Raw genomic sequence first — 54846 nt, 5'->3', positions numbered from 1 at the left:
GGTATTAGACAGCTTGCAGACTACAAGGGGGGTGATGACTGCATCAGATACACAAGATGAAATCTGCACACAAAAAGCCCTGGAAACTAACAAAAATGAATCAATAACTAACTGTTAAAATATAAAACAATATCATATGAAACATATCAAAATCAAGGAATATGAATTTTCATTTGGGGTGTCTACAATTTTCCATTTGACCTTAAAAAACACAATAATCTTGTAATTATCACATAATTTTACGATATCGAATAGAAAATAATTCTAATATATTAATAGTAAGTTGTGTTTGTCTTTACCTTTTTATATTATGGCTGCTAGTGATGGACAGCACCCACCTGTCATTCAAAGCTGCCACGTCCTTAACTGTTCATTTAAGCCTTGATATAAATCAAACAAGTGAGTTACATATATATATTTTTAATTCCCCCTTAGAGCTGTCATGGAGGGACAATTAGTGTTTTTTTAACCGGGCTGTAAACATGTTTATTTCTGCTGTAAAGTTGGTCATTTTAACATGGTTGTCAATTGGATTTGCTCCCTTCTGCAGCAAGCCTCAAGCAACCAGTTGAGGAATTGTAGCTTTTTACTTTTGACCTAATGGGTGTCACTGCTCAGCACAGAGGTTGCCGCTTGGTTATAATATGTGTTTTCAGTTGAAACCAAGAAATGTTATAGCCGGCCGGATAGAGTCACACCTTGGGAGCCGAGTTGAAATATTTTTTTTATCATGCTGTTGACTAAACATTACATCTAGATGTTTAGAAGCGTTTTTGATTCTTGATTATTAATTACTGTCAAAATAGCTCAGCGTTTTTAAAATAACTTTCAAATATCACCGGTTAATTAACTTTAAAAACTGATGGTTGGCTTCCTCTCTGACCCAAATGTTAGCTAATACAACTGCCTGAGACAGCGCTTTACTTCTTCAGCTGCATCATATATGTAACCATAATGGGCATGTTTAAAAATCCTTTTTAAAATAAATCAGCTGGAAACAGTTAACTAACTACAGCTAAGAAAGTCTGTAATTTCAGGACAAAATCAACAGTCCTCTGCTAGAAATTACAAGTCAGATTTTGTCTACCATTGTCTGAAATTAGGGACCTGTAGTTTCAAAATTGCTTCTAATGTTGATGTTAAATCTTATCTTCGTAAACTGCGTGTGTAAAGTTTGAGAACTGAAAGCTTAACCAAGGGGGCTGGGCTTAGGTAATGGAAGAAATATTTCATTTAAACACTTTCATTAACACCCACACACCCAAAGATGCACACAAGAGTCATGCACAAATACCAAAATAAGGACTCACTGGCTGTTTTAAAACTTCACTCAGACCTTTCTTTACAACTACTCTGAGATCTCATGTGGTCTCTTTGGTGTCGACCAGAGAGTACAAACCCCTGCTTCACAAACCCTCTTTTATGACTCCTTGTAACTCCTTTCCACAGCAGTGTTTAAAACCGTGAACTGGAGAGAACAGAGGAATACATTTTAAGAGGACAGCAGGCTTTTTCATGCACACAGATAGTTTTTCAGTATTGTTTAAAATTGATCCCTGTGGAAAAATGCTCTTTGCAAGTGCTTGGAACATCTGCTTGTTGTACACTGCCACCTGAAACTGCAAGTGTTTTTATAACCACTGTCAAAATGCAGTCAGAGAAAGTGGGCGACAGTCTAATTTTTTTTTTTGTGTTTAACGCGTCTAAACAAAAGCCAAAACACTTTGATCATAGAAAAAGACTTAACTTGCTTCACTGGACTTGACTAATCACTTTCACTCCCACTTTCTTAACAATGTTATTTTAGATGACGAAAAGCAGCATAGCAGTGTTGTTGAGATAGGTTTTTCTCTGACGTATGGGTTGGGTTATTAAGTCATACAGATTCAGCGACGATTGCCACAGCTCAATATAAAGAAACAAGAACTGTGACCTTGTTTTATCTTATCATGACACAATGAGACTCAAAATCACACAGTATCATAGCTGTCTGTAATTTCTGTAACTACTGTTGTTTTGATTACATTTGAAATAATAAACAATGTTGTTAAAAACAAAGATATGCTCTGAATATTGCTATTGTACCCCTGTTGTATATGTATAACTTCTTGTTTATATATAGAAGATAGAATAGAAGGAGTGAATTTACCTAATGATGAACCACTGTTCATCATTATCATTGTTCGTGATGCATTCAAAGCATACGCACAACAGAGAAACAGTCAGCAGCTTGGGAAATTATTTATGCATTATTCTGGTTAAATTGCCATCATAATTAATTTTTAAAAAATGCATGCCAAAAAAAATTAGTTTGGAGGAAATCCATTTTAGGTATTAACGTTGGAGGCTGCCAAATTAAAAAAATATTATAAATTAGTTAATAAATACATTAATGTTGTCATTAAATGTAACACAAATAATAGTAAGTAAGTGTAGACATTAATTAATTGTTAAATGGGACATAAATGCAATATGTTCTATTAATGTTCCTACTTATTTAGCTTTGTAAAAATTCCCTCTACTTTCCTATTTAATTTTTTTATTTAATTTATTTTTTATGAACTTCGTATTGAACTTATTCATTTTTTATGTATTTTATTTATTATTCCTCCTTCTTCATTGTGCAAAGAAAGGACTTTTTAAAAAAAAAAACATTTTAAAAATGCTAAAAATAAATACATATTAATAAAATACAAACATAAAATTAAATATTAAATCAGAAAGTCAATAAATATGGAAATTAAAAAAGTAATCACATTTCAGTTAATAAATGCATAGATTTATTTTCAATATTACATTGGTTTAATGGCATAATCATTTCTTTTTAAGGACATTTATTTACTTATTTTTTTATCTTGGCAGCTTCTATCATCTATATGTTTGACTCCCAAGCTCTTTCTGCCAGTCAGTCACCTGACTATGAGATCTCTCCATAGTTGTAGCCCATTTTGGTTTGAAAGGAATTATGTTTCTTCCTTACGTCATCTATATATTGGTCCTGCAAGACATTAAGAAAAATGCTGTTGGTGTGAAATCCTCAGGATCAGGCAGATAGTGGAACTGCTGCCCTGCAGATTGAGGAGATAAAACCCAACAGCAGTACAGAGAGAAAGCTGAGTAAACAAGACAGCAAAAAAGGGGTGAAGGAGGAAACATATATATATATATATATATATATATATATATATATATACATATATATACACACACATATATATATATACATATATATATACATATATATATATATATATATATATATATATATATATATATATATATATCAGGAGCACAGAGGACAAAATGACAATTAAACTTCTGTATTGTTTGGCATTAAAGCTATAACTCAAGGGTAGAGGAAGTAATGAAGTGTGCAACATAAAGACAAGCGCTGCACATTTTGCCTATAAACAGTTATAAGTGGGTGTTAATGGTTGGGACACCCAGCAATTACACTCCCCAAATCAAGTTAATGAATCTATTGTAGGCAAGGTCACACCAGTGCTGTGAATCATCCTGCTGCTGCTGTAAATGCAGCCCATCATGTTTGAGCTGATGTTTTACTGCCATCTAGTGTTCAAAGTACAGACTACAACTGATGTCCATAGAATAACTAAACAACCGAGGTAGCTGCATGTTTAGGTTATCTGCATCATCCTCCAGTCATTTATTTTATGAATCCTTTCTTCTTTATAGCATTAAAAAAACACATCTAACCCTTTGTGACATCAGTTTATTTCCTGTATTTTCTTTACACAACAAGACTGACTCTGTCTCCTTATATGGAGGCTATTTATTATACTACCTCTTAGATTTAGAGGGGGCACAATTATTTGAGTAATCAATTGGCCAACACCCATTTTAAAGGGAGATCTTTCAAGCTAAAATGGCAAATATTGTTTTTTTTTTTTCATGATCGATTAGTTGAAAACAGTTGTTGATGATGACATATCTGACGTTTGACCAATCAATTAGTTGGCAGGTAGAGAGGATTTACTGCTTAAATTCTTTAAATATGAAAATACATTCTGCACTGTTGGTCAGAAAACCCAACCAATTTAAAGAGACATGCTCTGAGAAATTATGAGTTTTTTTCCATATAGACCAAAGGAAAACAATAATAATAACAATAACAACAATTAAGTTGCAGCCAAGTTTTAAAGCTATCTCTACTATTTCAGCTTATAGCTTTAATTATTATATAACTAAGCTTATAGCTTGGCATTACAGTATTCAAAATAACCTCAAACACATAATTTCACAAACTAAAGAGGCACATTTTAGTGCCAAGTCTCCATTTATTTATTCTTCAGTTATTCAAGGAACAGACCAAAGAGTTAGATCAAAATATACATTTATTTGGACTTAGTAGAAGAACACAGTAAATTTCTAACAAAGGAAATCTACTTTAAATAGTGTGGGCCAATACGACATGTTGCAGGCCGACAGAGGATACAGCAAAAGCCCAGAGAGATGACTCTGCTTCATTCATTAATTTCTTAAGAGTAACTCGATTCACATGCTGGAAAGTAACTCAATCACCATTACAAACACTGATAGTGGGTTGTATCAGGTTGCATGCCTTAACAGCAGTTTCTGTACATGTCTGCTGTGTCCTGGCCTCCCTTTGTGACTCAGTGTTCAATCAAGATTCTCCCCCATACAGTATGACCCACATCTGTAATGCTTATGTCAAACCCCTGAAAAAAATAGGAATACAAAGTCCCTTAGGCACTAGTATACAATACAAGTTTACAGCAGACCTGTTTCCTGTATCATGTTTCAGTTCATAAATGTCTGTATTTGCATGGTATTTGCCCACACTGGGTGAAATAATCATAGTGCATATCTGAGTATACAGCATTAGGTTTGCTTAACTCTTAACTCTTAATAAGTATAAACACATTCATGCAAGAGTCCGGCGGCTTCTTTAAAGAAACCGTATCGACAGCATTCCTACGATAAAAAGGCTTCGAGTCAGTTGATTTGAATCCTGGCCATCTTGATAATGATAAAAAGTAACAATCAGGTTTGATGGTGAGAATGAAAACCAGTATGTTTGAGTCCTGAGGGCCAAAAGTGAGACTGTGACATTTACAAAAGATTGAAGGCAGTCAGTAACAACGCTACTAGACCCTGATTCACACCAGTACGCCAGGTTAACTAAAACTAAATGAGCAGTGTTCCCAAGTAAAACAAAGTAAAACTGACAGTTCTATTGGTATGTTTATGTCTGTATGTATGTGAACTGGTCTGCAGCAGAGGGATATGTCCAAGGCAAGGATTAACCACCTGTTTCCTGCAGGGAGCACAGTCCTACAACAGCCCCACCAACACAAGAAAGAGGACAGGAGTGATTCAACTGGTCTAACGACAGCATGTAACTCTTTACTGTATGTTTCCTTTAAGTGGGTCACTCAGATGGTGGTGTAACACTACCTGATTCATGTGGGGGTCAGTACAGTGAGCTATCAAAGCGCCTATAAAAACCGCTTCACGCGTCCTCCTGTCCAGAGCAGCTGACTCTGTCCAATAATAGTACACCAGAACAAACAAAGAGTTGGAGAGTCTTACCAACTGCTTGCACAGCCTGTTGGAGGTCAAAGACTAAACCTGTTTAAACCCAAGATTGTTGTTGTTCCATCAACAAAAACCTTAAAGGTGATCTTTACAGTTACACTGTATTAGTTGTCTCCTTAAAGTATAACTTAACAGCAGGCTGAAGCAGTGTTTTGCTGTCCTTTCTGATGGAAAAGATTCAAGCCTGTTTTACTTCTGACCTGTTGCTTAATTGATAAATGGTCTGGTCTATAAAATGTCACAACATTTAATAATAAATATATATAAGCATTTCAGTTTCCTAAATACAAACATGTAATTAGATATCTTGTCTAATAAGCACTACAAAACCTGAAGATATTTAGATATTTGTTTTGCTTTGTTAATACTCTACTCTTGATACTAATTTAAACAATGTATTGATTATCAAAATTGTCGGAGATTTTTAATTTACAAATTACTAAACTAATCATTGCAGCTCACCATGGTAGTGCGTCCTTGCCTCAAACATATCCCTCCACCACACAGTGATATAAACATGAAACATCCATTGACAAAAAAACACAAACACAAAACCACTGCTTTAAGGCAACACACAAAATCAATAACTGCCCATGTGCTTTATAACTGTACACTGAGAGTGTAATAAACATTGCAGCACGACAAAAGAATTTACAGTTTGGTCACAACAAATGGGAATCGTTAAAGAAGCAATTCCCGCAACAGTCACTGACAGAAGATTATAGTAACAATTTAGTAGTGCAGTTCTGCCATTTGTAGACGCCAAGACTACGGAGTGTGTACACAATGGGTTTGAATATGATGGCATGTAACAGCTTGTGCTTCCTTGTTTCTGATTAAATTAAATCCCTGGCATCACAAAACACTCCTCATACACCTTAAACATCTTTCAAACTAAATAACAAAACAGGGGAGTATAAATCTTTGGACAGCATGAAAAAGAGTGTTTATGTGGCTAAGGCCTCTAATATCATCACATAAAGAAACAAAAAGACACACGACTAAAACTCACAGTTACATGTCTGATTAAAAAAATAAATAAATCACACTGTTTTTCTCAATCAGTGAAATTTCAGTTACCCTTTTTTTCTTGTCAAATAAGCAGCTTTGCCATCAGAACAATAAGGCAGAGCTTCCGTTATTCGTCGTTTAGAGGGTCCATCAGCCAAGAGTGTCTTGTTAATCTACAATAAAACAAAGTGCATTATTAATATGGCTCCATTGTACATTCATAAAAGCTTTAAGGGATAGTTCTGATTTTTTAAAGTGGGGTTGAATGAATGATGATTATCCATAGACAGTGTATTACCTATATTAGACTGCTGTCAGACAGCCCTGTTTCACTTTACTCAGGTGTAACTGAAGCCATTATTAATGCTCTTTTAAAAGCCACCAGACTCCATTGACGAAAATAGTCATTTTAACCTTGCAGAGTTGGTTGTCTACTGATGCCTCAGTCGTTTAGATTGTTTGTGTTACTGTGTGATTTTGGAAAATCCGACTTAATCCTTTAAACTACCACAGTCATACAACAACACAAATAAAACAGATCTAGGTAGCAGTAGACCAGCAACTCCAGTGTTCTACAAGATAAAATTACCATTTTTGTCAATTGAGTCTGGTGGCAGTTGCCCCTGCATTAACTTAAAAATCTTCCAATACACTGACTTTGGATAAGTACGTCATCAACCCAATTAAAAAAAAACAGAGCTATCATTTTTGTTCACAAGCATTCAGCTGAACTACTGTCGTATCCCTAATATTATATTGGCGTTAGAGATGTTCATGACCATTAATTGTCGTCTTAACATTCTCATACTTCAGTATGATGTTTTTGTGATTGAAGATAAGTGCATCACTCACTAGAAAGCGGCTCCACCTCCATGGGTTTGGACAAATCCAGCCCAGAGTTCTGTTTGGGCCGAGCCCCCAGCTCCCGTCCCTCTCTGGCTGGATTCTGGTTCTCATCTTGAGGTTTCTTTTCCTTCTTTGCCTCCTCATGGTTGTAGAAGCCTCCTTCCTCTGCCACCATTTTCTCCACTCTCTCCAGCAAGCGCCCCACCTGGGGATGCTCCCCGAATATGCAGTTATTAATAACAAAGTACCTTCGCTTACACTTTTCCAGTACCCACTGCAGGTCCTTGCCCTCCCTCCGAATGTACCTCTCGATTGAAATGGTCCTCAACACCTCTGCCCAGGTGAAAACCACAATTGTGTGCTCCCACACATGCTCACCAAAGAGGCTCACATGCTCCTCGATGCGAGAGCGGTCCACCTCAGTGAACATGCCCACTGGGATGCAGAGCAGGAAGCCGTGTGGACCTGGAGGGCAAAGAGTAGCTCCCCTCACTAACTCCTCCTTGTAGGAGGGTGGTGTATCTTGAGCGGAGAACCAGCCCGGAGTGTCCACCACCATCACCTGCCGACCCGCTGCCTCCGATTCTCTCTTCACGCAGAACTCAGCTGCTCGCTCCAAGCGGAACTCCTCTCGGCCTAAGATGGTGTTTCCAGTCAGGCTCTTCCCCGGCCACCTCCAGCCCAGCACCACCAGACGGACCTCAGGCAGGCGGTTAGCTGCCTTGGCTCTAGCTGCTGCCTTTTTGGCCTCCTCTTCTGGACAAGTGGCATCTCCAGCTGTGGTCAGTAAATTTAAATATTTCAGTCTACAGAGTCTAATCCATGATTATTTTGTTATCAATTAACCTACTGGATATTTCTGCAATTAATTGTTTGGTCTATTATTTGCCTGCCCAATTTGGAAAGCAGTTCATTCAGCATTTTATTATTTTTACAATTCTGTCAAGTTCTATAAGAGAATGTGGATTTTTCCTATTTAAATGATTTTTTTAAAAACTTTTTTAGAAAGAAGTCTTTCAATATGAAACTTGTAACAAACTAATACTTGAAGAAAACTATATGGAGAGACAGAGTTGACTATTCTTTAAACAGAAACATGTTAAAATGTAGGAGAACAACATTTATCATCTTCATCATGGAGGAATCTGTTCTGAAAAGCTGTCACCTCAGGCTTTCCTACCTCAAACCAAGCCAGTCTTTATATTCATGACCTAATTACACCCGTCTAACCAGGCAATCCAGGACCACGTCTTTAAATCTATTTATGCAACTGGCCTGTCAATGTAAAAGTCCTGCACTCTACCATTAAGTTATACAAAAAACATCTCATGCCTCCTATTTGAATGTGAAAATTTGATGATTTTGCATTTAAAAATTGTATTGATTTTAAGGGCAAAACAAAACAAACGTTGTAAAGGTGTCACTGTTTTTGCAAACCAAACAATTAATCAGTTAATGAAGAAGATTAATCTAATAATAATTATGATGAAAATAATCATTATTCTGATGTATAATAGTTGAATATTAGCTCCACCATAACCAACTAAAACAGTAAAATAATGCTTTCACATGAATGCATGATCAATTATCTAATAATACATTGCATTAAGTGCATTAAGTATGCATTAAGGTTTAATATTTTAAGAACATTTTGCTGATTATACTTGCATAGCATTAATTTCACTTGAGTTTTTCAACTTTTGCTTATAACCACAGACTGTTAATATAATGTACAGTATATGCCATGACATGGGATGTGTCATGAACATTAATGACACTTTGAAGTAACATTAATGCTCATGATACTTGTCATGTCATGTTTCTGACAGGCTTGTGTGACTCTTATGTAGCATTATATTATGTAGACACCTTCAAAATAAAGTGTTACCGTATCTTGCTTAAGTCACAAAGGCATGTTCAGAAAATTGCCTAAGTCATTTATTTCTCGTAAGTTACAAAATTTACACACAGTGTTATTACTATGCCAATAGCCATCCTTTGTTACATCCTTTTTGAGTGAAATGATCAATAAATGTAATATGTTACACTTTTGGTGAAGTTTTTTGTGTTTCCTGCAAAACTTAAAATAGTTAGGCGATTATTTTAACAAGGTGACGATATGCTTGTAACAGCGTATTTTTTATAGTGCGTTATTAGTCAATATTTCCGATAAGTTTCCTAAGAAAAGAGTACTTCCTCAATCTCTGCCCAACTTTCCCAAATAAAAACCATCACGTACGCGGGCAGTGCTAATGACGTAATATAGCATCCCAATCAATTAACATAGATACCAATCAATTCTTAAAGATATATGAGAATATAGGCATACGACGTAGTTAATACCAGTGTAATAAGAGCATAAAAGTTCGAGAAACGTGTCTAACTTTCAATCTCATGACACATTGCGTGTTGAAACGTGTCACATCCCAGTTTCACGGGGTAACGTTAATGTTTAGCGTGTAAACAGTTTGCTAACTTAGCGCTAATTTAATAGCCACGGAAACTCGTGAAGAACTACAGTTATAGGTGATAAAAGTTAGAGGCTCACCTTCCGTCTTAAGTGGTCTCTTCGCTTCCATACTTTGTCTGAATCCTGATCGAGGTTTTATTCAGGTATTATTCGTCTTTGGGCGGCTAGTTCGCCAGGCAGGGACTTCCTCCTCCTGCTGACAGAAGCGGTAAGCTAAACGGAGTGTAGACTCGCTGCTTCCGGTCACATCTTTCAAAATAAGATCTTGACTATAAAAACCGGATGTCACATAACGACACAGTTTTTATTTACTGTTACATTTACAGTTACATTTACAGTACTCGCATTAATATTTCATTATTATTATTATTATTATTATTATTATTAATATTATCATCATCATCATGATTACAGCTTATTTTTGTACCAATATAATTTTCAAATCGGTGTACAGCTTATTTTTGCTTTTATTTATTGCATTATCATAATATGTACAGCTAATCCTTGCATTTTTACATATCTTTAAACTTCTCTACTTTTGTGTTACTGTACTAAAGTATTTCCCTCTGCAAGTTGCCCCATGGAAAAATAGTAGTGGTGGTGTAGTGGTTAACACCTTAGACTATATAAAATATGTTAGCACTTTTGCCTCACAGCACGAGGGTCACCGGTTCGACTCTGGCCTGCGGCTCTTCTGTGTGGAGTTTGCATGTCAGCGTGGGTTCTCACGCTCACAGCTTAAAAACTTGTAATCGGTCAATTGGTGAATGTGAGCATGATTGTCTGTCTCTGTGTCTGTCCTGGCCAGGGTATACCCCGCCTCTCACCCAATGTTGAATATGTAGCCTAAACGGCCCACATTAACCATATGTGTGGGTATCATTTGTAATTCAAATCTCATTTGCAAGCGACTGTAAATATAGCAATTAAGACAATACTATGAGACAGAATATAGGGGGACTATTTTATTGTTGAATGTGGATGCAAGCGAAGCAATATATTTACAACATTTATGTAAAATCAGACTTTATTTACAGCCAAGACAGTCAAGCATTCTGCTTAATGGGTTAAAACATCACTCATATCTTTGTTATGTCTTCATTTGGCGTATGAAAGAAGTGCATTCTGTACAGGCTAAGTAAGAATGATCACTGTAAAGATAGCAAAACAGGAAATAAGAGAAAAGAGACAAGGGAACATAAATCCAAAATACAGTTTGTTAATTCCTTCACTTATTTTTTTTTTATTTCTTGATAAATATAACCTGCAATAGTGGCATTATGTGCCAGTAAGAAAAAAAGCTTATTTTAAAATTATTATAAAGCTCTTCATTTTTCCCTAAAAACCTTCAAAAATAATGTTAAAAGCTGAACAAAAAGAGAACAAATGATCTGGCTAAGTACATTAAAGCTGCCTGGATGTACTTAAGTTCCCCACGATGCCAGCATACGCATGTCGTCATCATCTTCAACCCTTTTCTTGGTTGCTGTTAAAAGAGAAAACAGTATATCAATGTTAATGTCAATGAATGCAATCAAATTATTTTGAAACATTTATCAAAGATAATATTGCAACATGGGATTGCAATTAATTAAAAAAGTGTATAGAGTATGTTTAAAAATTATGCATGGTCAGAAGTTAAGTTATTCTAGCCCCAAAGGTTGCCTTCAAATTGCTGATTTTGCCCCCGATATACCGTAGTGTTGCACTTACTTGCGCGGTGACTGGTTGGTGCTGAAGGCAGTCTGGAGCTTGGCACGCTGGGTAACCCGCCCATACTCTTCATGTTCTCCTCCATGTCCTCCTGTTCCAGCTCCTCCAGCTCTGCCATCAGCTCATCCTAAGAAAACACATAAAGTAAACAGGATTTAGAGTTCTGTCAGATGCATTCTTGTAAAGCAGGAAATACTTTAGCTTAGAATTTTATAGAGGAGCTTGAATATCTCAACCTCGTCATATGTCTCGCCAAACGGTCCGGAGATTGCGTCGCTGATCTCTCGAGCCACGTCCTGTTGCTCTGTGATATCCTGCATCAGATCATCGATCTTGTTGATGTCCCTGAAAATTAGAAGATGAAAGAGTTAAGATCACAATTAATCAGATTTTTATTGAAACTGTAGCGTGGAAGGCAAAATATGTATAAATAAGTATTGAATTGAGTGTTGTGATGCAGAAAAAATTCCCAGCTTATAAATAATACATATTCTAGAGACTAAATTGTATATTTTTGTTCCGATTATCTTTCTTTTAGCTTTATTAATAAAAATATTCCTGTAATGTCACATTACAGTGATGAGCACTACCATCCTCTCCTCCCTCTTTATTTTTATTCAAGTTAATAATATAATTAATTTGTTTATCTCATTATTTGTCCCCTCTTTCACCTGAATGTTTTCTGTAACCTGTAATCCTATGGGTGGGTGGGCAGAGTAGAGCAGTAGGGATGTGAAAAGGGATTTAAATGTGTAAACATATTTGATGAATAGTGCTGCTTTGTAGGTGGGGAATTAGTAGGTGAATTAAAAGACAAATATATGTTCTTTTTTTACTTTTACTCTAATGGGATAAAATGGAGAAATTGGATTATTTTAAAAACCAATAATGGAAACACATTTCTACAAAATCTCTTTAAATTATGTTTCTGTGACATACTGTTGGGTCTCCTTTCAAAAGTCTAATCCATGTGCAAGGACAACAGGAAAAATTAGTCAATACAAAAACACCATCAGGCCAGAACTTTAAGGGATCAATAGTTCTATATCCAAGACTTTCCAAGTAAGAAGACGCAGCTTTAACAAAATCTCTATTCATTTTTGTTGCTTACATGTTGTCATGGACCTTCTTCATGGCCTGGGCAGCGTAGCCCATGTTCTTCAGGACCTCTGTGTTTGTGTGAGAGTTCTCCAGAGCCTCCCTCTGAAACTCAATGGTGGAGAGCGTGCCATCGATCTGCGTGAGCTGCTGCTCCAGTCGCTTCTTCCTCTTCAGGGCCTGCAGGGCAGCTGATACAGACAAATTGTGAGATTTTTTTTTTTGGACGATAATTTCACACCTTTCCTCTGGTATCTGCTGTTTGGTTAAGAACTTCTAAAGCTGGGCGTTCACGAACAAGAGATGAAAAGGTTCCTCCCTTTGTTTATTTTTAGTCCAAGGTGATTCAATGAGCAATGCAGCACCTCAAGGTTTCACATGAGAAAAAAACACAGTGAACTCTGTGGGTTTACTGCGCAGGGAGAGAAACTTTCAGGTTAAATAAGTTGCAGTTTATTTAATTCTGTCTTTCACCTCAAATGTTACAAACCTGTTATACTTTCATAACTAAATGTTTTAACCAACATATCACTACCTCAACCCACTTATGCCTGCAACAAACATTTTTTAATTCCCTTTGGTGAAATGTTCTGTTTGTTTAGGCATAAATGTTTTCAGATTTCAAAATGGTTAGAGTATTTGTTATCATATAATATTTAGTCTTTGGGCACATTAGACGTCTGTTTTTGCAACTACATTAGGAAGAAGTACTTAAAAAAAGAAGAAGTACTAATATATAATATATATATACATAATATGCTAAGTAATTGCTGTATCTCAGAAACTACAAGCAGCACAATCAAGTTTAAAAAAACAACAACCTTATAACAAGTTTATCAGACACACATGTAGTGTAAAAAATTGTAATGTATTTTCATGAAAATTATATATATATATATATATATATATATATATATATATATATATATATATATATATATTTAGAAATCCTGACATTGTATGCAATGTTAGATACTCTCAAGTCCCAAATAACAGATTTAAAGACGTTTGATCAATCAGAATTAATGTAAAAGGCATACTAAATGGGCACAAATGGGTTAAAAAAAAACAACAAATCACTGTAGGCCAATCATCTATAGTATATGTGGCTTTGAGTTTGGAGGCCTTGTTGTACCTGAAAGTGTATTTAAACATATTTTATAATTGTTTGACTGTAATATTCCCCTTAATACTCGTTGAACGTTTACAATACTCCATTTTAAGCCCTGGGGCATAACTTTTGTCAAAGTAAAGCAGGTGCACAGCCTTTGATAAAACCATACCTCGCTTGTTTTTCGTGCCATTCTTCTTGGCGATCATAAGTTCCTGCTCTATTCTCTTCTCCAGGTAGTCTTGTTTCTTCGTCAGCATTTCTTCTGTTTCCCGGAGTTTGTGGATGGCCTCTTGGGGCGAAGGTCCTCCGCGCGACCGGTGGTGTTTGGATTTAGGGGAGCTCGATGAGCTCGAGCTGGAGCTCCCCTTGAAAAATTTCGAAATTTTGCTCATTCTTTAAGCAGTTTTTGGTTTAAAGTTTAAACTGCGTAGGTAATTAATGTGTCCACGAGCTCCCAGCCGCTGTTTCCTACTTCACGGTGTTTTTACAGGCGGGTGTGTTACTTAAGAGCGGATATTCCAGCTCAACGACTTTGTGTGCTTTCAATTCAAACCAGCCAGTGAACGCACCTTTCACCGCACCTTTCACCATTACCTGCATGACGTCATGACACCTCACGCCGTCCCTCCCCTTTTCTTTTCTTTTTTCCCCTCTCGGTTGACGTTAAGTAAAGTAACAATCAAACTAAAGCATCTTGGGCTCAATTATAATAGCAGTGTTTTGTTAGGGCAAGGGGATTAAAATATATGTCTTTATAAAAATGCATTAGTATTTAATCTATTAATTCATTTTAAAAGTCGAGTAAATACTGCCGCACATGTTTTTCTCCCCTCCTTTATTGATGATAGATTAAGATTAAGATTAAGATTAATTACTTTATTAATCCCACAATGGGGAAATTCAACCTCTGCATTTTACCCATCCTTTTTTACACATAAGTGAACTCACCATAGTCAATTTCAATTCAAACGGACAGTGACACATAGACAGATTTACTGAACAAAAAGAGGAAACTCAGCTATTGCAATGAACAAAAACATTCAATAAAAAATAATATATAAGAATAAATTACTTAAGAGATTCATTATAGAGTAATTAAATGTATATTTTTATAGGTTTCAAATATTGTCTGGGCCTTTGTTGCTTTTCTGTTTTTCAGCTTGAGGAGATTTTGTAATAGAGGTTTATATCCCTTAAAAATAAATTAAAGATTGGTTTTCTATTGGACCATTTATTTTTATGTTTATGGACTTTGCAATAAACACAATAACTTATTAAGAGCTGGATTAAAAAAAGCTAATATTTTTGTCTATTCCGTTATTTTGGGGATAAATTAAAACATTACTACGAGAAATAATAAAACAAAGTGAATTCGAGGTTTTGCATATCAACGCAAAACATATTTTGGGAAGTGAAAATGTGTCTCTTTGTTATACCCCAGGAATCACAAGAAATAATTCATATTCTGTTTAAACAGAATACATATACAGTATACCTTAAACCTTAAACCTTTCCAAAACGTTCATTACATTATATATTATATGCCTTTTTCACCATAAATAGAACATTTGCATTGTGGGAATATTATTCACTGTGATTTCAAGATCTTTTTTTGTTACTGATTTTTTAATTTAGGACTGTCACCACAAACATGCAAATAAAACCGAATCTGCCGCATTGAAACTGAGCGAAACTTTTTTTTTAAAAACGCAAATATTTCGGTCACGTGGTTTCACCGTTGGGGTCAGAGTTCGTGTTGACATCCACAGTGGACTGACTCGCGGTTGTCAAATGGCTGAAATAGACATTGGGAAGCATTGTCAGATCGATTCCTGCAACCAAAAGGGTCAGTTTCTTTTTCATCTTAGAACCAATAAGCACATATATTAATATAGGGTATTATTATGCCGTTTGTGTTGATATAAAACACACCAAGCTGCTCTTTAGCTTGGTTAGCCTGTTAGCTGGCTAGCTATTTTAGCATTATCTTACTGTAAGTAACTGTTAGCTCTCTACGTTAGCTTCCAAGCTAAGTGCTAGCTAAATAGTTTAAATCAAGGTCGGAAACCAGTGCTTAGTTATTATATTAAATAAAACGCGTGTATGTTCAACGGGTGAATGTGGAGTAGCTGTTTTTGGCTCTCAGGTGTATTATTAGTTCGTAACATAAAAGTTTCTGCCCAGATTTAAACGAGTCAGCAGCTCTGTAGAGCAGCGCATTGAGTTTAGTATCTATTTGTCTTTTAGAGTTTCTGTGTCAAGAAGAGATGGGGGGCATGGTTGACTTATTGAGACGAGAGACAGTATACATCTTTAACGTTAAAACTCTTGCACCTCTTGCTCTCAATGATGTTATGAATATGTTTATGATTCGCTGTTTGATAGACGCTTCCTTTGTAGTAGCATTGCCTGCAGAACACATGTAAACAAACATGATTTAGCAGATTAAGCCTATGCTCATTGAATCAGATTTCCCCACTATATATTTATCCTCATGAGACCTTAAGTGAGGGAGAATGGTTAAAAATGTGCAGAATAAAGTCCCACTGTACCCCACTCAGGACATGGGTTAAATGTGTGTGGTAAATGTTTATTTTGAAAAGCTTAAAATGTACATACACTCCCTAAAACAATAGTTAATCATTAATCGTAAATAAAAAACAACAACATGATCACCTGAATATCAGATGCAAATGCCAAGTGCAAATATCAAAACCTCAATCTAGCCTGTGTCCTGGTTGATCCACCCTGATGATGGCTTTTTAGCTACTTAAATGTTACTCTTTATTGTTAATGTCCTAATTAATCTTTTTATTTGAGCTAGAGTGTGGGGCTACTCTTTTAGTTTTCATGTCTCGTGCTTGTTTACATCAGCTGGCACCTCATCACTGCAGGTGTGAGCTTAACCTACTTTGCCTTGTCTACCATAATTACATCCCAGATCTGTACCCAATCTGTTGTACCTAAGAGACAGCTTTTGACAAAGTGTGACAAGAGTTGACAAACTAATGTTCCCTTCAGCTCTGAGATTAAACAATTTATTCTCCTCTTTCCTCTTTTAGATTTTCTTCCATTTATTTGTGATCTCTGCAGCGGTGTTTTCTGGTAAGGATTTACCTTTTCCCAGTTAAACTTAATCCAACGTTAGAGGAAGTATTTAGATCCTGTACTTTTAAGTATTGAAGTAGGTATGTCATGTTGTTTAAATCAACTTTTTGTCAATTCTGCCATATGTACACAGTTTCTCTGGGATCACAGTGTTGGTATTTGCAACTATAAAAACAATAAGGGAATAAAAATACCAGGATAAAACCAAATTGCAAAATAGATAAATAAATAAATTACAAATTAAGATGGGGGTTGTCAGAGACAATAACAAGCTACAGATTAAGAACAAAAACAAAAATAATAAAAAAAACAACTTTAAAAAAATGTGCTTTTCATTTGCTTTGTTTTTTACAGCCTTGATCACAGAAGCAGAGAGGCTCATTCATGTTCAGAGGTACACTGTGTTGAGTACATATTCTTAATGTCCTTTTTGATAAGATTATGACTATGACATTGTTTCCTGTGATTCTGAATTACAGACTGTTGTGTTTTCTTATGTCTCTTTTGACTTTTTCCAGGAGCCAGTGAAAAGGGAACCTGTGACAACAGGTGGCAATACAAGTTATCCATGCTCATTTCAAGACTGCAAGGGAAAAGAATTGTTGCCAGTAATATGTCCGCACTGCGAAAAACATTTCTGTTTGGCGTAAGTTTACAGCTCTTTTTCTTTAACCTTTTATCAAACAACATAATGAACATTGCCTCCATTATGTACAGTTTTGTCAGTGAAACTAGTAAACTGAAACTCAAGGCTTCAAGGCTTTTGTTCTTGCCTTACAGTCATCGTCATCAAGATGATCACAAGTGTGAGAAATTGGAGGTCCAAAAGCCTCGAATGGCAGCCACAAAAGAGCTGGTTCAGAAGATTGTTGGTAGGTTACAGTGTAGTTTTTATCCTGACAGAATTTCCTCTGTGATTCCTTCTTTGTCCACATGGGATCAGTATTAAACTAAATTGTTCTCATAACTAATGCATATCTGTTTGCATAGCTCAACCTGCTTACATTCGGATTATGTTTATTGTGATTTACCCAGAGTCAAAGGACAAGTCTAAAAGTAAAGGACGCAGAGGTGCAAAGAACAGTGCAACTGCAGCAAAGGTAGCATTGATGAAGCTCAAGCTGCATGCTGCAGGAGACAAAGGGCTGCCACAGGTAAAATCCTTGCTATGTCATGCGATAATAACTTTTCATATTGATATTTTCTACTCTTTAACCTCTGTGTATTATTCTTAGTTCATTATTTTGTCAAGCTTCGTTTCCTTTTTTTGGCTTTCCAGACAGAAAGAACCTACTTTCAGGTTTATCTTCCCAAAGAATCCAAAGACTCCAGTCAGCCCATGTTCTTCTGTTCCAAGTGGAGCGTGGGGAAAGTGGTGGATTATGCAGCCTCTCTAGTGAGCCTCAAGAACAACAATAATGTACTGACAGCTAAGGTAAACATAACGGCAGCACAGTCACTGATAAGCACAGTAGATTCCAAAATTGTGCAAGAATTGGCATTTCTTGTGATTTAGCATCCCAAAATCTCTCTATGTGTTGTTATAATTACATTAGCTATGATCAAATCTAGTTAACAGAGCCAAACATTATAGTGCCACAACACAGCGCCAGCTAACATTACTCACTGTTGTAACAGCAAGAAGTCCAACTCTGCATTAATTATATGAGATTATAGTATTTATTTCAGTTAAAGCAAGCAGTTCTGTGACTTGAAGACTGCTTTAGCTGTTTTCACTCGGGTCCTATCTGCTGTTCCTTTTATTATGGATGTTTTTTCATCAGGTCATTATGCTGTTGCTGCACGCTCGAGGCTACACTGAGTTTTTTATGAAATCAGTCAGCACATAAAAACAAAAACACAAGCAAAAGCAAGAAATACAATAGGAAAACACAGTGCAAAGGCTACTAGATGAAATCTCAAAACTGACAGCTGAGGTAACAAATAACGGCAGCAGAGTTTATGATAATCACATTATATTCTAAAGCACTGTTGTGCAAGAAACAACGCTGTCATAAATATGACTAGCTTTACATGTGCATTTATTATGATTACATTATTTTTAAATACTAGTCGTAAGCTTAGTCAACACTGCCAAACATTAAACAAGTGCAGCAACAGAAGACAGCCAGCTAATATTATTCACTAGTCCAACAGCAAGAAGATCAGCTCGACATCTGTCTGCAGCCTTTTATTTTGTGAAGCTCTTTCCAACGACTAAGAGCCAGTCTGAGAGTTACTCTTGTCCTCGGTCAACCCGGTTCACAGATTGTACCTGCTCACCAGTGTTACATGGTGCGCAAACAGGCGGTTTTGGAGGGCATAGACAAGAAATGACTAAGGCACAATTCTCCCCATTAGTAGTCAGCATGAAAATTATTTTGGAGCTTTTATTTTAAGGTAAAATAGCTGCATTATGTTGCTTTAACACAAAACAAAGGCCACTTAATGAGTGATGTGCTTCCAGCGACTCTCGGCCTACTTTCTTTACCCTAAACTACCTCTTTTTGTCTTCTTGATAACTTCCACTCCTTAAAATGAGATAACAAAAGAGGGCTGTGAACAGCAGAACTCAGAAAGAGTGTCCTCTGGGACTTGCAGGTGCAGCAGCATGACATAACAGGAAGCTGGGTTAACCACTGTTCCATGTTTTGCATGTCAATATGATTACAGCATAAACAATAAAAAAAGTTACACTACATAATTTCTGTGTATTCAAGTTTATTTTTTCCACACTTGCCTATGCTTGTCAATTTTATCAAATAATGTGTGAAATTTGTTGCTTTAATTGCTTTATCACACAAAATCAAGGTTTCATCCCATAACACAAAATTATCTAAGAGGTCTTCTTTCAGTGTTTGTAAACCTACATTAGCATAGTATAGTGTTTATTTCTTGAATAAGTCCTAACAGCGTGCCTCTCTCTTCATTTGCAGAAGCTGCGGTTATGTCATCCTCAGACAGGTGAGGCTTTCCGGATGGACGACACTCTGCTCTCGCTGCTGGCTCACACAGACACTCCCCTGTACAACGGAGGTGATGTGATCCTGGAGTACCTGGACAATGAGAGCACAGGCCTGGAGGATGTTTCAGACTATATCACACAGAGCTGACAAACCATCACCAGCTACTGTATGGATGATTCCTGTATTTGTATTTCCATCAATAAAATTATCTATTGAAATGTTTAGCTTGGGTTGGTTGTCATTTATGGGAAAATTTTAAATGGCAGCAAATGGTTCAAGAGTATAATGCAGCATCTGAAGAGAAATCTTGTTTTTTATGACACAGTCGTAATTCCAACAATACACTTCTGTTATCACTCAGGTGCTGCATTATAAATCATGTGATCACATGATGAACCACGACCCAGGTGGGACTTGAACCCACAATCCCCAGCTCCGGAGGCTGATGCCTTATCCATTAGGCCACTGGGCCGACGAATTAATGAGATTTCGCTATTATCTAGGAGTTATATGACTAAAAGACTGTTTTTGCTGTTTCCACTCGGGTCCTATCTGCTGTTCCTTTATTATGGATGTACTTTCATCAGGTCATTATGCTGTTGCTGCACGCTGGAGGCTACGCTGAGTTTTTAATGAAATCAGTCAGCACATTTTGTGCAATTGTAGTGCAGTGTACAATGTTTTTTAATAACAAAAGCAAGTAATACAATTGGAAGACACTGTGCAAAGGCGAATAGATGAAATCTCAAAACCAACACCAAAAAAATTCAGAAAACTGCTGTACAACGACACGTTGGGCTATTTAATAATGTAGGAAATAGAGCCAGAACAAGACAGCGACAAATTAAACTACGTATTTCTGCAGACAAAGACTCAGAATAATACATAAATACGTATTTATAAGTATTTAAATGGTTCAAATTGACCGTTCAAAATCCAACACAAGTGTGACTTCAATAGTAAACATGCATATCTTACATGTAAGCAAAACAACTCTGAATTTACAGATCCTGTTTTAGCAGCTGCGTTGCGATAAGCAGTCGAGACATTTGACACAGCTTTGGCCTGGGAATTGACCGAGCATGATTCAACCAATCACATGTGTTGTCATGTACAAGGGCAGCCAATCAGAAGAGGACTTTAGTAAAATGGGCGTGGACGTTAGACAGGCGTATATAAACGAAAAGGGGCTGGGTTTCTTCACAGTAGAGTCCGTTGTTTTCATGAGAGTAGACGAGTCGCTGAGGTAGTCGACGATTTACAGCAACCTTGACCTGTTTCGGTTAGTTATACGGTTAGGTAGCTCGTTAGTTGCTACTTTTCTGATCGAGTCGCTTGGAAAAAAAGCGACTTGATTTAGCTAATACGAGCCTCTTTGTGAAATTAGGTCGAAAGGGATGCCGCTGCAGACAGACTCCGACGGACGCCAACAGTCTCTGGATTTAATCTCGTCGCATTTAATCGGGAAGAGCAGTTTTTGTATAAATTTAAAAGGCCTCAGAATAACACATCCTCGACCGAGTGCTTTTGTAAGATGCTTAAGCTCGAGTGCGAATTAATTGCGAAACTGTGAAGCGGAGACAGGAGCGTTAATAATCGGCGAAGCTAACTGCGAGCTAACTGCTAGCAGGTCGTCAACAAAGCGGGGCTCGTTAATCTTTTGCGTCGCAGAGTAAACTGTTAGCTAAGAAGACGAGAGTCTACAGCGTGACTTCTGAACCCTGCTGTTTTCTGCCTGTGCTGAATTTATTGCTCGGTAAGTATATTGTGTTTTAACATGGATGTAGGGAACCAGGAAGACGATTTGTCAACTTGTACTGAGCAGAGTGGGGGAGGGGCGGCGGACACAGAGAGGAAACTGTTTTGACCCAAAGATCTGCCCTCACGGGGCGCTGTGCTCCCACCCTGCTAATTATTTATGTTGACAGCAGTTGTTTTTCTTAGGAGATTATAATTTATTTACTCGCTTCATTAGGTTGGTTTGGCAGTAGACGAGCATAGCAGTCCCTAGCCTGCTACCGTTACATATTGTTTTACAATTCCTTTCTGTTAAAATACTTTAAGCATTAAATTTAGGTTATATTGTTTTTCCAGTGTGTTTACAAACAAGCGCACATTTTGAGATCTAAAGCGTTGTTATCTTTGCTGTCTCTAAACATTTGGGTTGTTTTTAGCACAATACCAAGTGGACAACATTGACCAAAGGCAAAATAGATTACGTCTCAAAGCCAATATAAATAAAATAAAATAAAAAAACTAGTGTGTTAAAACTATATTGGACCATTTCATATCGTATAAAACCGTTTCAGAACAAGACTGGACTGAATAAACTACATATTTCTGCAGAGAAAGACTTTGTACCTGAAACTTTGTGTGTACTATGCTGTCACTAAACATAATTTTGGTTGTTTATAGCAAAAAAAATATATTATTTAATGTGAAGTGAGATAATCACCAGGGCGTTTTCAAGGTTTGAGTTTTAAACAAATTCCTTTAAACCATTTAAAATGCATATATGACGTTGTTTTGCCATTAATTTGTGGTGTAAAATACGGTTGTGAAACTTGTTAGGCGTAAAAACATTTACTTTGCTTTAATAAGAATGCAACTGCACATAAATATGTAATTTACCACATCTATACGATGCTGCCTGCAAAGATTGACAGTACTTAAATTTGACTTAGCAGTTTAACCAGCAGTAATGAGAAAGTACACAGTGTAAACGTTGACTCAGACCTCCTGATGTGACTGTTGACCAACATTGACTTTCTGTTGTTTTTTGTTGATTTTTCACAGACCACAATGAAACTGTTGGAAAGCTCCAGCTTTGAAGCCCTCAGCTCTCGACTGTGTGTTGAAACGGGAGAGTCTCGCATCCTTGGCAGGTAAATTCTTGAACTTCAAATTTTATTGGTCATGTGTAGGTTAAGACGGGTTCAATGTTACAAAGACATTTATTTGAGAAAAACTGTTCAGCTCAGCTATTAAAAAACTAGTTCCCTGAATAAGAGCACAAATAATTTTAGTTGTGTAAAAGCGAAAATAGGGCACAATTACAATATTGTAATTTCAAATTACAAACTTTTGCAGCATTGACAACTGAGACCACTACTGTTTTATACATACCATATGTTTATTTAATATCAGGTAGTAAAGTTTCTGCTACACTTAGACACCACACAGACCTCATTTGTATTTCTTGTGTTTTTGCAGACACAAACAAAACTGCAGTAAGGGCCAAAATCTCATCTCGAGAAAGAGGTCATCAATACCCTGATTGTGATAAATATTACGTCGTAGCATGTTTTCTGTTTATTCAATAAGTAAATAATAGTGTGTAAGAAATAACCACATGATAACGCCTATGTTTTTACACCCCACTTAGTAAAACAGCACCTCTATGGTTTGCTCCAGCTTCACTCACACCTGCACAGATAAGAACAAAATAGCTTCACTGCTTCTATTTCAGTATTGCATACTTTGTGGCTCAACAGGAACATCAACAGTCAGACGAGACTTATACCAAAGCCAGAGCCTCTTGATTGTCGAGCATTTACTGTAAGAATCCTCCAGCTTGTTGAAGATTTCCTCATACAGGAAAGACCGTTTGAGGTACTAAAACAAGGAGTGTATTAGAGGTGTGGCTGGTTCAGAGATCACTGTCTATGCTCATAAATGGGGGCAGTAGAGCAAACACGTACCTGAATGTTATGCAACAGTGTCATATCAGACTACTAACCTAAAGAAGCCAAGGTAAAGCCTAAAGAGAAAGTTAATGGCTAACTGACAGTGCATGTTTGTGCATTAGCAGACTGTTTTGGGTTATGCAAGTCCTTTACAGTGACAGTGTGGTTACATAAAGGGCAGTGGGTTGTAGAGTTATGCAGCCCAGTCTGAGTGCAGCGTTTTCAGTGTGGGTGGTGAAACCGAGCTTCTGTTCTGGATGTGACCTGGAGTGACGCACAGCACGGTGTCCTCTCACACCACTCGGTGGCTATTTCAGAGGGTGTTGTGAAGAGTGTTATTGGAGCGTGTGTGCACACATCAACACATACAATAACATTGCATGATAGCTGAGAGGAGCTGGAGCGCCAAGGCTGCTGGTGTTTAGGCTTCTTAGTGGATTAGTGAGGCAGCCTGTCATAACAGCAGGACTTTCAAGCTGCTGGCTTTAACTAAAAATGTACCCACCAGACTCCATGCAGATTTATTTTCTGCAGGTGAGCTCTTGATTGGAACATATTGAAAACAAACATAAAACAGTAAAAATGTACTGCACTTAAGTAAAGGTGCATAGTCTTGCACAAAATGCACAAGACTAAGCTTTAAAAACACAGCTGGTGCTTTATTTGGAGCAAAAAAACATTAATACTGACAGTAATAAAATAAGAGTTCAAAACAAGCCCTGAAAGTACTTGAATTTTCTTCTTAGACGCTGTCCGAACCCTAAAGTATAGCAAATGCATTAAAACACAAATTAATGTATAAACAAGCTGTTGTGTTGGTGTTGGAATGCGATTTGTTGCAGCCGTAGCTTTTTGAAATAACCTTTTAACTGTTGATAATCCTGAGTCAGCTCCAGTGTCTGCTTCGCCCTCTGGTTACCCACACTGTTTTGTCGACAGGTCAGCTGTGTTGTGTGTGTGGAAAACCAGGGCAGTTATTTCCACTGTGGTATCCACAGCCATCCAATGTCCCTATAATTAGCCTGGCATGGCCAGCCAGCGAGGGTCTCAGTAGTCCTTCCATCTTAAGTTGCACAACCTTTGCTCTTGCATAACTGGTAGGTGGGAGGAGGCAAAATAAACAACTGCTCACCAGTCTGCTCTACCCGCATATCTGTATACAGTTGCGTGTGACCCAGAAACATGAAAGAGCATGCAGGAAAATTTTAGCACTGACTTGTACTTGTCAGATGTTGGTGCAGATATGGCTCCCAGTGGAAAGATGAGGGCTGCCATGTCAAATAGTTGTGGGTTATTGAGCCCTTGTAATTTTTTTGCACTCCGTGTGAATCCTTACATAATTTCAAAAACAAATCCGACATGATACATGTACTTGTTTTTTCCCCAAAATAATAAAGCTGCGGAGAGTGCTGACTGAGCCAAACATGAGCTACCATTAAAATCAGCACGTACAAGAGCTGAATGGTTGTCTATATTTTGCTTTGTAGTATTTAGTATTGTAGTATTAATCTGTGCATAGAGGTAAAGAGACATGGGTCAGGCTTTATGTATTTGATGAAGAACATTAAAATAATCCTCATGTGCCACTAATATGTTGTCTTAATGTGGGTATAAGCCTAATGTGCTATTAATCTTAAGGGATTTGGCAATCCTTTTAATTCATCTGAAATCTCTTCCATTATGTCTACAACACGTTTCATGAACAGTGGTCACATAATGTGCTAAATTTTTTTTTTTTTGCCCTGCAGGATGGAGAGCTACTCCTGTAAGATGGCAGGGGATGATAAACATATGTTCAAGCAGTTCTGCCAGGAGGGGGAGCCACACGTCCTGGAGGCCCTCTCTCCCCCTCAGTCCACCAGCGCCACCAGCCCTTCACAGTGAGTACTGCAATCCACAGAGGTTGTTATTTTTTTCATCACAAACCTAGGGCCACACAAAGTAGTTTTCGTTCCTGTCGCATTGTTCTCATTGTGGTCTATGGATACAGTAAGCCCTGCACCTCTATGGAAACGACACAATAATGGCTAGAAGTAGAAATAACTCAGAAATGTCATGTGTGCAGTATAACACAGTTATAATACCATAAATGACAAAGGAAATATGCAATTTGAGTTTCTTAAAATCATTTATTTTCCAAAAATCTCTAGGGGAAATAGAGACACACACCACATTTCTTTTTCATTTCCATTTCTGTATTTTCCTGTGCAGGCTGGGGAAGAGCAGTGAGGATGGGGAGAACCCCCTGAGTGACAAGTGTTGCAGGAAGACTCTTTTCTACCTCATCACCACGCTCAACGAGTCCTTCCGGCCGGACTACGACTTCAGCGCTGCACGGGCCCATGAGTTCAGCCGAGAGCCCAGCCTCAACTGGGTCAGTATGCTGCTCCATAACTGAGCCTTCCCATCTAACCACATCTGCTGCGCTTCATTATCACAAATACATTAAAGGTAATAACATTTTTCAATGCCCCCTCTCCAGGTGGCCAATGCAGTAAACGGCAGCTTGTTCTCAGCTGTCGGAGAGGAGTTCAACTCTCTGGGGCCGGAGCTGTGGAACGCCATCGACCAGGAGATCAACCTGCAGAGCTGTGACATTTACAGGTATGTGGTACAAACGCATGCATTCACATATTATGCAGCTAATTTTTGCTGCTGTAATGCAGCCTGTGCAGAGTTCATCCTTTTTTAAGCTTGATGTCTTTACGTTTGTTCTCAGCTACAACCCTGATCTGGACTCGGACCCTTTTGGTGAAGAGGGGAGCCTCTGGTCCTTCAACTACTTCTTCTACAACAAGAAGCTCAAGAGGATTGTATTCTTCACATGTCGCTCCGTCAGGTCAGCAGCTGCAACACACTCATCCACACAGACAAATAAGATAAATACACACTATTGACACAAGTTTGTGGATTATTGGGATTTGTTCTTAACATAGCAAGTTATCAGATCATATTACATACATCTTAAGGTGAAAATTATTATGCAGTAAAATGTTTTAATGAAACTTTTTTTTATAGTATACCATAAAGTGTCAGAGAGAAGTCTGTGTATAAAAGATAAATAAATATATAAAAATGTCTTTAAAAAAAACTTACTATCAAAATATTCTACATAGTATAATTAGAACATTTTTTTAAATATAAAAATATCCTTTAAAATTGAATATATTGATAATGTAGTATAGCATAAAAATGTCACATGTTATAGTGTAATAAGCCATACAAGTCATATTTTTAAAATGTGAAATATACTATAACATCTGCTAAAAATATGAATTTTGCATGCTGTAACTTAATTATTTTTAAGTGTCATGCTATACCATAAACAACATAGTAATAACAGCATAGTAATGAACTAGTTTTATTTAAAAAAAAGTATAGTATGTCAAAAATATCATGGTAACATTAATTGAATACAACCAGCATATCTATACATGAAATTATTGGTAATACTTGTAGTTTATATAACATTGAGAGTTGTAGACAACAACAATCCTGCACGCCTCTGATCGTGTCCAAATCTTTCACACCTGCAGCGTCTTGAGTGGCTACGGCCGTGATTGTCTTGACAACGAGCTGGACATGGAGCTGGACGACGAGGAAGAAATGGACGGCTTCACTGTGGACAGGTTAGTATGTTTTGATTTTAAAGGACAGGAAGAACAAGGGGGTGTTCAAGTTTTCCTGTAATGTTGGACACCTTTTTAATTTGCATTTTCTTTCTTCTCCCAGGTTCCCCAGAGCTCTGTGCGTGTGAATTTCCCGCACTGACGCGCCTCGGCCAAAGAATATCTCGGCTTTTCCTCCTGTCCTACCATTTTTCACCCCATGTACCTTCATTTTTATTTGTTTGGATTTTGCTGCCTCATCCAAAGCCATTCTCACGCTTTAGACTAATGCATGTTTGAAGCCTTCTCTTCTGCTGGCAGTGAGCTGTGTACCGTGAGTTGGTGGACATTTTTTTTAAAAGACCCCCGCGGTAGACTTAAAATCCCCTTCCTTTAACTCCAGTGTGGATTTTTGACCCTAAGCTCCAAGCCCAAACAGCACACACACATATGGATCTCTAAACCCGCCACATTTTCCAAAGAGACCCCTTCATGGACACTTGAAAGGAAGACGGTCTTGTTAATGGATGAGTGGCCAACAAAGACTGCAAGCGAGCTAATTTTCTTGCAGGTGATGTCAGCAAGAGGAGTCCAGGAAACACCAGCATCAATGAAAACCGACAGATTATGATACCCTGAAGGGGGCTCGGCTGGGTCCAAGAAAACCCAGTTAAGACTGACTTAGTGACAGTTGAGAACTCATCTGTTGTTTCATTGTTTGCTATTTTTGTGTGTTGCTTTTTACGTGTACCAGTGACGTTACTGTGAGGACTTTTTTCAGCACTGAAATTTAAAAAACGCTGCATTTATAACTGAAAACTTGTATTATTGAATCTTATTACTGCGAACGCTCGTCTGTACTTTAGACAGCAGGGCACGGCCAAGGAAACTGTTGGCACCTGGGTTTCAGCTTAGAAAACATATCAGCTTTTAACAAATGGCCCATTGTTCTGTTTTTAATTCCACCATTTGTTTTATACGTAGTCTAAATCCAGTATTTTTGCCACTCTTCCCATGTCTATTCCTGGTTAACCTCCCGTTTCTAAATGTCCATCTTGCCAGTGTTTTTCTTTGCTCATTACCTCAGTGCAAAGGCTTCATTGAAAAGTGAATGTATAGTACAATTTAGAGGAAACATTGCAGTTAAATGGCTGATATGTTGTGCATTATTTTTTAGAAATCGAGAAGCTCCTTTTACGTTCCTTACAAGTGGTTAGGAGTTGTGTCTTTTCTTAACTGCTCTGTGCTTCGTTTGATTGGCCGATATATTGCAGATGTGAATAAACTGGTGTTTGAAACATGTAGTTTGACTCTTCTCATTGTAAACAACCATGAGGGCCAACTTATTTTGCATTTTTCTGGTGGAAAATGGATGGCCTTATGGTAATATTTTGACATAACACGACTACATTTTTTTAAATAAGACATACTGACATTTAAAGCATACTTACTGAAATTAATGGATTATAAAAAAGATACACAAAACATGAAACCCTGTACTATTTTTATTAGAATTAAGACATCGTAAAAGTGTGTTTTCCTGTCATTATTTGAGATGTGCTATAAAATGTATCAACAGATTATAATGGGATGAGAAGCATTTTGGGGTTTTTAAAAAAAAAATTTGACCTTTTTGACATTTTTCAACATGGTATGTATGGTGGGGTTTTTTTTCAGTTTTTTGGACATCCTATAATTTAGTGTTTCTATAATTTCTGAACAGAGATTGCTGTAATGCATATAAACATGAAACAATTTAATGCATTTTGGGGCATTTAAAAAATTTTACAACCTTTTTTTGAACATTTTCGACATTTATATATTTTAGTTTTTGAAAATACTAAAATATAGTGTTCTGACAAAATAGGGGGATATTTAAATTTTTTAGGCATTTAAAAAAATTACTTTTTGACAAACGACATACGATAGTATGACTTCATTTTCTTAGAATTTTGGACTTCCTATAATATGCCATTTTTCTTTCATTTATGGTCAATCAATATATGTATCAACTAACTATAATAGACGTTCTAAATATTTTTAGGCATTTTACAAAAATTACACTTTGACAAAAAACGACATCTCAAAATTTTGGACTTCCTTTAATATGGTGTTTTTCTCTCATTTCTGCATAAATGATATATGTATCAACAGACTGTAACAGGGTAATTTTTAACATTTTTAGGTATTTAAAAAAAATCCACTTTTCAACAAAAAAATGACATACTATGGTATGACTTTTTTAATTTCCTCCAAAGTTTGGACATCCCATAATATAGTTTTTTTTCTCTTATGTTTTTTTATCTTTTTATCTATGTTATTTACTTTATTTGTACCCAGAGGTAGATTTTGTTTGCAGTATAGAGTCCTCATACACACACAAAAGAGGCACATATCACAGATCATTCAACTTAAGACAGTGGGAGTTAAGAAATGGCAAGTTAAACAAAAAAATAAAAAAAATTAAATTAAAAAATATTAAAAAGTTCTTACAGGTCCAGACTATACTTAGATATTGATGTGAACTAAAAAAAAGAATAGCAAAAAAAAAAAAGAAGACAGAAAAATAAACAAAATAAAACAGCAAAATAAAATAAAACTTGTTTAGGCTGTAAAAACGTAGATAAAAGTTAAAATGTATATAGAGAAATAGTAAATACATACATAAAAGCAACAATAAATAAACACCTGTGCAAAGCACAGCAGGGACAAAACTGTTTTTGTGTCTTTTTGTTCTACACCTAGGGATTGTAAACCTACGCCCAGAGGGGAGGAGCTGAAATTCTGTGTGCAATGGATGGGAACTGTCATTTAAAATTGAACCAGTAATGCGCTGTAATTGTTTTGTGTACAAGGTCTCCACGTTGAGCTGTGGCTCACCAATCAGTCTGCTAGACCACTTTACTATTTGGTTGACTGAGTTTTTATTTTTCAATGAGAGGTTGCTGTCGGGGTGTGTGCGTTACAGGGGCCAGTCTATACCACCCCTATGAATTTCATTGCCTTAAGAGTTATAGTGTGGCCACGGTACCAAATATGAAATTACACTGCCACCACAGTGCCACCTAGGGGCCGACCAATAAAACCTTAAAGGGTTATCCTCAGGACGGCATTGACAATAGCTGTACCAAGTTTTGTATAATAATGCACAAACTATCCCTTTAATCCTCATACAGTGTCTGAAGGAGGACTCTTAACTGATATGTATACGTTATAAGAGGCAGGTAGCAATGGTGGAAAGTAACTATGTACATTTACTCAAGTACTGGACTTAAAGTACAATTTTGAGGTACTTTTATGTTTTTTAAAAAGTTTTAAAAAAAAGTTTTTAATAAAAAAACGTAAAAAAAGAAAGTTTTAAAAAAAAGTAAAGAAGTAAAAAGGACAGTGGTGGAAGAAGTATTCAGATCCTTTACTTCAGACTGTGAAATGACTCCACTCCGCTCATTTTAACTTTTAAGTGGTTTAATTTATAAAAATGGCTAATCATTTTTAATGTATCATGTTTTTCATTTTAAATCTTGACCTGAAAAGTAATTAAAGCTTTTTTTTTTTGTTACAGTTTGCCTCAAAATGTAGTGGAGTAGAAGTATAAAGTTACATAAAATGGACATAAAAGTACCTCAAAATTGTACTTTAAGTCCAGTACTTGAGTAAATGTACATAGTTACTTTCCACCATTGCTACCTGCCTCTTCTAACTTATACATATCAGTTAAGAGTCCTCCTTCAGACACTGTATGAGGATTAAAGGGATAGTTTGTACATTATTATACAAAACTTGGTACAATTATTGTCAATGCCCTCCTGAGAATAACCCTTTAAGGTTTTATTGATCGGCCCCTAGGTGGCACTGTGGTGGCAGTCTAATTTCATATTTGGTACCGTGGCCACACTATAACACTTAAGGCAATGAAATTCATAGGGGTGGTATAGACTGGCCCACACACCCCAATGGCAGCATGCCCCGACATGCGTGTACTGTGAGGACCCGTTCAGTACTGCTTGCATTTTTAGGCATTTAAAAAAAATTACACTTTTTGACAAAAAACGACATACTATACTATGACTTTTTTTTTCTTGGAATTTTTGACATCCTATGATGTGCCTTTTTTCTGTCATTTCTGGTTAAATCATGTGATGATATGGATCATGAAACAACAGTAGGGCCATTCTAAACACTTCTAGGCATTTTAACAGTATAATGAAACAATTTCAAGCATTTTAACCATTTTTCAACATAGTATTATATGGCGGGGTTTTTTTCTTCAGTTTTTGGTCATCCTGAAAGTGTTTTTCATGTCATTTAAAATGTTGCCAAAATATATTGTTTGGAATAACTACATTATACTTTCAATCTATTGGAGAAATACAACTTGCATTTTTTCCTTTTTTATGATGCATTTCATCATAACCGTGTTTATTTGCACGTTCCTTTTTCATGGATTGCTTTGCCTCACTCAAAAGCCATTTTCAAGCTTTGCTTGTCTGTTTTCTTTGAAAATGGCAAAATAAATAAATAAATCAGTAAAATGTTTTGGCTTTTTACTATCAAAATACATGGCAGGAAGGTTAATCGTTTGGCTCAAGCTTTTAAGTACAAGTCCAGAAGAAAACATGTTGAAAAAGAAACAGCATCAACTCAGTCTTCAAAGTTCAAAACAAACTTTTATTTAAAACAAAACTGAAATACAGTACATGACCCAGACTGGACACCACCACAGTGATGGTATAAATCAGTTCCCTTGTTGTGTGAGATCAAGGCAAAAGCTGTAAACCTTAATTCTGCAGAGTCTCAGGGCTGCACGTTTCACCCTTTTTCCTCTTTGTGTAAAAATACCTTGTCCCAAAACAAACTAGACTGTAGAGACCCAGAGGCACCCCCTCATCAAGATGGACACCAGTTCTTCATCACAGTTTTAAATCAGACTCAATGAAACTTGTGCACCTCCTCCTTTTTGGCCACTGTGGAACTTGCAAAAGGTACACATGGTTTCAAAGTGACGCGTGCATAGATCTGTTCAAGGGATTCTTTTACTGCGCCAAAGAGGGAAACAAGGGAAAAAATATCATGGGCACACTGTCAGATTCATACACATATGGTCCTCCAGACACTCACAACAACATGGTTAAGGCTGAGGATCAAGTATTTTACCTATATGATGGCCAAAATATTAAGTTAAAATCATCTCAATGCTACTAAACCACTGAACCGTCAAAGTCCAGAATGGTTGACGAGTAACAACTTCCCCGTAATTGTGTGGCACCTGTTTGATGGGAGGCTTATTCTGATCCCTTTGTTTAAAAAGTACAAAATGTTTAAAGTGAAATATGCGCCAAAATGGCTGCAGAAAATGAATGAAATGTTTATAATGCAGTGGATCAGTCTCACACACACACACACACACACACCTGCAGAGCACCAATGATCATCTGTTAATACAAAACAGGTCGAGATGCTAACTCGCCACAAGCACACCTGCACTCCCTATAAAAGCAAAAATAAAATGAATAAAATTAAATAAAAATCATAATGCATCATTGACACAACAAAGTGTTTAAATTTAAAATACTGTTATTAAAACTGAGCGTTATACTTGCACTGGAAATTATGTTTCAGCCACTTAATGCTTTGCAAAAATGAAATAATTGGCTGAAGAAAAAAATATTTGCATGCCAACACTCTCAACCATTTTGGCTCGATAACGTACAAGTACAGGCTCATGTTATTAAAGAAGGGAGATCCATACTTGACCACATTTCAATACATCACCAATAAAATCTATTGTGAGAATAACCTTCAACATTGTAGCTTATGAAACTGAAACCATGTGTAACAGATATTAATGGCTGTGCTAAGAACAATAATGGAAAAAAAATTGAGAACATTATTCTGAAAAACTCCCTCGTGCCACCAAAACTGGTTTTACAATACTGCTTGTAATCCCTTTGTTTGTCCTGAACATGAACAAACTAATTATAATAATAGAGCTGCACCAACGTGATGTTTATGGCATTCTCTTAATGATATGGTGTGACGTAACATGATATGTATGTAGTGTAAATGATGTCCAGTACAGCCCTGCTTTGCACTTGGACACACTCTTAACTTAATGAAATGCTTTTCCTTTACTGTAAAAGTGACTTTTCGTTCCAGATAACCAGTTCAGTTCATCAGTTCTGGTTTTTAAATCGACTAGGAGAAACACCAGGTTCCACTATAACCCTTAAGATGTGGAAGGTGTCGAAGCTGCTCCGTCTCCAGAGGTCAAAGTCCAAGTTGGTCATTTAAAAATAAAAATAAAAAGTAATAAGCCAGTAAGGAGAAGCTGTAGTTGCCACCGTGTGGGTGGTGCAGGTAGTCAGGCCATCGACGGTGGAAGGAGGGGCTATCTGAGTCCAGCCCTCGAGGTCATCCACTCAAGGCCTTGACATAAACTGGAAAAACAATCAGGGAAAACATGTCAGCGGAGGAAGAACGGACACATTTCAAGGATGTCTCATAATTCACTGCAGTTTTCCTCCCTGGCTGCACAAAATATTTATAACACCCTAGTGCTGGGCAGATAAAGAAGGGTTTTTTTTATTGCCCAGTCAAAACTGTCGATATGTGATCTGATTGCCAGGTGGCTTCAGGAGTATAAGGGGCGATATATATTAACGTGCTTTTTTCCTTTTTAACCCCTTAACGTTTTATAGAGAATTAGAGCGGGAGGCAGTGGGTGTTTAGGGGGAATAGCAGGTCAACAGTAGATGTCACATAGAAACGGTGTAAACCATTTGGAAGCTGGGAACCTAAAAATTCATTTGAGATGCAGCGCAGCAATGTGTGTCAAGTTGTTCCACTCATACATCTGTAATAAAAAATGCATTTATTTGATATGAAAGAGGGATACAAAGCTGCATTGGTCAACCTACATAGAAAGATTGGTACTGAATGATTTTGGAGATATTCAAAATGGGAAAACAAACCTATTCTTTAAGGGTCCAAAAGCACAAAGTCTACCAAATTTGGGATAAATGGATTGAAATTAGAAGATGTGAGAAAACTTTGTATAACTCCACTAATTTAATTTCCGTTCTCTCTTCCTGGAGCGAATGGTAGAAATGCAAGTTCCCTTGGTGGAAGTGTTTAGTTGTTGAGTTCTTAACATTGTGTGTGAAACTAACAAGTAGTTAGGATGGTACATAGGCTGGTATGTGGTATCATATGGATGTGTGAAAATATCAAACCTATATGTGATGAATAAACAGACTGTGGGAAGTGAAGATTGTGTTCTCTTTGCATCATTGTACACCTGCTTTTATACATGCATGTGAAAAACTGAAAACTGGTTAATTGAAAAACATTGGAAAGATGTGTATTTATACTTTTATTTATCAATAAATGAATTACTTCTGATAGTAAGTAAGTTGAAATCAACTTAATTTTGGTAAAGGACAAAACAACCATCTATGTACGTCTGAATCTTTAACAGAATAAGCCTGAGATGAAGCTCAGTGAGGCTTTCATCCTGTTTATGTTGTTTTGAAGCTTCAGGGCTTTAAACTGAGCACAAACAGTGACCTCTGGTGGTTCACAGAGCTCACAGCTCCTCAAGACTGGTTTCAACACAGTTGTTTTCCATCAATAGACTTGTCTCTCTACTCTATTTACTCTCATTGTTGTCTTGTATAGGAAACATGGTATATGCCTGGAATTGATTTAGCCAGTAACAATAATAATAACTAGGACTGCAAGCAGTACTGAACGGGCCCTTGCAGTACACGCGTGTCGGGGCATGCTGCCGTCGGGGTGTGTGCATTACAGGGGCCAGTCTATACCACCCCTATGAATTTCATTGCCTTAAGTGTTATAGTGTGGCATTGACAATAATTGTACCAAGTTTTGTATAAAAATGCACAAACTATCCCTTTAATCCTCATACAGTATCTGAAGGAGGACTCTTAACTGATATGTATAAGTTAGAAGAGGCAGGTCGCAATGGTGGAAAGTAACTATGTACATTTACTCAAGTACTGGACTTAAAGTAAAATTTTGAGGTACTTTTATGTACATTTTATGTAACTTTATACTTCTACTCCACTACATTTTGAGGCAAATATTGTACTTTTTACTCCTCTACATTTAGCTGACAGCTTTAGTTACTTTTCAGGTCAAGATTTAAAATGAAAAACATGATACATTTCAAATTATTACCCATTTTTATAAATTAAACCACTTAAAAGTTTATTAGGTAGTTAAAATGAGCGAAGTGGAGTCATTTCATAGTGTGGTATTCGTACTTTTACTGAAGTAAAGGATCTGAATACTTCTTCCACCACTGTCCTTTTTACTTCTTCTTTTTTTTTTTGGGCGACCGGCAGTGAGAGTGAGCGAAAAGTTTGGCGGCCATTTTTAACATGTTTAGGGCGTTTTAAAGTTTGAGCATTTTTGACAAAAATCGACATACGTATGACTTTTTTTCCTTTGAATTTTGGACATCGAATAATATGGTGTTTTTCTGTCCTTTCTGGTTAAATAATGTGATAATATGTATCAACAGACTATAATAGGGTAATTTTAAACATTTTTAGGCATTCTAAAAAATAACACTTTTGACAAAAAAATTACATGGGGTTTTTTTTCCATCAGTTTTTGGACATTATAAAATGTAGTGTTTTTCTGTCATTTTTTAACTGAGTTTACTGTAAAACATATCAGAAGAGCATAATGAGACTTGAAGATCAACTTTTACACTGTATAACTGCAGATTCTTGTACAAGCACCATTCAAATTGCACCAGAAAGCAAAGAATCTTACAGTTAGGACACAGTTTAAAGATTGTCTTATATATATATCGATTATAAACGGTACCAAAGGGATGAAATGTTTTTGCAAAACATATCCAGCATAGCATTGATGCTTCCCTAGTTAAAAACATCTGTATACTGATCATCTTGAATGAATTAAAATCCTGCTAACTGTGTCACTCTCTCTTCAAACACTCATAAGCATCGACGAATATCTCTTACCCCTCTCCAGTAAGTGCACAGCAGGACTGTATGTGCCAGGGGTGGTCTTTGATGGAGCTCAGGGTGAGGTATTTGGAGATCTCCGCTGCAGACATACAGTCCTTCATATCCTGCTTATTGGCAAATATCAACACAGCTGCTTTCCGCAGGTCCTGAGGGGAGACATGGAGAACAATGAGACCATCGCCACGCTCTCTGCCACCTTTTGTAGCTCTAAAAAATGCGGGGTGGAAAATTCACCGTCTGTGTAGTGTGCCTCCTTAACCCTCTGAACCCACCGGGTTTGAAACATGTTTTCTTACAATGATTGCCAAAAATATGCAATTTATCATAGAAATAAACTGTAAAAACTGGTATTATCGTCAAAATATGAACTTTCCACCAGTCCTTGAACGGATCATAGGTGACAAGTTTCTATTAGAAAAAATAACCAAAAAATAGCTTCATGGATGAATACATTCATGGAAAATGTCTAGATATCAGCTCTTAAATTAAACTCTTATGAGCTATGTTTGTTGTTATCATTATATTTGTCCAAACAAATGTACCTTTAGTTGTACCAGGCATTAAAATGAATATTGAAGAAAACAAGGGTGTTCTAATATTTTTTTCCATGACTGTATATAAATTCCATTTTATTCCAATTTAAAAAAGAAATCAGAAATTCAACTTGTGGTTGTTCTTTTCTATGATTTATGTCATAATAAATCTGTTATTCTACATAAAAGACATTTCTGAGTTGTTCCCACTTCAGCCATGATTGTGCTGTTTCCACAGAGCTGCAGGACTTGTATATGTGCAGTGAAACACAAGGCCACAGTGAGTAAATTGTGAGACATCTTGGGGTTCAGAGAGTTAAGGCCAAACAGAGAGGTTTTTAGATGGGTGTCTTACTTCATGAGCCAGCATCCTGTAGAGCTCCTCTTTAGAGATGGCCAGCCGCTCTCTGTCTGTGCTGTCCACCACCAGAATGATGAACTGCAGAGTAGGAGGCAAAAATCACACTGACTGACCTCTTTTCAAAAAGACATTTACAGCAATCACATGCAGCACAGCGGGGGGGCATTTCCGGGGCCATGGCCTTCACAATGGGCACTGGGGACTGCTATGCTAATAACCCCGTTTGAATGAGAGAGAGTGACCCTGAATGACAAAAGACCAAAGGCTCGTTAACACTGGGGAGATGTGAGAGACGCCATTTAAACCAAACGACTCAGGAAAAAGTTTCAGCAACACGTTTTATCCAACATGACTGTGACCTAAATCACAGCTGGGGACCTACACTAGTCTGACAAAGAGTGAAGTTACCACAGGAAGTGCAGGGTTACTACAATATATGGCTCCTATAGTCACTGTAGGGCTTCTAGTTACTCTAATGAAACAAAAAATTACTGTGTTTCTGCCATAAATCTACACTTCTACACATACGAATGAATGCTATTCTAATAAGCCGTAGTAACTTTTTATGATCAAGCAAAATATATAATATATTATATTGGACTTGTCGTACTAAATAGCACACTTTCTACTTTTTTATACTTGCTGTACAGCTTATATAAATATATTCTATACTATACATGTGTTTTTACACCCTTTTATACTTTACGTATATATCCTTGCATCATCTTCATTTATTGTTCATAATATTACAGCTACAATGACATACAACAAGCTACTTAACATGCCACAATCTATTTTTTTGTAGTGTTCAATATCTGTGCAATACAAAATACTCTCAGGAAAAACCCAATGTGCAATAATAATAACGTCCAATACAATATAATGTATATATTTTTATTTTATATCTGTGTAACCCCGTCTGTATCTTAAGCTGCCGTCATGACTGAATTTCCCCATATAAATAATAATAAATAATATCTTCTGTTAACCCTTATCTAAAAGAAATGTCTTGTGTTAAGTGTAAAAGAAACTTCACCATAGTGACCACTGTTAACATGTGGAAACTATGGTATCAACTAACGAGGGCTTGAGACTAATGGCGTCCTGTTGTCTCCGGGAAAACAGAGAATGTGTTTGGGGCGTACAGAGATGTTCCCCGCACTTAGCAAATGACAAACTGAACAAAGTGCTGACGACAACAGAGTGTGTCTTCTAAGGCTGCTGCTATAGTAACTATCACTGTGAAAAACTAATGTGTTTGCCTACAGAGGTGTGCGAGTGTGTCACGTCATGTTGTCAACTTTAACCCCCAATGTGGTACAAGTAGACTTCATATTTCAAAATGATTGTCTTCCTTCAGAGCTTTTTTTACACAAACTCCTGGACAGTTAGAGATAAGTGCTTGCAATTCATTTTTTTACCCTCATAGTTGTTTTTTTTACTTTCATGTAAGAAAGTTGTTTTCACTCTGTTCCTTTGATGTTAGCTAAATACACCCTAATGGAGCTAAACACAAAGATTAACTGCAGTAATAAATTAAAAAGAAAAAAGAAAAAGTTAAGCACCAGCTGTTTAAAACATAGATAAAAATAGTGTATACTTATAAAAACAAAACTTAATCCTGTTGAACATAAAATATAATGTTTGGGTAGTTTTCAATTGAATATGTCAAAGGATTAGAAAATAGTTGCCAAATATAATTCTAGTGCATTGACTAGTCGTTTTAGGGCTTTAGCTGAGATGTATAAGCAATAAATTTTATTTTATTCATGAACATTGTCAAACATATGTCTTTAATAGAACAAATGACACTCCCTACGACTTCAAAAAGAACTGGAGTAAAAAAACGCTGGGAAAAATTGTGTATTTCTTTATCCAATCAGACAGATATATCTGGGTGCACTAGGTTTTATTTTCAATGTAAATGGTAAATGGACTGCACACGATTTTATACAAAGCGCCTCACACTACAGACTGCGCTCATTCACCCGTTTACACACAAATTCATAGTGGTGGCTGAGGCTACCAGGGCACACTGGTGCCACCTGCCACCATTGGGAATTCATTCATACACCGATGAAGCAGCATCGGTGAGCCTTTTGGGGTTCAGTATCTTGCCCAAGTTCTACCAACTGAGCCACAGCCGGAAAATTTGCCTGATTTGTTGGCTGATATTATTGTCATTATTCTTGTCCCAGATTCTGATTCCAGTTCATCTTCTAGTTGTTTATTAACATGATGCTACATTCTTATTTTTGTTGTTTTTGTTTTTGGTGAGAATCGTCACCTGACCCCCTCGACCCCGGCGTGGATTCTGTTGTTTTTTTTCCTACAAACTTATTTTATACAAACATATTTGTTCATCATTCTTGTTTGTTTGTATAATGTAAAAAAAACCATCATAAATTATAAGTCATGTGTTAAATGGAAGTGGCCTTGTGTTTACTTGTGATCTGCTGTGTGGTATCGGTGGTCATAACGGGTTAAACCAACACTGAATATCTCATGTCATGGCAGATGTTACTCCAGTTCTGCAGAGAGCTTTAAGACACATCTGCCCACGACTTTTCTCCAAAACAGTGCGGAGGCTGACCCTCGCTCTGCCTTTCAGACAGGCCCCTTTGTGAACGGTTGACCCCTGACTCTGGGCGGCCCCTGCTGCCGTCTGTGCACTGAACAAACACACCAGCTGCCACGCTCGGGAAGAAGAAAGAAAACCCACTGCTGGACAACACTTCTGTTCCTCTCATCTGCTAGTTAGAAAGTACACCGTGTACAAAGTGTGTAGCTTGTGTTTTACTCCTCACCTCTGTATTGGAGTAGTAGGTGTTCCAGGAGGACCGGAGAGACTCCTGCCCTCCTATGTCCCACATCAGAAAGTGAGTGTTCTTCACCACTATTTCCTCCACGTTGCTGCCGATGGTGGGTGACGTGTGGACGACCTCGTTCATCAGACTTGATAAAAACAGAAGCATAAAGTGAGTTTTTGCTGCGGTAAAGAAGGACGACTGAGTTGATTCCAACTTATAAAACTACTTACAACTGGTAGAGGATGGTGGTTTTCCCTGCATTATCTAGTCCGACAATTATCACCTTGTGCTCTGCAAAACAAATACAGTAGAAATGGAAAAACATTAAGTGGCCATTATGTTAAGTTTAAAGTTCTCAGTCTACACATTGCATTCCTCGCTGCCTGTTCAAAATCATACAGGCTGAACTTATTCCAACCTCTTTTTTCCTCCCCAGAATCTTTTTTCCATTCATAAAGTCCAGCTCGCACAGTTTGTACCAGCGAAGGCTTTGCCGGCAGTGAAGCAGACAAACAGAAAAGACTAAATGCAGAATCGGGGCTGACACAGACATGCCAAAATATCCCACTTTAGTGTTTTGACTTGTCCGCCCTTCTGAGGCCTCTGGCAGCTGAGCAGGAAGGAAATCTGGTCAGAGGGTTTGCAGGTCTGACAGACTATGTGCATCAAACTCCGTGTTAGAGGATATCTGTCCCTCTATTACTTCCTACAGGGGTCGTACAGTAGAATCCAAGCACTTTTCAAGCACTTTCAAGGTACCTAAACCCAAAATGTACTAACTCTCAAAGCCTTTATCATCACATCTTAACTGTTGCCTTTAATGCAGTTGCAAAGAATATATCAACTTCTGTAGTTGTTTTTCTACCAGCTGTTTATATTCACTTTTACTGTATGTTTTGATCATTATTGATCAAGTAATGTCTGCCAGAGTAAGTACTTGTCTAGCTATTAGTTACTTTAGCTTGTCTTGTGTCAGACACAAGGAGACAACAAACAACTTTGTAGACTGGATTGTTTTTATCTGAAATATTAAAAAGATTTGTGGTTGAAGTGAGTGTTTGTGGAGATGAAACAGCAGATTACATTTATTTTGACTGTATTCAAATTAATGCATGATCCTAACCTTAAAGATGTAACAGTTAAAATTAGACTTTGTATGAATGTACGTTCCTAAAAGAGAAGCTACCCTGTGAAAATCCTGTATGACTATTAAAATCATTAAATCTGAATTTTCAAATACCCTTTTGACAACACTTCAGTATACAAATGAATGGAAACAAAAACAATCTATTGCACAAGAAAAACATGTTGCTGTAGCACATCTAGCCCAAGGTTGGGTCAGACTCCTTTTAAATGTTACTGAGAACAAACTAGATGTCAATAATAGGAATCAATAATTTATTCAAGTGGAGCCCACACTGCAGCAAAATGTTTGAGACAAGAATAAAGCATTAAAATAACATTAATTTAAGTGAAATCACATAATTGCCGGCACCAGTGCTTCCAGTCTGATAGTTTGGCTGATCTTATTACTGTGTTGATTACATGTAATTAGCTGTGACTCTGTAGTTTTACAATGCCACTCAGTCCCTGGTGTCAAGTTTCATTCACTTTTAAGGGATTACACGCCAAGTCTGTGTAATCCTGAATAAGGGGAAGAAAGCAGGAGTCCGTCTCGGCCATCCTCAGGGCCAGACAACAATACAACACAGGAACTTAGACAAGAGGGTTCATACAGTTATTTTCTAGATTAATGAATTAATTGTTTGGTCTATAAAACAGAGTTATTACAGCTCTTTAAGAGTAATTGTAAACACTTTTAAGGTACCTACATAAAATAATTTCCAGTCTCACATCTAAATGACTGTAAATGCAACTGCAAAAAAAATAGTTTTCAGATTTTTTCATATAAACATTTTTTTCTCACAGAGACAAATAAGTTTATTATTTGTCTCCCAGTTATTTTATTTCTAATATATATATAAAACAATTTGCTTTCCATGAAGGATTGTGTTGAATGGGTTCTGATTATGCTGGAAATCAAGCATTTTTCAAGGAATATATTTAAATTCAAGCATAGTCCTAACCTTGAGTCTTTACCTTGTCTGTAAAATGTCATAAAAGACAAAAATAATATTTCATCCAAGTTTTTTCAAAGTCCAAGGTTATGTCTTGTCTGGTCAGTTAAAACCCCAAAGACATTCAGTTTAAACATGATATAACACAGAGAAAAGCAAAAATCTCCACATTTGATTGACTTGAAAACCACAAAATATTACTTTACTGACTAATCGATTGGCGAAATGTTGCTGTTGATCCACTGATCAATGTCATTGAATCTCTAAAGTTAACAGCTTAAAAACTTTTTCCTTTTCTCTTATTAAAAGGAAAAAATAATAGGTACATACTGGGAAAAGAAACTGCTGCACCAACCAGTAAAGTTTAGCTAAACACTCAGATTAAATACTCAATAAAGAAAATTAATCAAACAAAACACACCCTTACTATGTACCTTCCGGCTTGCAAACACTTTCCACCTTTGAAATACTTCACAGTGTACACAGAAGTTAAAGAAATAGTTATTTGGGTCGAAAGTGTTTTTTTTTTTATCTCGGCTCTTTGATTACCTTTTTTTTCTCCTCCATTTGGTTGTTTTTCCTTTCATACTTTATGGAGAAAAATAGTTTTGGTATAAATTACATAAATTTTACACACATGGGTCAAAAATGACTTTCATCCAAATTTGATTTAAAATTAAATGACCTAATACTATAATAATAATAATAATAATAATGATTTGATTCAAATAGTTACTCTAGCAGTAAGAGGGGCCAAACACTCATATATCTATCATGTTTATGTATCAGGAACTGGAAGGTTTTCACTACTTCCACATTTTGTTATGTTACAGCCTTATTCCAAAATTTATTAAATTCATTTTTCCTTAAAATTATACACACAACACCCCATAATTAAATGTTTGAACCATGTTGTGCATTAGATGTGCAGTGATCCAAAAAAGGGTTTTTATTCAAAAAGGAAGAAATGAAAACAAAAAATGAGGATGTATGATGATCAATAACAAGTTGATTGAGGATGACCTGGAATACTGAATGATGAAAATAATTTATTGTAGAGAATAAAAACTCAGTCGGGTAACTTTAGACCCATGTTGTGCATCAAAGGGTTAAAGAAATAGTTATTTGGGGTGAAAATGTCTGTTGTTTTTTGTTTGTTTTCTTTCATCTCGGCTCTTTGATTACATTTTTTCTCCTCCATTTGGTTGTTATTCCTTTGTTTTCCACTTCTGGCCAAATATCGAGTGATTAACTGTTAAACATAGCAACAGCTGAATCTTTATTTGTTAGAAAGGAAAGTGAACGATAGAAAAACCGAGAACATTTTGATTTAACAGCGTTTTGGAGAGTCAGGGTAAAGTTATGTAATGTAATGTGTCCTGGAAAGTGAGGTAAAGCTGGTTGACAACTGGATAAATAATACGCTCTTGCAGGATTAACTTAAGTTAATCATGTTGATTGACAAAGTGATAAAGAGATTAAAGTGGTTTATGAAGGTGTTGTAGTTTAAATGGTTGTTTTTGAAACAAAGAAAGCTCAGATGGGAGAGTCCTGAAGTCACAACAGTGAGATGTAGCGAGATAATTCGCCCCCATCTGTTATTATGCTGCTCACTTTGTGCTAACGGGCTAACACTTATTATCCTCGGTTGAGCGGCTAGCGGGAGGTTTAGCGAACCGTAACAGTTTCACCGACACCCACCTTGGTTGCAGAAGAAGCTCCACAGTTTGGCGAATATGAGGCCCATTGTTTAGGTAGATGTCCGTCCGTGTGTCGAGTGGGCAGCGAGCTTCTCCACTCTCAAGTCCACAGCGTACAGTCCGCGGCTAGCTAACATGAGCTGGATGATCTCTTATCCGCAGAACACCTCACCGACCTTTTCAACGCCGACTCCATGCGCTCCGGTTACAACTAAAACGCAGCTAACGCAGGGATAAAACGGTTTAAGGTGACATAGATGTGATGACTCATTACCAAGCGGCTCGGGTTGACGACAAAGCCTCCGCAAACCGCATAAACACAGGGTGATAAGTGCAGCACTGTGTTGACTCTGCTCTGCCCGCACGGCTTCTTCTGCCCGTTGGCTGCTGCCAGTGGTTCGCTGAAAAAAGCAACCCCAGCTATTCAGATCCTTTCCGGTTACGTGATGACGTCGAGGTGTGCTACACGTAGGCCATTTTTGGGAGCAACTTTCAACAAACAAACTTTTAAAGAGTGAGAAAGGGCATGAAAAAAATGTAGCATTAACATAATGTTTTTATTATACATCTTGAATTATATTTGTAGTACTTATATTGCCTCTTTACCATTATAATGTAACATTATCTATTATATACTTTTTATTTACTATTTTATAACTGTTTAAATCTCTATATACGATTTGTTATTTTATTCATTGCATTAGTTTTTAAAAGCATTTTATGATATTTTTCTCTGCTCATTTTCCCAATTTTTTCTTGAAGATTTTTTATTGCCAACGACAGCTTGTCTGTAATTGTTTTGCATATGATAAAAAAAGAAATTTAACTTGAATTTAAAGCTTACTGGGTAATAGGCACAGTACAACAAAAACATATGTATATAATTGTTTAATGTTTTATTCTGTACTTGCTGATTTTTTTTCTTGAGTATTTTACTTTTATTATTAATTTTCTTTGTAATAGACATAACGTATAATGTATATAATGGCAGAACATCTTGAATATATATATAAAGTAAAACATTTTTTATTTTGTATTATTTGTGCAATGAAACAAGTGAAAAAAGATGAGATTAGATCAAAGATTAGATAAATAAAAATAAATGTAACAGAATATACAGAAAAGAACACAAAGCAGTAAGACATAGCAAACAAAGATAATGGTGATTTATGATTTGGTAGGGTTTTTTTTGGTCCTTTTTTAAATTTCTCCTTTTTAGCATTTATGAGCAGTATATAAACTTCACAACTGCAATGTAGCTAGATATAATTGTTTATTAATATAATTGTTCACAACTATAACTCTTCTTTCGGTCACCTGTAAGTAGAGGCTGGGGATAATATAGTTAAACATATTAATATAATAGAACATTACATTTATAAGCAGCACTCCCTTTAACTGCTTACAATTATATTATAATGTGTAATAAAACACTTATTAAATGTTTATATACTGCATGTATATCTAAATAAAACACATAAATATCATACAGGTGTTGCAGATCAACAGGTCGCATTAATAAAGATTTATGAATTCAACTGGTGTCATGTGACCAGTGACGTATACGGAAGTGGTAGCCAAAACATTGGAGGTCCCATTCCTGCCTCAACACAACGTGAGTAAAGATAATTAAATTTATAGCGCTTTTACACAGATTTTAGACTATTAATTGAACTGTAAACTCATTAATTATTCATCTAGGAAGCTGACGTGTTGAACAGGACTGACTAACAGCGTTCAGATTATAAATATAACCCGTATATTAGTAAAGTAGGTAGTAAATAATATAAGAAAACGCTTCCGTAGGTCATTACCACAAATGAATTACATTATGTTAATATCTCACATGTGTTGTATTTAATTCAGATAGTGCAGTAGTGGACGGACATTATGGAGAAGGATTAACAGGCTGCAAGCTAAACTAGCTTTTTATTTTCATTGAAATCTTCCATAAAAACACTTACATTTAACGTTTTTAAATTATTTTATTCTGTGATATTACTGCATTTGTAATTATTTGTATTTTATGACACTAGTGTATTATTATTATATTAAAATGTTTTTTAGTATAGAGACCAGCAGGAACCAATGCCTAATCAAAAACATCAAAAACCTATCGGTTTGAATAATATATATTTTAAAAAGGCTGTCTGATTCTTCTCTGACTCTAGATTCTTAATTGTGAATATTTTAAGTTTTTTATGTCTCCTTTCTGGCAGTAAACTGAAAATTCTTGGGTTGTGGACAAAACAAAACATTTGAGGACGACTTCTCAAGCGTTGGTAAACACTGATAGACATTTTTTACAATTTTCTGACATTTTATCGACCAAAATTATTGAATTAATCTTGAAATAATTGCTAGTTTTGGCACTCAAACAATTTACAAAAATCTTACAATTTACAAACAATAATACAATACAAGTACCAGTTCAACATGACTTTTCTTTCTTTAAAAAAACTGTTTTAACTTGAGCTTAAAGTGATTCCAGCTGTGATCCATTTTGAGGTTTGATGGTATTCTTCTCATAATTATTGTTAATAGAAATATTAATATTATTATATCTGTCTCGGTACTGTGAGAATAAACAACAGTTATTAAAATAGAGAAGTGTGTTTCCTGATTAACCACCACAGTGTCAGAAAGTCTTTACCACAGATGGATTTTCACCATCAGTCAACATCAGAGGCTGCAAACTGAAACCACAACAATTCATAATTAATTTGCTTTTCTGTTATCGATTGGATACTTTTCTCTGCACAGGTTGAAAAAATGTCTGTTTTTCCGAAGATTTCTCTGAAGCCTGAAGTCACTGATTATCTCAGGAGCGTCTTCTTAAATAAGGAGGTAGGAGACATTTAAATGTGTTTATTGGAAGCAGTTTCTCTCTTCTGGAGAATCATAAATACGCCTCATTAAGTCTTCCTCGCTTTCAGTGGTAAACAGAACACAGGGATGATGTGGGAAGCTTCTCAGCTTAGATTTTAGATAAACTGTTTCAGTAAAACTCTCCTCAAGAAACTTTTGGTTTCTCACCAAAATGTTAGTGCACAGTAAAAAAACAAAACATTATTGCATTTATACATTTTAAATTCGGATAAAAACAAACCAACAGCAGTTTAACTGATATTCCCATGACTGCACACTATAAATAATATTAAAACAATTATTTATTTTTAGATATTTTATTAAAACATACTAACACCAGTGAAATTGATATTCCAATGAGTTCACAATAAAAAAAACATTTATCAAATTAATCATTTTTGATCATTTTTAAAAAAAAACGACACCAGTGTGAATGATATTCTCCCGTTCACACACACAAAAAAAAACCAAGACATGACTTTGGAAAATCAAAAAAACAGACATCTCTTTTTTCAGATGAACCCTTTGTATGCTTTATTTTTTATATATTTTTCCCCTATTTATTTCTTTAAAAAAAAACAGTAAATCATTTACTGGGGAAGTGTCATGCCGATTACAGTTTTACCCTACTCACCTGTAGTGTCTTCACTTAATAAATCATAAGATTTAATTTGAAAGGCTTATTTAAATAATAAAATATTATAAAAAATACTATTAACTGATTATTGAAATTAACCAAGTTCCTGATGAGTTTCTAATTATTTAATCTCATATTTATTTGTCTTGTTTGTGTTCAGGTGTTGGATGCAGTCGGCCATCAGGAGGCAGAATGTCGTTTCCAGAAGCTGCTCACGTGTCTGTCTCACCCTCCGTCATACACGTGTGTTCGAGCCAGCACTCACCTCGCTCCTCTGGACGAGATCAGACACAAGTTAGGAGATGAGCTGAAGAAGGTGAGAGTGAAAGACAGACAGTCAGGATATTACCCTCGGTGCTGCTCGCTGGAGTCGTGATCATTCAGTGTGTTGTTGTTGTCACAGCAGCAGATGTGCAGCTCGTCAGAGGACATCTCCGTTCAGATTCTCCCTCACCCACGAATTCCAGATGTGCTGCTCCTTCCTGTCGATGGCCCGAGGTATGTCAGGAATGCTGGAACAACGTCAGGCGAAGCTGCTCTACGGAGCACACAGTTAGCCTTAAATTGCAGTATGTGTTTCCTGAGGCTAAACCCACGGGGAATGTCATGGAAACGTGACAGAAAAAACAATATTCCAGTTTTGCACACTGTCTTTTAGGTGTGTGTTTGGATCCACAGAGATAAAAAACAAAATGCACCAACAGCACAATAAAGATCTCGTGTTCTGTTTTGTTTTGGGGTACTGAGTGGCATTTTTCATATAATTTCCTCACTTTTATTTGGATTTTTTTGATGCACCTGCAAACAAAGGAAAAGCTTTATGACCAAGCAAAGGTACTTAGAAAAGTACTTTGAATATTCTTATATATATATATATATATATATATATATATATATATATATATATATATATATATATGTATACACACACATACATACATTATACTATCAGTGTATTACATTGTCAACCATTCTAGAAAACACTAAGATAAAATAAAAAATAAATAGATATCAACATAAACAAAAGTACTGTGTCTTTAATATCTATATCTAATATATATATATAGTATCTGTCATTAACTATTACTATTTATTAATATATAGCTTAATAGCACACTATGTTCAGTATCATTCAGTTGCTAACTATTCATATAAAATAAAATAAATAACCAATTAAACATTCAAACAGTATTTTCAGCATCAATCAATTGCTGAACATTCAAATAAATAAAATAAAAAGCTATGTGGCGCCATTTCTTAAACAAGAAAGCATAATTTTCTAAAAAAAGGTTTTGATTTTGGAAAACATATATGACAATATTAATACGTCTGTTACAGGCCAATATCGTCAAATACATTTGTCAAACTCTAGATGTAGACGTGTGTGACACTCCTCTCTGTTGGGCTTCAGGCCTGTGGAGCAGCTGGGCTCAGAGGTGGTGGTCGGGGCTCAGTGTGGCAGCGCCGTGCTGAGAGGAGCTCATGTGTTTGTCCCGGGAATCGTCGCCAGCCCCAAGTGTAAGACTCAATCACAGAAACGTTAACGTCAATTTAAATACATGTTTTGAAGCATCATGTGAAGTCACGATGTGTCTCTGCTCTCAGACATGAAGGCTGGAGACGTGGTGTCGGTCCTCTCTGATGTGGAGGGTCGGTGCACTCGAGCAGCCACAAACTTCCAGGGAAAGAAAGTGTTTGTGGGAAACGGAGTCGCTCATACAGACCGCTCCAGCATCTTCTGCACAGATGAACCTGCCAAGTAAGTTTCCCCTTTATAAATATATATAACTCTGCAGATTTACCTAGACCTCCGCCAAGGCCAACATTGCATTAAAATGCTCTTTGGATGGTCCCATTTTCAGAGTGGGAAAGTCGTTGCCCTTTAACCCTCCTGTTATGTTCATTTTTTCAGGAACAGCAATAACCCAGGGCATGTTTAATTATCCAAAAGTGCCAGAAACTAAAAAATCCCAATAAAAATTGTATATATTTTATTAATAACTCCATTAATAACCATTTTAATCAATTTCTAGTGCAATGGTGTTCTTTACCACTTAGAAATCATGTTTCAATGAGGATAATTCACTCGTTTTTCATAAGAAAAAATACATGTTAAAACATTTTTTTAGATTTTTAAACTTTGAAATGGGTCAATTTCACCCGCAACATGACGATGGCTGTTTCCAGTATTTGAGTGACAACAAAGGAATTTGATCAGATGAACCGTTAAATTTGTGCCAAAATTTGACTACCCCTTCCAAGTTTTTGTTCTGACTTGAATCGGCATTCACATGAATTTTCCCAGTTGGCAAACTAATTTTTCTGATTATTCTGAGACTACATGAATGCAGCACAAATGTCCTATCTCACAATGCTAATGAAAGTGAAAAGATCTACTCCCAAATTTAATGGGTTCTTATTTGGCTCATGCTTCACCCTTCCACCAAGTTTCATAAAAATCAGGCCAGTAGTTTTTCTGTAATCCTGCTGACAAACAGACAAACTGAGCCGATCCATGGTGGAGGTAATAATGTGTTGGCACGTTGTAATTAGCTATTAGCTTTGGTTTAATAGGAAGATCACGTGAGAGCAATGTGACGCACAACAGGTGCCATCAAAGTTCACAGAAAAGAGGAAATAATTTCCTTATAACTGCTTCTTTCTTTCTCAAGGTAGAGAAGTTTAAAAAGTCTCCATCATTCAAGACAACCACGTATTAGCAGTATACCAGTCTTCTTCTGGGTCAAACAATTATGGTGTTTGTGTGGTTTAAAATTACAAAAATAAGACATATTCAGTCCCTGTCTTCTGTTATTTAAGGGGGATAGGTGTTCGGATGGTGGAGCCTATTTACCAGAGTCCTTCCTTTGATGGTGTTCTACCAAGCCTGACATTTCTACAGGTATTTATACAAAAAATAGAGGCATTATCTGTGCTGTTCCTGTCTATAAATGTCCCAAAAGTGTCATTAAAGCAGAACAGAGGGATGCAGTGTTTTACCTCATCTCATGTTGTGCAGAACCTTCCCTCTGTCGTTGTGGGACACGTTCTCGGGCCTCTTCCCGGAGAACGGATCCTGGATATGTGCGCCGCGCCCGGAGGGAAGACCTGCCACATCGCTGCACTCATGAGGGATCAGGTATGAGCTCTGCTGCAGATGTTGGCTGATGTCCGCTGCTCGAGGCATCAGAGTTAATATTCAGGATTTCTATCTGAATCAATCTGTAGCAGGATAAATCATGGGGATAAATAGGCTTGTAGAGAATCAAAAACATATTTCCTCTTCACTTTCTTCCTGACTTTTCTCCTACAATAAGGTACTGGAGAGTTTATTTCCCTTACAGGCTTCTAAAAGTGGTTAAAATTCAACTTTAATAAAGCTTTAAATGCTCAAAGACATAATAAACCTGTGATTAAAGGCCTTAATTAATTGAATATAAATTACAAACAGCTTGAACTTTTCTTTTATCATTCCAGGATTCACTTGAAGTTTTTGAACTGAACTGTACATAAGAAAAATTAACTACATAAAAAATACTGCTCGCATATTAATGCATCAGTGTTAATTGTCCTATAATTTATACAACACTATTAAATGTGGCACTCTGCATATTTTTTTTATTGTAAGTATGTCCTGCTGATACTTACTTTTACTTGTATAAGATTTTAAATCAGGATTTTTACTTGTTTTATTAATTAATGATGCTTTTTGTTTCTTGTTAAACAAGTTAATTTAAACTATAAACGGTGTGGAAATAAAAAAAATACCTTACTGCACTGCAATACAAAGCTTTTAGTACTCAAATCAGGTTTTTGAAGATTAAATATTAAGTATTTAATATACCAACTACAACAAAAATGCTACTCACACATTAATGTTAATCTTATATAAACTCTGCTTAACTGATACTCTTACTTTTACAGTTTCTAGTACATTTTGCTGATGCTATTACTTGAGTAAAAGGACTTTCACTATATTTTTACATTCTCTTATTTAAGTAAAGGATCTAAATGCTGTATAACTGATGTTTTTGTTTTGTTTTTGCAGGGCGAGGTCGTGGCCTTGGACAGGATCCGAAATAAGATCGATCAAATTCGCCAAAATGCCCAAATGTTGCATTTGCGTTCAATCAAAGCTTTTTGCTTTAACAGCACTAAAGCTGTGAGCAGCGAGCCGGCACAGGAAGCTGAAGGTAGAGAGTGACAGCAGAGACACATAAATATTCATCTGTCAGAATAAGTATACTGTATATAAAGTGATTCTGTCTCTGATCGCGCTCCAGGACCTCCCTTCCCTCCGGAGAGTTTCGACCGGGTCCTGCTGGACGCCCCCTGCAGCGGACTGGGACAGAGACCCAACATGTCCTGCACCTGGAGCCTGAAGGAGGTCTGCTCCTACCAGCCGCTGCAGCGCAAGTTGTTCCACGCTGTAGGTCTCACCACACAGATGAAGCACTTTGATGTCTGTTTTTCAATCACTTCACATTGATAGTAACTCATTTTGACCAGTAGGTGGCAGCATTGTGCAGTTATTACGCTGCTGTCTGATTTACAGCCTGAACTCAAATTTTAAAGGGAAAAGTCACATAAAAATTACATTCATGGAGGTTTTAGTTTTGCTTGAAGCTGTCTGATGGAAACATTACACTAATCTTATGTAGGGACTTATTGAAACCGAATAAAATAAAGATGCAAGTCGGATCGTTCTGATTGTTGAGCTGTTAAATTTGTTTTTACAAGTAAAGTTTTCAGCTCTTAAGGGGAAAATAATCCTGATTATTTTTGAATATTTGATAGTTTTGATCAGAACTGAAATTGATTTAAAAAGATTTAACCCAAAAAAGGTGAAAAAATATATATATCAGTAATATTTTATAATGTTTTTTGGAAGTGGACATGTCTGCCATCAAGTGGTCATGGGGAAGTACATTTTAAATCTGACACTACACAAAAATGCATCAAAGTCAATTTTATCTCTAATTTTTTGACATATCTAAGGCTGTGATAAAAAACAAATGCCCCAGCCCAAAAAAAAATGTATTATATGGAAAATAACTCAATTTGTGTGTGTTTTTTCTTTGAAAAACAGTGGCATCATGTAATCAAACTGGCATTTAAAGGGTAAAAATCCTCTAAATCTTTGAATGTGTGGTCGTTTTGAGCAGGGCAGAAGTTGTTAAAAAGGTTTATGCAGAAAAAAGTATTGAAAAAATAATATTAATGTGTAATGTTTTTATAGGTTTTTTTTGGAAGTGGACATTTTCAGCCTTAATGGCTTAAAGGGTAATACATTTGTACAGTGCATTTCTTTAACCATTAGAAGAAATGAAATTTGAAATCCAAAATATATCAAGAAAAAGCACCTTCCAAAAATCATACCATATGCAGTATCACAGCCAAAATTATTGCCAAAACAAAAGTGAAAAATTACAAATTTAGTCAAAAATGTCCCTAGTGGTCCCAGAGGGTTAATAGTTATTTTTTGAGAGTCCTCCTGGCAAATCTCCTAGCAACAGGAGGGTCTGCAGGGTCGAAGGGGATAAAAAAAATACATATGTCTAATTTTTAAGACATTATCGGAGCTTTACAGCTCCCCAAAAGTGAAGCCAAAACATCTGGATCGCCCCCTGGTGGCGGGCTGCAGTATGAGCATGTATCTGTGGTTAACTTTCTTTTTCATTGAGCTGTTGTGTTTACAAACAGAAAGTGATGATTCCTGCATAGAATGCCTTTAACAAAAATCTGTTAATGTACTTCAGGCCGTGCGGTTGTTGAAGAAAGGCGGCGTTCTTGTGTACAGCACCTGCACAGTGACTCTGGCAGAGAATGAGGAGCAGGTAGCCTGGGCCCTCCATACCTTCCCCTGCCTCACGCTGCTGCCTCAGGTAAATGAAAAGAACTTGTACTGTACTTGAGTATTTCCATTTTATGTAACTTTATACTTCTACTCTACTACATTTTGAGGCAATTATTGTACTTTTTACTCCACCACATTTAGCTGCCGGCTATAGTTACTTTTCAGGTCAAGATTTAACCCCCAAAAATGATCATTTAAAGTAATTAGACATTTTTTAAAAATTAAACCTCATTACAGTATACTAAGTAGTTAAAATGAGCCCTACCTTGAGAAAATAAAACACTGCTTACCCTTCATGTCATGTTTGTTTCTCAGGAACAGCAATAATGTTCGTGGGTCAGTTTGACCTGGGGGATTTTTAAGTATCCAAAAGTGTCAGAAATCAAAAAATCTCAATAAACATTGTTTGTATTTCATGATTAACTCCATTACTAACCATTTCAATCAATAGTTAGTGCAATGGTGTTCTTTACCTCTCACAGATCATGGTTGAGTTAGGATAATTGACTAGTTTTTCTTAAAAAATGCAAGTTAAAACTTTTCATATGTACACTGGAAAGATCATATATAAAATGCAATGTTTTTGCAATTATTATTTCACATTTTTTCTTTTATGGAGTCACCAACATCTGTTCAGTATGTAATATAAACATGCAAATATGTGAAATTAACCATTTTCATTTTATATGTTGATTACACTTATTAAGCCAAGCAGAAGAAGTTTCATCCCGAAAAAATACTTTTAACTATTTTTTTTTTGACTGAAATGGGTCAATTTGACCCGCAACTTAACAGGAGGGTTAAGTAAATGCATCAATGATATCAATCCAATAATATATTTGGAATATATGAAACAATGAGTGGGTTACTTAAGTAAGTTTTGAATGCAGGACTTCCACAGTGTGGTATTAGTACTTATACTTAAGTAAGGGATCTGGATACTTTTTCCACCTCTGCAAATATGAATGAAACCTTACCAAAAATATCCCGCTTCCTGTTGTTTCCAGGAGCCTCACGTGGGTGCAGAGGGCATGCTGGGAGCCGGCCTGTCACCTGAGCAGCTGCGACTCCTCCAGAGGTTCAGTCCTGAGCTGAGCTGGGAGCAGAGCGGAGAGGCAGCGCCCCCCCTCCCCTGCAGAGCCGACAGGGACACCATCGGCTTCTTTATTGCCAAGTTCCTGAAAAACTGACCGCGGGGCATGTTTTCCTCTTACGGCACCTCACACGAGGCTGCAGACGGGAACAATAGTGTTTATATTACAACAGTGTGTGTGCTTTGACGGGGCAGTGTTTACAGCATCTGCCTCTTAACAGCTGCTCTCTCAAACTGTGGGCCATATAGGGATAAGCTTTATAAACACCGAGGGCAGGCAGGAGAGAGAGGAGAGAGAGCGAGGGAGGGGAGGAGGAGGAGGAGGGGGAGGAGGCACGTGGGGATGGAGACTGAATGAGTATTGGCAAATGCAGCAGTGCTTGCATTGCCATAACAACAGTGACGACACAGCTGCCATGGTGAAAGTGGATTCGCTGGATCTCGGAGATCAGGAAGTAGCGTGCAGAAAGAGGTCATGAGAGGTATTAACAATTAATGTCTTTCAGTGAGAGACGAGTGGGACCTCGAAGACTTCTGCTGCTTGTAGGAGAGAAATGAAGCTGTGTGTAGGTTGGTTTTTCAAAATAAAAGATCCCTCTAAAATAAGACTTCTCACTTACTGTTCTTCATATGATGCTTTTCTTTATTTTCTGTCAAATATATAATGTTACCAAGTACTCAATGTACTT

At 36.6% G+C, this 54846-nt stretch overlaps 6 protein-coding genes and 1 non-coding gene across 10 annotated transcripts; 3 read left to right on the top strand and 4 right to left on the bottom strand.

The window, feature by feature from the left end:
- Window positions 1-4337: 4337 nt before the first annotated feature.
- On the bottom strand, window positions 4338-10115 carry LOC131962355 (GTPase IMAP family member 9). Of its 2 annotated transcripts, XM_059327346.1 has the most exons (3): window positions 9986-10115; window positions 7444-8214; window positions 4338-6764 (listed from the first exon to the last, which is right to left on the bottom strand). In XM_059327346.1, exons 1-3 carry the CDS (start codon window positions 10014-10016, stop codon window positions 6760-6762), a joined length of 807 nt encoding a protein of 268 aa, XP_059183329.1. In that variant the 5' UTR covers window positions 10017-10115; the 3' UTR covers window positions 4338-6759. The 2 variants fall into 2 exon arrangements, with proteins under 2 accessions (XP_059183329.1, XP_059183328.1); XM_059327345.1 differs by lacking the exon at window positions 4338-6764 and having other exon boundaries at window positions 7436-8214.
- A 742-nt stretch (window positions 10116-10857) lies between these two features.
- Window positions 10858-14419, bottom strand: chmp4c (charged multivesicular body protein 4C). The gene is made up of 5 exons (XM_059327136.1): window positions 14002-14419; window positions 12732-12909; window positions 11857-11965; window positions 11621-11747; window positions 10858-11393 (listed from the first exon to the last, which is right to left on the bottom strand). The coding sequence occupies exons 1-5, from the start codon at window positions 14222-14224 to the stop codon at window positions 11332-11334; spliced, it is 699 nt and encodes a 232-aa protein (XP_059183119.1). The 5' UTR covers window positions 14225-14419; the 3' UTR covers window positions 10858-11331.
- A 1124-nt stretch (window positions 14420-15543) lies between these two features.
- On the top strand, window positions 15544-20130 carry zfand1 (zinc finger, AN1-type domain 1). The gene is made up of 8 exons (XM_059327108.1): window positions 15544-15678; window positions 16895-16937; window positions 17295-17334; window positions 17459-17586; window positions 17721-17812; window positions 17976-18094; window positions 18220-18375; window positions 19877-20130. Exons 1-8 carry the CDS (start codon window positions 15624-15626, stop codon window positions 20051-20053), a joined length of 810 nt encoding a protein of 269 aa, XP_059183091.1. The 5' UTR covers window positions 15544-15623; the 3' UTR covers window positions 20054-20130.
- Window positions 20131-20305: 175 nt separating this feature from the next.
- trnar-ccg (transfer RNA arginine (anticodon CCG)) lies at window positions 20306-20378 on the bottom strand. Its single transcript has one exon. It is a non-coding gene; the product is annotated as a tRNA-Arg (tRNA).
- Window positions 20379-21114: 736 nt separating this feature from the next.
- maf1b (MAF1 homolog, negative regulator of RNA polymerase III b) lies at window positions 21115-28498 on the top strand. Its single transcript, XM_059326637.1, has 8 exons — window positions 21115-21662; window positions 22703-22791; window positions 25341-25472; window positions 25804-25966; window positions 26075-26196; window positions 26312-26431; window positions 27129-27221; window positions 27325-28498. The coding sequence occupies exons 2-8, from the start codon at window positions 22709-22711 to the stop codon at window positions 27347-27349; spliced, it is 738 nt and encodes a 245-aa protein (XP_059182620.1). The 5' UTR covers window positions 21115-21662; window positions 22703-22708; the 3' UTR covers window positions 27350-28498.
- Window positions 28499-31847: 3349 nt separating this feature from the next.
- Window positions 31848-44082, bottom strand: arl8 (ADP-ribosylation factor-like 8). Its single transcript, XM_059326638.1, has 6 exons — window positions 43704-44082; window positions 40155-40215; window positions 39922-40069; window positions 37109-37192; window positions 36215-36366; window positions 31848-33637 (listed from the first exon to the last, which is right to left on the bottom strand). The coding sequence occupies exons 1-6, from the start codon at window positions 43747-43749 to the stop codon at window positions 33589-33591; spliced, it is 540 nt and encodes a 179-aa protein (XP_059182621.1). The 5' UTR covers window positions 43750-44082; the 3' UTR covers window positions 31848-33588.
- A 1188-nt stretch (window positions 44083-45270) lies between these two features.
- On the top strand, window positions 45271-54453 carry nsun6 (NOP2/Sun RNA methyltransferase 6). 3 transcript variants are annotated; one of them, XM_059326635.1, is made up of 13 exons: window positions 45271-45317; window positions 45922-45984; window positions 46466-46549; window positions 47368-47523; window positions 47611-47705; window positions 48619-48725; window positions 48813-48966; window positions 50028-50109; window positions 50227-50346; window positions 51256-51400; window positions 51491-51636; window positions 52967-53092; window positions 54072-54453. In XM_059326635.1, the coding sequence occupies exons 3-13, from the start codon at window positions 46475-46477 to the stop codon at window positions 54252-54254; spliced, it is 1389 nt and encodes a 462-aa protein (XP_059182618.1). In that variant the 5' UTR covers window positions 45271-45317; window positions 45922-45984; window positions 46466-46474; the 3' UTR covers window positions 54255-54453. The 3 variants fall into 3 exon arrangements, with proteins under 3 accessions (XP_059182618.1, XP_059182619.1, XP_059182617.1); XM_059326634.1 differs by lacking the exon at window positions 45271-45317 and adding an exon at window positions 45325-45472; XM_059326636.1 differs by lacking the exon at window positions 45922-45984 and having other exon boundaries at window positions 45283-45317.
- The last annotated feature ends 393 nt before the right edge of the window (window positions 54454-54846 follow it).

Source organism: Centropristis striata, chromosome 23, assembly GCF_030273125.1.
Source record: "Centropristis striata isolate RG_2023a ecotype Rhode Island chromosome 23, C.striata_1.0, whole genome shotgun sequence".
In the NCBI taxonomy this organism is placed as follows: domain Eukaryota; kingdom Metazoa; phylum Chordata; class Actinopteri; order Perciformes; family Serranidae; genus Centropristis; species Centropristis striata.
The sequence above is the reverse complement of the archived record's forward strand: the minus strand, read 5'-3'. Positions and strand labels throughout refer to the sequence as shown.

Bases quoted from the DNA above. Each gene is read 5' to 3' on its own strand.
- LOC131962355 (XM_059327345.1), bottom strand. From the start codon at position 10,016: ATGGAAGCGAAGAGACCACTTAAGACGGAAG. The intron at 8,215-9,985 runs GTGAGCCTCTAA...TACTGACCACAG, and splicing joins GAGACCACTTAAGACGGAAG to CTGGAGATGCCACTTGTCCA.
- chmp4c (XM_059327136.1), bottom strand. From the start codon at position 14,224: ATGAGCAAAATTTCGAAATTTTTCAAGGGGAGCTCCAGCTCGAGCTCA. The intron at 12,910-14,001 runs GTATGGTTTTAT...TGTCTGTATCAG, and splicing joins TGGCACGAAAAACAAGCGAG to CTGCCCTGCAGGCCCTGAAG. The intron at 11,966-12,731 runs GTAAGCAACAAA...TCTAATTTTCAG, and splicing joins AAGAAGGTCCATGACAACAT to GGACATCAACAAGATCGATG.
- zfand1 (XM_059327108.1), top strand. From the start codon at position 15,624: ATGGCTGAAATAGACATTGGGAAGCATTGTCAGATCGATTCCTGCAAC. The intron at 15,679-16,894 runs GTCAGTTTCTTT...TTCCTCTTTTAG, and splicing joins CGATTCCTGCAACCAAAAGG to ATTTTCTTCCATTTATTTGT. The intron at 16,938-17,294 runs GTAAGGATTTAC...TGTTTTTTACAG, and splicing joins CTCTGCAGCGGTGTTTTCTG to CCTTGATCACAGAAGCAGAG.
- maf1b (XM_059326637.1), top strand. From the start codon at position 22,709: ATGAAACTGTTGGAAAGCTCCAGCTTTGAAGCCCTCAGCTCTCGACTG. The intron at 25,967-26,074 runs GTCAGTATGCTG...CCCCCTCTCCAG, and splicing joins GAGAGCCCAGCCTCAACTGG to GTGGCCAATGCAGTAAACGG. The intron at 26,197-26,311 runs GTATGTGGTACA...GTTTGTTCTCAG, and splicing joins CAGAGCTGTGACATTTACAG to CTACAACCCTGATCTGGACT.
- arl8 (XM_059326638.1), bottom strand. From the start codon at position 43,749: ATGGGCCTCATATTCGCCAAACTGTGGAGCTTCTTCTGCAACCAAG. The intron at 40,216-43,703 runs GTGGGTGTCGGT...TTTGTTTTGCAG, and splicing joins GAGCTTCTTCTGCAACCAAG to AGCACAAGGTGATAATTGTC. The intron at 37,193-39,921 runs GTGAGGAGTAAA...CCTACTCTGCAG, and splicing joins CCTACTACTCCAATACAGAG to TTCATCATTCTGGTGGTGGA.
- nsun6 (XM_059326635.1), top strand. From the start codon at position 46,475: ATGTCTGTTTTTCCGAAGATTTCTCTGAAGCCTGAAGTCACTGATTAT. The intron at 47,706-48,618 runs GTATGTCAGGAA...GTTGGGCTTCAG, and splicing joins CTTCCTGTCGATGGCCCGAG to GCCTGTGGAGCAGCTGGGCT. The intron at 48,726-48,812 runs GTAAGACTCAAT...CTCTGCTCTCAG, and splicing joins AATCGTCGCCAGCCCCAAGT to ACATGAAGGCTGGAGACGTG.